The sequence below is a fragment of the Nomascus leucogenys genome, chromosome 15 (assembly GCF_006542625.1).
Source record: "Nomascus leucogenys isolate Asia chromosome 15, Asia_NLE_v1, whole genome shotgun sequence".
Lineage (NCBI taxonomy): Eukaryota > Metazoa > Chordata > Mammalia > Primates > Hylobatidae > Nomascus > Nomascus leucogenys.
The window spans coordinates 92,477,580-92,549,668 of NC_044395.1; the positions used below are offsets into that span (position 1 = coordinate 92,477,580).

The 72,089-nt window shown below is 43.4% G+C and overlaps 1 protein-coding gene and 1 non-coding gene across 2 annotated transcripts; both read left to right on the forward strand.

Annotated features, from left to right (window-relative positions):
• The first annotated feature begins 11,091 nt into the window (after positions 1 to 11,091).
• On the forward strand, positions 11,092 to 11,301 carry LOC115830591. Its single transcript, XR_004026126.1, has one exon. It is a non-coding gene; the product is annotated as a small nucleolar RNA U3 (small nucleolar RNA).
• Positions 11,302 to 20,161: 8,860 nt separating this feature from the next.
• RCN1 (reticulocalbin 1) lies at positions 20,162 to 34,879 on the forward strand. Its single transcript, XM_030829487.1, has 6 exons — positions 20,162 to 20,803; positions 26,468 to 26,661; positions 27,674 to 27,852; positions 29,907 to 29,967; positions 32,628 to 32,827; positions 33,710 to 34,879. Exons 1-6 carry the CDS (start codon positions 20,550 to 20,552, stop codon positions 33,815 to 33,817), a joined length of 996 nt encoding a protein of 331 aa, XP_030685347.1. The 5' UTR covers positions 20,162 to 20,549; the 3' UTR covers positions 33,818 to 34,879.
• The last annotated feature ends 37,210 nt before the right edge of the window (positions 34,880 to 72,089 follow it).

Sequence of the window (72,089 nt, forward strand, 5' to 3'; positions counted from 1 at the left end):
AGCCAAAAATATTTACCATCTGGCCCTTTATGGAAAAAATTTGCCAACCCCTGGGTAAACCACCTGAATGGATTGGGTTTCCTGCTGGGACCCTGTCTATTACATCTCCTTATAAAATGTAAGGCGAGAACACAGCTTTTGCTGTAGGATTTGTATGTGAAGGTTGGGACGATACTAAAATGACCGGCCTAGCTATCCTGATGGCTCAAGAGAAAACCACACAGGGAAAAGACAAGTTTTTCTTTTTTTTTTTTTTTTTGAGATGGAGTCTCGCTCTGTCGCCCAGGCTGGAGTGCAGTGGCTCAATCTCGGCTCACTGCAAGCTCCGCCTCCCGGGTTCACGCCATTCTCCTGCCTCAGCCTCTCCGAATAGCTGGGACTACAGGCGCCCATCACTACGCCCGGCTAATTTTTTGTATTTTTAGTAGAGACGGGGTTTCACCATGGTCTCGATCTCCTGACCTCGTGATCCACCCGCCTCGGCCTCCCAAAGTGCTGGGATTACAGGTGTGAGCCACCGCGCCCGGCCAAGTTTTTCTTTTTAAAAACTACAGTGAGCACTGCTCTCTCCTATCCTTGGAGTTAACGGGTCTCAGGGCAGAGAACGCACCCCACTGCCCCTGTTCCTGTCCCATGCTCGTATAGACAGCACACCTGAGTGTTCCGACTTCATCAGGGCATGCCAGTGAACAGGAAAATCAATATGTAAAGAAACAAACCAAAATGCTGGATGAAAAAGATGAACATTGCTAGGTTTAGGAAATAAAAATGTTCTAAACAGACAAACAGTAAGCAAAGTGCTTTGATTTGTACTGTTTTCCAGTCCATAAAACCCTAATATCTGCCGACGTTTCATTAAAAGCTTCCATGCCACTCGGCATGCCTGCTGTGCCTTGAATAGATGGCTGCAAAAATGTTATCCGAGCTGCAGACCCAATCTTTTGCAATGTTTTACATGGGTGCTAAATGGGGGAGAAGTCTGATCAATCACAAACAGAACTCCAGTTTAGGGGAGAAGTAAATGTTGGCGTTAAATGAACAATATCTATCATTCTGCATTGTGGTTCTTCCAGTCAATCAAAAAAAAAAAAAAAAAGATAGGCAAAGAGCATTTATTGGAGTGAAGAAAAAAAAAAAGAGTAATGAACACATGCAACCAGATCCTTCGGCTTTCAGAAACAGAGAGGGCTTGTGTTTTGAATAATACATAGTGAAATAAATGTTCAAATTATGTTGGAAAATGGTTCATTTGGACTCCTAGCCCCTTCCAATCTCTAACCCGAATAATACTCCAGTTTATGAAATCCCTTCCTAATATATCAAAGGCTCTTCACCTATTGTTGCATTCATTCCCTCAGTGGCCCCTACTGGAAGCTTGCTGAATGACCAGCCAGACCGGAATGTATTGTGCGGGACTCTTTTCTTTAATGACCTCCATTTCTGTGGCTGCAAAGAGGAGGAAAAAGCCCTGGTCGGGAGATCAGCATCCTGAAGTGGATTCTGAGCTTTGAAGCTGAGAGGCCTTGAACAAATGATTAAATCACTCTCTGAATCTCAGTTTCTTTATCTGTAAATTGAAACCAACACCTCTCGCCTGCCCCCACCCCAGATTCTGGTAAAGTCATTCATTCACATTTGATGAATATTTACTAAGCACATTTTATGTTTCTGGAGGGTGCTGGGTGAGGAGGAAGAGGCACTCCCTGTCTTCTGGAAGCTCACATGTAGAGGAGAATGATCAGTGACAATATGATGTGTAAGCTCAGAGACAGTTCCTGAAGGCACTGGGAGGGACCTGTGGACAAGGAAGAATTGTGGGAAGAAGGGGTCTCTAAATGGATTCTGAAGAATAAGTCGGTGGGGAGGAGAACAAAGGAGGATATTATCACCACAGGGAAGAGGACAGAGAATGTGACCCTTCAGAGGAGGTACTGAAAGCATTTTTGCACAGCTGAGTCACAAGATTCAAGGTAGGGCGAGATTCAGGGCAAGAGCCCTGAAAACAAAGGACAGCTAAGTACCCAGATATCAAGGGCCTCCAGGTTCTGTTAAAGAGTTTGGACTTCTCCCTGAGGAGAGTGGGGAGCCCACTGAAGTGTTCCTGTTGGGGATGATGGCCTGCTTCCATATGTTTTAGGCCACCCCCACCAGCCCACCTCAATAACTTCCAGGTGGAGGAGTTACAGAGGGCAGACTGGAGGCTTGGGATCCAGTGAGAGACGTCAGTGGCTCGAAGGAGAGAAGAGGCAGAGGTAAGAGGTGGCATTATAGGTGGACTCCATCCATTGGGGAGAAAAGGGAGAGGAAGGCATCACCAAGGAAACTAGGTTCTGGCTTAGATGAAAGGGCAGATGCCGATTCTATTCACTGAGAGGGCGCATGCCTGAAGGTGGTGCCTGGTGCAAGGCAAGGTACACAGTAGGTGCTTAGTAAGTGTTTGCTGACTCAAAGCAGAATCTTTATTCTCCTAGCTTCATTCTCCTCCTACCCCTGTTAACATTGCACCCCCCCAACCCCGCCTCAGCTCCACCCCCACCTCATCCTGCACATCACTGCCTGGTAAATCTTCTTAAAACACCAATTTGTCTGTCAGATTTTAATGGCTCATTTAAATGGCTCAGGATTTCCCCAGACACCACTCAAAGCCCCTCTGCTCAGCACTCCACACACCCAGCCAGCCTTGCTTCTGCTCTGCTTCAGTCAGGCCTTGGGACATCGGCCACGTGACCTGCTCCCCTCAGGGCCTCTGCTGGGGCAGTGCTCCCCTCCAGGAGCATCCGCCTTCCTTTCATTCTGCTACCGCAAATTTGAATCAGAATCACAGAGGAGACCAGGGAAAAAAGAAAAAAAAGTCAATTCCCTCTGGATTCCTGTTGCTTCTACTAATTCAAGGCAGGCTTAATTCTTTGACATCCAGGCAACTCATCGGGTCTGTGGCTGAAGAAGCTGCAAGAGAGGAGAAATAGGAGGTAAATTTATCTAGATTAAAGATAAATTGGCAAACAAGCTATGTCTTAATATATCCTTCTAGCATATCCCAGACTCTTAGAGTCCTTTTGATTTTGAAACATGTTTTTAAAGCATGAGTGGATTATGATCGTCAGAAAAAAAGCAGTTTCTTCCAGGCCTTAAGCTATAAAAACTGCTATTCCTGTTCTCTCTGCAAATGAGCCCACTTTAGTATGCCCTGCTGGGAAATGAAGGCAATTGCTTTATTCCTGGGAATTACCAAAGATTTACTTGAAAGTGCCACCTCACACACAGTGGGTAATAAGTCTAAATGAAAAGGAAAACAATTAGCCCAAATGTGCCAACTTCAACAGTGTTGATTGGTTGGTTGATTTTGAAAGCTTAATTTTATTTCTAGAATCAAAAATTACAAAAACAAACAACAAACTACAAAACCCCCAGTGGTTAAAGTCGTTGGATGAGAAGTCCCTAGGAAGAACACAGATGGGGTTCCTTCCAGGGCCACCTACCTTTGTGCTTGAGCCCACCTAGGACCCTGGGAAAACTGCCCATTTGGACAAATTGGGCCCCCAAATTGCAATCCATCAGGCCAAGAAAGCTACAGAGCCACCAAAAATAACAAATAGAGCCATGTTCTCTTGTCTGTCCTGCATACTTCCCATTGGAAATGACAGGCCTCCAGCCCCAAGCCGGCTTCACCGTCCATCCAACCACCAGGGCAGCGTTTCTCAAGATATGGTCTAATAACCATGTGCACCTGCATTAGTATCACCTAGACTCCTTATTAAACACACAGATGCATGACACCCATTCCACACTTACCAAGTCCAAACCTCTGGAGGTAGTTTTTTTGTTTTGTTTTTTGTTGTTGTTTTGTTTTGTTTTGAGATGAAGTTTCACTCTTGTTGCCCAGGCTGGAGTGCAATGGAGTAATCTTGGCTTACCACAACCTCCACCTCCCAGGTTCAAGTGATTCTCCTGCCTCAGCCTCCCAAGTAGCTGGGATTATAGGCATGCACCACCACCCCAGCTAATTTTGTATTTTTAGTATACAAATTACACTAAATAATTTCTCCACGTTGGTCAGACTGGGTTTCTCCACGTTGGTCAGACTGGTCTCGAACTCCCGACCTAGGTTATCTGCCCACCTCTGCCCCCCAAAGTGCTGGGATTACAGGTGTGAGCCAACATGCCCAGCCCAGCCGGAGGTAGTTCTATTCTTCAACATCATCAGGGTAGCCACACTAACAACACTTCTTTTTCCTCTTAGTCCATGGGCATTTTCCTTCAATTGTTCTCAACATATCCAGCTTAAGGTCCTTGGTCCATTGTTTCAGTAACAAATCTTGCTAATGTTGTAAACTTCCTTGCAATTCTACTGTGTTCCTCCAGTAAACACACTCCCTATCCCCGTCAATAACTTTGTCAAATCTCTTCAAACTACAATTTCCTAATTGCCGATCCCCCAACCTTCTTGCACTTAACTTCACTTCTAATTCTCTGAGATTTAGAGGCTACCAAATGAGATGTCTCTCCTCTTTCAGACACCAACACATGTACCTCTGTCTCCATGGGCCCCTTTCTTCACCTTGACTCAAGATCCCACCCCAACTCCTTCTCGGAACTTTATACTATCAAGATGCCTCCTGTCTTCCGGGTGTTCAGTCACCGCCTTTCAATCAATCCTTCCTCTTGGCTCTTTTTGGCTTTGTAGAGTATCATTAGTGACAATTAGTGTGAGTATTCTCTCCAATATCCCAGGAGGAGAATCATTACATCAATGAAGACATACTATATACCTGGCTACCGCAACTGAATGTTAACCTGATTGTTACCTTTAAATCCTTTTTTTTAAAAAAAGCATAATAATGTGTTTCAATATAGTTTTAAAAACTTTTTATTATAAAAAATTTTAAACTTTTTATTATAAAATTATAAAAATTTTCAAATATATTAAAAAATAGAGGAACTAGTATAATGAACTCCTACTTACCCATCAGCCAGCCTCAACAATTGTCACCATTTTTTCAATGTATATATTTTATTTACTTTATTTTATTTTAGAGACAGAGTTTTGCTCTGTTGCACAAGCAGGAGTGCGGTGGCACAATCTCGGCTCACTGCAACCTCTGTCTCCCGGGCTCTAAGATTCTCCTGCCTCAGCCTCCCAAGTAGCTGGGATTACAGGCATGCACCACCATGCCCAGCTAATTTTTGTATTTTTAGTAGAGACGGGATTTCCCACATTGGCCAGGCTCGTCTTGAACTCCTGACCTCAGGTGATGCACCCACCTCCACCTCCCAAAGTGCTGGGATTACAGGCATAAGCCACTGCACCTGGCCATATTTTAAAGATATTTCCATATATTGGGCCGTCACATTATGCATCTCTAATTGATAAGGGCCAATTTTATAAAACATAACCTCCAGACCATTATCACAGCTAAATAACTGTAATTCCTTAATATCACCTAATTCTGAGTCCATATTTTATTTTCCCAACTGTCTCCAGGATGTCTTTTTATAGTTGGGTTGTTCAAATCAAGATCCAGACAAGGTTCTCATATTGTATCTCATTGTTTTGCCTCAAGTTGTTTTTGTCCTCTGATAGTCTCCCTGCCTTTATATTTTAAAATGCCATTGATTTCTTGGGCCGTTTGTTACATAGAGTGTCCCACACTCTTGACTTGGCTGATCACATCCTTAAAGTGCTGATAACTTGTGTCTCTATCCCCCCTATTCCCCCATATTTCTGTCTTTTTTTTTTTAATCAAGAGTACTTCATAGGCAGTACTTTTAAACATACTTACATGATGGACGCCGCTTTCAGAAAATCTGTCCCTCATCCTCACATCCTCTTCCAGCTACCAACTTTCCTCCTCCCCATCCATAGCTGAACGAGTCTCCAGAAAGCCACTATGTTTACTTTCTTAATTTCTTCAGCTTTCACCCTCTCTTCAACCCAGTCAGATCTGGCTTCTGCTCCTGTCACACCCAGAAACAGTAATGACCTGCATTCCTTCAAATCAAACAGATATTTCTTTGATCAATTCCCATCTTATTCCAGTTATAGAATTCAATAGCTTAAGGCAGGAATTTATTTGTATCTCTCATAGTTCCATGGATTGACTGGAATCAGCTGAGCAGTTCTCACTTGGGGCCTCTTAAGGAGCTGGCATCATCTGAAGGCTTCACATCCTAGAAGGCTTCTTTCTTCACATGGCTGCTATCCAGGTTGGATCTCAGGAACAACTGGGGATTGGGATTGCTCCCTCTTTCTCCTTGCCCTTCCATAGGGTACCTTCACATGGTAGTTTGGGCTTCCTCACAGCATGGGGGTTTATGGGTAAACAGACTTCTTACATGGGGGCTGGCATCGCACTGAGAAAGTATTTCAGGAGACCAAGGTGGATGTTGCAAGGATTTCTGTGACCTTGATAGTCATGTAGTGTCCCCTCTGCTTCAGTCTAGTGATTGAACGGGCCCCGCCCCCCTTCAGTGTTGGGGGCACTACACGAAGGTATGAATTTCAGGAGGCGTAGCTCCCGGGGGCCATCTTTGGAGACTATCACACTTCTCCTTTGACTTTTCAACAATTATCAGCACCTCAGCGCATTACCTGATTTTTGAAATACTCTCACCCCTTGCTCCCATAACAAGCCACTTTTCTGTTCCCTTTCTACCTCTCTGACAAAAACCTCTCAGTGGTCTTCACAGGCCCCGTCTACCTCTGCCCAGTCCTCCAGGCCTGGTCCTAGGTTTCTTCTCTTCCAAGCCTCTTCTCTCCCAAAGCCCTTTCACATGGAAGTCCATGATTTCAGTTAATTCCTAAAATGGGCTTGACTAAAGTATTATTCACTCCAACCCAAACCTGTCCTCTGAGCATCATATCCCACCTTCTAGAAACCTCTTCTTGAATATTTCAAAGGTATATTAACATGTTCAACTAAACTCAGAATCGACCCCTGCCCCAAAATGAGCCCCTTCCAGATTTCTTCATTTCACCTAATGGTACCCTCACTGCCTCCAGTTACACAGAAACTTGAGAGTCATCTCTCTCTCTCTCTCTCTCTCTGGTTGAGTCTATTCATTCTATCACCAAAATATTACTTCTAAAATATTTCTGCCCACTCTTCCCCACCTCCACTGCCGTCACCCTCTATCCAGGCCATCCTCTGGGGCTATCCCTAGAAGAAGATGGGACCCATAGGAACTCAAGCCAGTGCAGAGTTTATGCAAAGTACTGACCCTTAAAAGGGAGCCACTCTGTACTGGCACTGGCATCTTTTATTGGCTCCGGGAGATACTGTTAAAAACAGAAACTCAAAATTGAATTTTAATGATGGTTCATTAAAAAGATATTCATTTTGCAGCCTCTCACCTCAAGTGTGGGGCCCAAGGCAGATACTCCATATTCTCTTCCTGAAGGAAAGGTATGCTAACAGGTCTCCCTTCATCCACTCTTGCCCCCTAGAACCTGCCCTCCACATGGCAGCATGAGTGAAAATGTAAATTATGTCCTCTGTTTAAAACTCTCATGACTTTTCATTGGTTTTGGGATAAAAGCAAAACAACAACAACAAAAAAAAACAAAACAAAACAAACAAACAAAAAACCCTTAGCATAGCTTACAACATAAATAAGAAACTGTATTAGTCTGTTTTCACACTGCTGATAAAGACATACCCAAGACTGGGTAACTTATAAGGAAAAAGAGGTTTAATGGACTTACAGTTCCACATGGCTGGGGAGGCCTCACAATCATGGTGGAAGGTGAAAGGCACATCTCACATGGCAGCAGGCAAGAGACAGAATGAGAGCCAAGCAAAACGGGTTTCCCCTTATAAAACTATCAGATCTCGTGAGACTTACTCACTACCACAAGAACAGTATGGGAGAAACGGCTCCCGTGATTCAATTATCTCCCACCGGGTCCCTCCCACAACATGTGGGAATTATGGGAGCTACAATTCAAGATGAGATTTGGGTGAGGACACAGCCAAACCATATCAGGAACGCAGTCTATCCTCTTACAGCATTTTGACACAAGTAACAGAAACTCAAACTCAATCTTGCTTGAACAATAAGGAATTCTAATATCTCATAGAACAGAAGTCCTGAGGTAGGGTGGCCTTTAGCAAAGATTGACTCAGCAACCCAATCTTTATCAAGGAGAAAGATTCTTTCCGTATCACTATTCTGCCATCCACGGTGCTGGCTTCTTCCTGAGAGGGGAAGATAGCTGCAGCAGGCCCAGGCTTTACATCCAGATTTCACAACACTCAGGGGAACACATGGGGCCATCTTTTCTTGTGGCTTGTTCTTGAGAGTGAGGAAACTGTTTTTGGAAGTCCCCTGTGAAACTTTCCTTAATTTCTCTTTTGCCAGAATTGGGGCCCACCCTTATAACTAAACCAATCACTGCGTGATATGGTTTGGCTGTGTCCCCACCCAAATCTTATCTTGAATTATAGCTCTCACAATTCCCACACGTCGTGGCGAGGACGTGGTGGGAGGTAATTGAATCATGGGGGCGGGTCTTTCTCATGCTGTTCTTATGATAGTGAATAAATCTCATGAGATCTGATGGTTTTATAAAGGTGAGCTCCCCTGCACAAGCTCTTCTCTTGCCTGCCACCATGTAAGACGTCCCTTGCTCTTCCACCATGATTGTGAGGCCTCCTCAGCCATGTGAAACTGTGAATCCATTAAACTGCTTTTTCTTTATAAATTACCCAGGCCCAGGTATGTCTTTATCAGCAGGTGAAAATGGACTAATAAACTGGAAGAGGGATTACCACCTGGAACTGAGAGTGAAGTTAGCATCCCCTGATGCAGAAAGCTGTGTTAGGGGATGTATGGATTCCTGAACAAAACAGGGATTCTGTTGAAACGAAGAAGGGTGTAGGCACTGCTAGGGAGGCATGTCCAGTGACCCCTACCTTGTACCTCTCCAGGTGATCTCACTCCTGCTTCTCTGGACTCTCTCCACTGCAGCTGCAGCAGTCTTCACATCCTTGTCTGCACCTGCTTCCTTCTATCACAGTCCTTGCACACACTCGCCCTGCCCAAGGAATGCCTTCTTCTAGGGAAATCCAATTCATCCATCTGTCTGGAGGAAATTTAATCTCTCTTTAACCCTCATAAATTCATACTTGGGACAGACTCCTGTTAGCAACAGATTAACAAGGGAAAAACAAGCAAGTTTATTAACATGTGCAGTGCACATCACAAGGGAGAAACTTCAATAAAAGGTGTCAACCTAATGTAACCACAAGGCTCAGGATCCATTTCAAATGAATTGATTTAAGTAAAAAGTGTGAGGGTGGCCACCCCAGGACACATGGACAGCAAAGAATAGTGACCACTGTTCTCGGTGTGCGGAAAAGTGAAGATCATTTATACAGACAAAACTGGAGGTGCTGAACAGAATTACAACATTTTCCATCCAAAGGCTAACACAGAGATATAAGATTGACTGGCTACTCTTGGTTAATGCTTTAAGGAGTTTGCTTAATATTCTGTTGAGAAGAGGTAACAGTCACAAGGGTCTCTGTCTCTGAAGTCATTTAGTCTAGGTTTAAATGAAGAACAGAAAATCTAGTAAAATATAACTCTCAACACAAAAGTCAGGAAGAAACAGTCATGCATCAGAGAAGAAAAACAGGCATGTTATATGACTCCTTTTCCAAGGCTTAACTTTTCCCTTTGGCATAATCAATTTTGAAGGTCCTGAAATTTTCTGTTCAGAAAGGTAACTCCAAGCAGTGGCTTAGAACTCTGGCTTATACAGCATCTTCAACAAAGAACAAGAAATTTTAGAGAAGTGACAAGACAAAGTAAAGAAGTTGTAGGTTTCCAAAGGTGGGAAACTGCAGGAAGGGAAATATATGGGAGTAAAGTAATTGAGTAAGGTTTGTTTGCAGATTACTCCTGTGCCATATCTGAGTGAATCCCAGTAAAGAAGAATTTATATCCTGTCTTTAGACGAAAAAGCGGGGGAAGATTGGGCTTTCCCTCTGTTTGCTGCTTCTTAATTGCCTTTTGCGCAAAAATATTTATGTCAAAGAAGCATCTTTTGGGATGACATATTCTAGTTTCTTTCACTTCTAATCTCAGCTAAATGCCTTCCCCTGGGGAAATCGAACTCATCCTTTTGTCTGGGAGGAAAAGCTGCTAGAATAAAAGCAGACAGAAGAACATGGAAAGACTAGACTTGCTGAGTCTCCTGGCCTTCATCTTTTTCCCGTGCTGGATGCTTCCTGCCCTTGAACACCAAACTCCAAGTTCGGCAGCATTTGGACCCTTGGACCCTCCACCAGTGGTTTGCCAGGGGCTCTCGGGCCTTCAGCCACTGACTGAAGGCTACACTGTCAGCTTCCCTACTTTTGAGGTTTGAGGACTCAGACTGGCTTCCTTGCTCCTCAGCTTGAAGATGGCCTATCGTGGGACTTCACCTTGTGATCATGTGAGTCAATACTCCTTAATAAACTCTCTTTCATGTAAACATCTTTCCTATTTGTTCTGTCCCTCCAGAGAACCCTGACTAATACATCATTCTCCACCCCTCCCTGTGTTCACATTGTTTGCCCCATAAGTCAACTCCGTCACTGGCGCATGGCTTGCTTTGGCCAACAGGATGTGAGCAAATGTGACACAGCAGATCTTTACAAAAGCGCTTGCACATTTCTGCTTAGGCCTTGCTCGCTGAGTGGCCATGAGCACATGCCTGGGCTACTTCCTGGAGTATAACTCCCCTGGGACAGCCAAATTGTCCTAGTTATTCCAGCTGTGGCCATCCTAGCAGAGCCAATAGCCAACCAGTCCCAAGCTTGTAAGTGAGCACAGTCAAAACGAGGAAGACTGCCCAGCCAACAGCAGCTGACTGCAGAGGCATGAGTGAGCCCCGCCCAGCAGAGATCAGCCAAGCTGAGCCCAGGTCAGCTAAGACCCTGCACACTTGTAAACATCACAGTTTATTCTTGCACGACAATGAAATTATTGAGGTTGCTCATTACAAAGGATTAGTATGTCAATGGAGATCTGGTAATAAATGCGGTTTAAATATCCAGCGATTGAGGAATGGTGCAATACCTTGCAGCAATTAAGAAAGCTGGTATAAAGACTATACTTTCAGGGATCATTTCTACAGTTCATTACTAAAGAAGTTTATCTAAACATGCAGAGCACATGACACCACAAGGAGGAGGCACAACATTCTCCCTTGAGCCTGAAGCTGGCTCTTGGTGTTGCATGACTACAACAGCCATTTGTCACTGATAACTGTTCTCTTCCAGGAGAATAAGAAGGAGAAGATGCAGTTTGGGTGGTTTAAAAAAAAATAATTCTGATGCAGATATATATTGACTTGAAATGTTCACAATAGACTGATAAATTGTAGGAGGAATGGGAAGCAGGTTGCAAAACAATGTATGTAATATGACACCATTTTCATAAAACATATATTTATACATTTGCATATGAATGAGTCAGGTCTGATACACAAGATGCTGAAAGTGGTTATTTCCAAATGGTAGGATTTGGGGTGATTTTCATTTGTTGTTTATCTGTGTTTTAGAGTTATTTTATAGGAACATGTGTCACTTGTACAATTTTCAAAGGGGAGAAAAAAATCTTTTCCATAGAGTACAGCATTAAAAGAATTTGAAATCCTTTAGCTTATCCATAACAACCCTGAGTGTGTTTCAAGCACTTTTTGTGGAAAAAGTCATTGTCAGCTCTTGCAGCATCCTGTGCAGAAGACTTGGTAACACTGGCTCGTCCAGGATTCACTAAGGGTTGCAGGTAGCAGAACCCGCCTGTCTGATCCCACTGGTAACCCTGAGCTCTGTGGATAGCAGTGGCTTCATCTTTCCAGCCCACACGGAGCCAGTGAAGCCTAAAAGCTCCTCCACCTCAGAGGAGGCAAGGGTTAGGGTCACTGTGGTTCCCTACTATCCTAACAGCAGAGTAGAGCCTTCCCAGTAACTTCTTGCCCACAGAGGTTAGTTATTACCCTTAGGAAAACAAAAGAGACCTTTTAAAATTTCCTACTAACAAGAAGCCAAATTTCATACATTCAGAGTAAGAAATTCAATGCCCCAGGGCAGGACAAGGATAGCTACCACCTTAATCCTTCTAAAGAATAAAAGGACTTCCTGCCTGCCTGCCTGCATTTCCTCCTTCCTTCCTCTATTTTTCTCTTTCTTTTTCTCTCTCTCTCTCTCATTCTTCCTCTTTTCTTCCTTTCTTATCCCATTTGCAGTTAGGCTTTCACCTAAAATAAATCCTGTTTAAAGCAAATAGATCCGTCCCTGCACTCTCCTTACCAGTTCTCAATTTGCAATAAATTCCAAATACTTTTTTTTTTTTTCTGCCATTACTGCTGCTGTTGCTAAAACCCTCCTCAGAGAGCTGGTGAAAATTACCCATCAGGCTGATGGGGTCTCATGGAATCATATAATCTGATCCCAGCTTGTCCCTAAAACACTCACTTCTTTTCATCATTCCTACTTTCTTATCCTTTTGCCGAATTCGAGTAGATCTTAATCTTTTCAACACTTTTATGCCCCAGCACTGCTGCCCTACCGTCCTCATATTCTGTGGAGACATTGACTCAGAACACGCCCAACAACTGCCCTTGCATCTGCCTCTAAATGGCTCCCTGCTGTTTGTTTCCAGTGTATCACCCTCCTCACCCCCCATCTCCCGCCAAGCTCTCGACCCCAACCCAGCTGGTTTTTCCTAGGACAGTGATTATTTCGGTTCAGAAGCCAGAGGATCATGAGGAGTCCATGAGGCCCTGAAGATGATCCACAAATCTTCAGAAAGCAAAGCAGAATCTTTATGTCAATTTTTTGGTGAGACTCCCTAGCTTTCCTTTAATTTCCAAAGGGCTCTATAGATCTAGACAGTGCTTTACCAGTTACCCTCTCTTTCTTGCATTTTTAGGCTCCCTCCCTTTCAACTGGTATCCCCTCCTCCATCTACACATAACCTGGGTGTACCAGGGCCATGGACAACTATGAAATATAATTACCAGGTGTATTGGTCTGCTCGGTTTGGCATAACAAAATACCACAGGCAGGGTGGCTTAAACAGCAGGAATGTATTTTCTCACAGTTCTGGAGGCTGGAAGTTGAGATCAAGATGCCAGCATGGTTGGCTTTTGATGAGGGTTCTCTTCCTGGCTTGCAGATAGCCACTTTCTCACAATTTCCTCACATGCTCTTATGACCTTTCCTTGGTGCATGCGTTCAAGGGGCCTCTCTCTTCCTCTTCTAAGGACACCAGTCCTACTAGACTACAGCCCCATCTGTATCCCTTATGACTTCAATTAACTTTTTTTTCTTTTTTTTTTGAGACAGGGTCTTGCTCTGTCACTCAGGCTGCAGTGCAGTGGCATGCTCATGGCTCACTGCAGCCTCAACCTCCCAGGCTCAAGCAATCCTCCCACCTCAGCCTCGTGACTAGCTGGGACCACAGGTGTGCATCACCATGCCTGGCTAATTTTTTGTATTTTTTTTTGTGGAAACAGGGTTTCTCTATGTTGCCCAGGCTGGTCTGCAACTCCTGGGCTCAAGTGATTCTCCAGCCTCAACCTCCCAAAGTGCTGGGATTACAGGCATGAGCTGTCACGCCTGCCCATTTAACCTTAATTACTTCCTAAAGACTCTGTCTCCAAATACACTCACATAGGGCAGAGAAGAGGGAGTGTTAACACTTCAACATATGAAACTTGAGGTGACACAATTCAGTCAGTAGCACCAGAAATAAAAATAACTTGCCTTAAGATGTCAAAGTTGCTATCTTTGTTACACTGACAATAGATTCCTAACTTATCTTTTTTCTCTGGCTGCTTTTAAGATCTTCTCTTTATCACTGGTTTTAAGCAATTTGATTATGAGACGGCTTAGTGAAGTTTTCTTCATGTTTCTTGAACTTGGAGTTTATTGAGCTTCTTGGATCTGCAGATTATAATTTTCATAAAGTTTAGAGATTTTTTCACATCGTTTTTTTCCAAATATGTATATTTTTTGCTTCCCATTCACAGACTTGAATTATATATACAATTCCAGGCAGCATATCCCACTTCCTGGGTTCAGTGGGATAGTCCTACCTCCCTGGAGACCCTACCAACCAACACATCTTTAGCCCCTCCCTCCTGCAGTGGGCACAGCAGCTCAAGGAAGACAGAAATTTAAGTTTGTCCCGGAGATAACTAATGCTCTTTAATTTTTAAAATTCATTCTTGTCTGAGTCTTTTACTTAGGCCAGTTTCTACTGCTATGCCTCCAAGTTCATTAATATTTTCTTCTGATTGTAAAGACTGGGGGACCTCTTTCTTAAGTGATCTTTGTCTTAAGATTTGGTGCAATATATCAGTAGACCTAACAGAATGAATATCTAACAAAAGAAAGTTGAAAACTAAATGACTGTTACCTTTCTCTTTGAAATACTGTAGGAATGAAAGTTAGATATACTCTGTGACTTCCACGAGACACTGACCATTACAGAGGCTGTGACTTTTATCAGTGCAAGATGCAAGGTGAGCAGGCTCACTGAGAAAACGCACTCCAGGGACTTCACAGTTCCTGCTCGGCACGATGATATGGACTAGAAGGACAAAGATGTTAGCATGAGGGATTTCTGATCAGGGTCAAGCTGTGTTCTGATCACTAATGACTTGTCAGCTCGTGGGATGGAGGAGCAATGAGTGTCTTTGGTTACAAACTGTGATCTACCTACCAGTTGTGAAAACCATATTCACAGGAGTTGACAGCAGCAGTTGATGGCAAGATGGTACTCAGAAATGGCATTGACGTAATTTAGGATGTGGAATCATAAGTGAGACAGCACACAATTAGAATAAAGAATTGGCAGAGGGGGTCGACTTGGGAAGAAAGGTGTGGATATAAACCGTTACTGAAGAAGACAAATAGATTGTTCATGACACTGAGACTTTCTACGATACTATAGCGGAAGAGATTACCACGCATGTGGCTGACCTTATTTCATTCCGAAGTGAGATAGTTTTGGATGCAGTGCTCGTTGTTGCTGAATAAGTGACCACAATGTGCATTGTGCTTTTTTCTTTGGAAATATTTGAAACTTGTCTCAATGCTCAAAATCGATCAGAGTTACAGCTTTTGATAGTAAAATGACATTAGTCATGAGCTCTTGTGAAGATAGTCATTCTTTTTTATCTTCTTTAGAGTTAGACTGAGGGGGTGGGTATAAAAGATGGGGTCTGTAACATCTTTCTTTCTTAGATATGTATTTCCTAGTCCCATGGAAATGGTTACATTAGATGTTCTTATCATTTAATAATATACTTGTGGACTAAAAGATAAAAGTGCTATATGAAATAAGCCAATTATGTTAAACTAGCGTATCTGCCTTTACTGAGTTTATCATTAGCCTGAATAGAAAGGCCTTTAAAATTAATTTTTTAGAAAGCATTTGAATGCATTCTTTGCTATTGTATTTATTCAATAAAGTATTTAATTAGTAAAAAGATATTGTCTTCTGCAATATCTAACCTTCTGCTAATCTTATATGGTGTATTTTTCATCCCAGATTTCAAAGTTTTGCTATCTAGGCTTTCAATTTGTGTCTTTTTTGTATTTTCTCTGGCTCTTCTGAACTTTTAAAACATTTAACACAATTACAATAATTGTTTTAATGTTCTTGTTTGTTAGTTCTAATATCTGTGTCAGTTCTGGGTCAATTTTTACAGACCGATTATTCTCCTCGCTGTGTTTTCCTGCCTTGCTGTGTCTTTGACTGGATAATACAAATTGTGAATTTCACCTTGTTGGGTGCCGAATTTTTTTTTTTTTTTTTTTTTTTATTCCTGTATATTTTCTTGAGCTTTTCAGGTCTTGCCTTTGTGCTTTGAGAGGCACTTTCTGGGGCAGTGCTCAGTCTAGGGTTAATTATTCCCCACCACTGAGGCAAGACCTTACTAAGTACCCAGTGCCCCATGAATGATGAGTTTTTCCAGTCTGACTGGTGGGAACAGGTACCATGCCTGGCACCCACTGTTCCTTCTAATCCTTTCAGATGGCTCATTCCTCAGCCTCACATGCATGCACTGTTCACCACTTTGCTGAATGGCCAAGGGGATCCTCTGTGGAGCTTTGGGATTCTCTCTCTGTGCAGCCGTCTTCTCTCCGGTACTCTCTCTTTAGAACCACGGCTGACTTGGTCTCTCTGGACACTCACTTCTGTCTTTTCAACTTCAGGAGTCTGCCAGGATCTATCTTAGTTCTCCCTCTCTGCACAGTGACGTGGCAACTCTGCCAAGGTAATTCTGGGGTAATCCTAGGACTCACCTAGTTTGTTTCCAATGTCGTTCATTGCCTGGTGTCCAATGTCTTGAAAACTGTTGTTTCATATATTTTGTTTGTTTGTTTGTTTCAAATGGGAGGATAAATCCAGTCCCTCCTTTACTCCATCTTGACAAGAAGCAGAAGTTGGTAGCTATTGTTATTTTATCATTCATCCAAGATATTTTAGGGGCACCTACTATGAGCCAGGCACTATACCAGGTTGAGTATACAGTGGTGAGCCAAAAGAATATGGTCCTATCCTCACAGCAAATCTGTCTTATGGCGATCAACTTCTGACAGAAGGCAGTAAATATGTTAGGCCCTGGATTTATGAACATGGACATGAATCAGCTGTGATCATTTCTCTCAAGGAATTCAGAATTAGGAGGGAAGAAAAATTAATACAAAGCTGACTATGAAAAGTATGTGAGCTACAAAGGCTCTGGGCATATTGATGAAGAAATAATTAATTCTGATTTAAGGTATAAGGGAAAACTTCATGGAGAAGGTGACATTTGAGTTGGGACATGAAAAGTTCACGTAATTTTGAATGGTGGAGAAGCAGGAGGGAGGTAGAGATGCTGAAAGTGCTTTTAAACATGTGGCAGACACAGCTATCTGGCTTGTTCTTCCTCGCCCACAGAACCCTAATCATGTGCTTCAGAGGATGCTGTATACAGTACTTTCCAGCCCCTACCAGTGAGTCTTGATTGGTTGAAATCAATCAAGGAATTTTTATTCCCCTTGCCTGTCACTGGATCCAGTATAGGCACATGACACAATTCTGGCCAATGAGATATGAGGGAAAGTCTGCTGGGAAAGTTTATTTTTCAAAGAAATGGAGGGAACATTCCCTTCCCCTACTGTTTCTGAGGGAGAAACAAAAACAAAAACAAAAAAAACCTGATTCCTTGATGATGTCTTGAAACCACTGAAATTAACCAATCTGAAACCGATATAACTCATGACTTCTTGTTGCATGAAATGCTAAAGTTTTCTTCTTGTTTCAGTAACTTCTGGTTGGATTTTTGTTGTAGTTGATGGTGTTACTTTTGGCCAGATGCAGGAGACCAGCATACCGTAAGCTGATCAGTTTACCCATTTGAAACTCGCTTTTCCTTTTCACTGATTCAACCCTCTGCTAAATGTTACTTATCTTGTTCTGGTTCCTTTGCTTCATCAAGAATGGAGGTTAACCTAAGACCTAAGGCATTACAATGCACTTAGTCACTCTTCCCAAACGTGCACATGTGGGGAGATGCAAAATAACTTTGAAAATGAAAGAAAGCAATTACACAGAGCAATACCTTGACTATTCTGTCCCATCATCCTTCCTGATCCTTTGGTTGGGAGGACTTGAACTCTCATGGTAGGGTGGAGGGATGAAAATAAATATAAAGGAAAAGAGTGTAGGCAAGCCCAGGGGAAATTATGTAAATTCTTCTGGATTTACAGCAGTGCTAGAATTCTCTGGTAATTCCCACAGGAGCCAAGACTACCTCTGAAACAATCTAACTTGGAAACCACCAGTGTCTGGCAGGAAACCAACTATAACAAGGGCAAAAGATATGCCTTTTCAGAGAGTCTGGACCAATCCCAGGGACCCAGGCCAGCCTGTGGCCAAAGTTGTGAATATGCAAAAACTGTCACCAGTCTCCACTCGCTTTCTCGTTCCCTTCCTAGTCCCCTTCTTTTTCTAGCCCCAATCTTTTTCTCCCCTGTTCCTCCTCCTACTCCTCCTTCTCCTCCCTCACTCACTCAACAATTCATATCCTGCTTGCCTGATGAGCACAGAAGGTACTAAGCCGCCTACCTTAGGACACTTGCATTTCTGCAGGGAGCTCTTACACCCCCAAGGTAATGCTCCTCTATTGCTAGAAATTCAGATCTCTAGGCTGGCTGTGGGAAGCATGTCTGGTCTCAGGCACAGTACTTCTTGTCCCATGCAAAGTCAGCTGGTGGGAAGGGGGAGGGGATCCAAGGAAAAGAAGGGGATTAAGAAGGGAAGCGGGGATTCAAGGACTGGCTTCCCAGCTCTCACTGCCAGCCAGTGGGGTCACAAAGACATTGCCTCAAACGTGGAGCTGTCCTCTGCTAGCTCATACAGGATCTTATCCTTCTCTCATATAACTACATCCTCCCATCTAGCTTATCTTACTCACCTTCAGTCTCAATTTAAATGTATCTTCCTCCGGGAGGCCTTCCCTGATTGATTCCCATGTCTGGATCGATTCAGTACCCCCAGACCACTAAATGCCTTTCTCTGTGAGCACTTGTCATGCTGACTTGTGATCCCTGGATCTCAGTTAGCCAGAATCCAGCACAGCCTGACACTTAGCAGGTGCTCAGTTTACGGAAAGAACGAATGAACATCTGTTCATATACACTAGAGCTCTGCAGACACCATGACCATCTTGTTCTCCATCGTACCCTCAGCACCCAGTCCAGTGCTTAAGCTGTAGTAGGAAGACAGTAATGACTTATCAATTGATTGAAAGAGGGCGTCACAAGAAAGGGACTTGCATCTATGTTGCGACGACATCTTTATTGCAAGGGCAAGAAGCACATCCCAGACCTTTTTGAAAACATCAGGGATGGAGGTGGGAGGCAAGGCAAGATGGAGGAAATTTCTAGGAGTACAGATATCTAGCTGTCATGGTGGGTTTCCCTTTTCAACTATGGTTTCAGTTTTCTAGGGATTCTTTTTTTTTATTATTATTATTTTTTTTTAGATGGAGTTTCCTTCTTGTTTCCCAGGCTGGAGTGCAATGGCATGATCTCGGCTCACTGCAACCTTCGCCTCCCAGGTTCAAGCGATTCTTCTACCCCAGCCCCCGAGTAGCTGAGATTACAGGCGCCCGCCACCTTGCCAGGCTAATTTTTGTATTTTTAGTAGAGACGGTGTTTCACCATGTTGGCCAGGCTGGTCTCGAACTCCTGACCTCAGGTGATCTACCTGGCTCCGCCTCCCAAAGTGCTGGGATTACAGGCATGAGCCACCGCGCCCGGCTTTCTAGGGATTCTTAACCTGAGGCTCATAGGTGGGGCTTCAAAAGATCCATGAATCCTCCGACTCTTTAATCAAGCACCCGTGTCAGTAGCTGTATGTGCATTTTTCTGGAACAGGATCATGGCTTTCAATGAGTTTCAAAAGGCTGAGACTGCTCGAGACCTCACTGTCCAATACGGTAGCCATTAGTCCCGTGTGGCTCCTTAAGTTTAGATTTAAATTAAAATTTCAGTGCCTCACTTACACTAAGTTACACATCAAGTGCTCAACAGCCACTACCTACAGGCCAGACCAGATAGAGCGCATTTCCATCATTGCAGAAAGTTTGATGGGACAGATATCTGTATTGGTAGCATTACCAATTGAATACAGGTAAGATTGGATCCAAAGAGTGCTTTTGTAAAATGAGTTACCAACATTTAGAAATAGAACATAAAAATCTAAAATCCTGATTGATTTCATTTGGGAAACAGGACTATCTACCAGCGTGGGGCCTGCGTTTCCCTGGCAGCTGGAACGCACAGTACCGCTCCCTTTAGAGGGACTCTTGGTCATATAGAAGTTCCCCGCTTGACCCTCCTTGACGACTGACAGTACGACCCTCGTTTCTAGGGCACTTCGCCCGTCTTGGTTTCCTTCCAGGCTCGCGTTTGTAACCAGACTCCAAATTTTGCTAAATGGGGTTGAATTGGGTTTGACAGCACATCTTAGAGCAGGGTCTAGGGCTGAGATTCGGGGTCTCAGTTGGAAACTGAGGAGGGGCAGCGCCTCCTTCCTTACAGTTTTCCGGAACTGTAGGAAGTCAGAGGGAATTTTATCCTGAACATCTGTTGCTTGACAAAGAACTTCCCAGTCCTCCTCCGAGCCCTCCAGTCCCCAGCCCAGTTCGCCCGGGCCCGCCCCTAGCAACGAGATCGCGGGGAGGGGCCGAGGTGAAACACGAGTCCCGCGCCCACCACCCCGGCTGGCGACGTGGCTCCGCGGCCCTGGCCTCCCCCGGCAGCTCAGCCACCAATGGGCGAGTGAGCGGGGCCGCCCGCAGCTTCCCAGCCCGAAGCCCCGGCGCGCCCCTCTGCTCCGGCTCGGGGCGGGCACTGGCGGAGGGACTGGCGAGTCCCCTCCTCCGCGCCGGCCCCAACCCCGTCGCTGCCGCCGCGCTCCGAGCCCCCATTTCCGAGCTGCCGCTGTTGTCGCTCGCTCAGCGTCTCCCTCCCGGCCGCCCTCTCCTCGGGACGATGGCGCGCGGTGGCCGCGGCCGCCGCCTGGGGTTCGCCCTGGGGCTGCTGCTGGCGCTGGTGCTGGCGCCGCGGGTTCTGCGGGCCAAGCCCACGGTGCGCAAAGAGCGCGTGGTGCGGCCCGACTCGGAGCTGGGCGAGCGGCCCCCTGAGGACAACCAGAGCTTCCAGTACGACCACGAGGCCTTCCTGGGCAAGGAGGACTCCAAGACCTTCGACCAGCTCACCCCGGACGAGAGCAAGGAGAGGCTGGGGTGAGGCCGCGGCCAGGGCCCCGCGGGGGGCGGCGCAGGTGTCCCGGGGCCGCCTGGGCGGGAGGCACGCGGGATACCACCGCCAAAGCGAAAGCGAAATCGCGCGCGCGGCCTGGAGGATGGTGGCCTGCCCAACTCGGCGCTGGAGCTCAGGCTAAGTTGCCGGAGGGCCCCGGGACCCCAGCTTGGAGATCGCCGCCGCCGCGCCCCGGCCGGGGTGGTTTCTCGCGGGGAGGCGAGAACGTGGCAGCTGCCGCGGGAGCCAGGACGGCGAGGGCCCGCCCCCTCCCCCGGGTTGCATCAGAAGGGAGGGGAGAGTGCACAAAAGAAGAGTTTGTCCACAGTGGCCTGTTAGTGACATGAATTCCTCCCCACTCTCTCGCAGTTTCTCTCTGATCCCCCATTCCCTGGGAGAAGTGCTTGAGACACTCGCTAAGAAGGTTTCAGGGATGAACATAAATGGATAAAAGATGAAGGGGCAGGCGAGCGACAGGCTTGCTTCCTGGTCTCGGCCGGAGTAGTCTTGCCTTTTGCCTAATCGCCCTGTAAATCTATCGTAAGGAGGCTGGGCGCGGTGACTCACGTCTGTAATCCCAGCACTTTGGGAGGCCGAGGCGGGGGGATCACCTGAGGTCAGGAGTTCGAGACCAGCCTGACCAAATGGCGAAACCCCGTCTCTAGTAAAAATACAAAAATTAGCCGGGCGTCGTGGCACACGCCTGTAATCCCAGCTACTTGGGAGGCTGAGGCAGGGGAATCGCTTGAACCCGGGAGGCAGAGGTAGCAGTGAGCCGAGATTGCGCCACTGCACTCCAGCTGGGTCTGGAGTGAGATTCCATCTCAAAAATAATAAAAATAAAAATAAAATAAAATAAAATCTAGTGTAGGGATACAAAAATCCGGTTGAAAAGGGACACGCAGTTTCCTATTGGAAACACGAGGGAGCAGGAATGGAAACGGGTCGCCTGAAACGTTTCTTTTGGCAGCAGATGTCTGCAGACGCACTCAGTTCTTTGGCAACTGATTTGTTTGGGGGCAAAAAGCTGGAGGGTTCTCTTGGTGGTGGAGGATTTTGACTTGGGCTGTTAAAGGCAGTTGAGTCAGGAAACAAACCCGGGAAACAAAACTTTGGCGCATTTTAGTACGCCCTCCCCGGGTCCCCCTGAGGAGACACTTGGGCGTTGTGCAGAGATATCTGGTGGTCCTTGCACAGAGGACCCAGCAGGCAGCCTGGCCCCAGATGGAGGCAGGACTGGGGAAGAAACCAGCAGTTCTGCCTACTGGGCACCAGGTCTCAGATCTCCCTGAACCTGATTCCTGGGGGTGGAGGATCTTCATGTTCTGCCACATGAAAGAGAACACAGCCATCCCTGTGCTCCTGGGGGCCTCCAAAGGCCAAAGTGTTTCATTGGAATATGAGGATAAATTATACCTATTGTGAAGGTGCACCATTTGCCTGCTCTGATAAAAAGACCTTTGAACTTCAAAGTCACCTCCAAACAATTACCTTTTATCTTGCAGAGTACTTTCTCTTCTCTGTTAGGACTTAACAATGGGGGCCATTGATGAATTCAGTCTATTGTATTGCTTCGAGGCACTTGGAGACTGATTTATCCTGGAGCCCTGAGTGGCAGCCACAGGGAGAGGAGGCAGGGAGAGGTTTTGGGATTTGGAAAATTTTATAAGGTGTGGTCCTACAGCTTCCAGTTAATGCCTTCATCATGACAGTTCAGCCTAGTAGTGAGAACAAGTGACGGTGGAGTTGGTCCGGATCTGATCCTTGTATCAACACCTCGACTTCATTCATTTATTCATGCAACAAACATTTGAATGGCTACTGTGTACCAGGCCCCAGTTTAGAAAACTGACAGGTACAAAGATGAAACCTTATGCTCTGGGCATCGAAGTGCTTGTAAGCAAATGTGGAGGAGAGAAGCATAGACAAACTAGCCATTATGCACAATTGCTGCAATGATGGCCTGTAAAACCTACCGTGAGCACATTCAGGAGAAGGAGCCGCCAGGGCTGCAGGTTAGAGAGAGGGGATTGGGGCTGTCACCTGATCAGAGTTTGTAGGATGACTTAAAGGCCTTCCTGAAGAGAAAACAGCCCATTTCTAAAGGGTTTGAAGAGTATTCTGGGGCATGAGGGGTGGTGAGTCTGCAAAGGGGCAGGGAAGGGAAGTGAGAGGTGGGAATGGAGGGGAAACCAAGGGCAGGGCGGGAAGGACCTTGGTGAGATGGACGTGAGATGTTATCCTGTACCTTGTCAAAATGTCATAATCCTCAAAACTCACTGGGAAAGTCAGGCTGGCAGGAGGGCAGTACACAAAGAACATCATCGAGGCACAGACTAGACCAGTGGCAGGGAGAGGAGGTGAATGCCAAAGGCGTTTGGTCTCTCCGGATTCCAGGAGGGGATGAATCTAGACACCAGCGGGAGGTAGAACTGGCAGCTCTTGCTCTTGACTCAACGAGGGGGAGAAGAGGGAGGTAGAAATCAAGGGGACATCTGGGTCTCTGGCCTTAGCCACCAGATGGGTGATGGATTCACCATTCACTTGTAGGTTAAATCTGGGGTAGAGGCAGGGTAGGAGGTGCTGGAAATTATGGGTCCTGTTTGGGATGGTGTTGAGTGTGAGAAGCTGCCCCTCTGTCCAAAGCTTCTGTTTCAGTGGTCCCCTCCAAGACTGGGCTGAGGAGGAATGAGTGTGGCTGGATCTAGGCAACTTTATCACAATCACCTGCCAGTCCTGAAATGTGACAGCTCTAAGGCCCCTAAAGACACCTGGACCAGAGGTTGCAAAGTGGGAACCCGCAGGCTAAATGCATTCACAAATATGCCACACAGTATAAATTACTTGCTCACATTTAAAGTTTGAATGATTTCACATACAGACCCCCATATCTGGCTTCTCTTGACACCTTTATTCCCATGTGTCAGTCATCGTCTGCAGCAGAGTCGGCCAGCCCTGTTTGGCGGCTAGCAGGGTACCTCTAAGTGGCCATAGGTCCCATCAAGAGGTTTTGCTCATTCTGTTACCTGTTGGTGTTGAGAACAAATGATGATGGAGTTGGTCTGGGTTTGCTCCTTGTATCAACACCTTAACTTCATTCATTTATTCATGCAATAAACATTTGAATGGCTACTGCATAGCAGCTACCATCAGCCACTGATCTAGATTATTGTCTTTAGTGAGGAAAGGCATGCATTCTCTCCTTTATTCCTCACAACATTCCTTGTGAAGTAGGTGTTCAATTTACAGATGGGGAAACTCAGAGAGTCAAGACACTTGCCCAAGATCACGCAGATAATGGGGACCAGAGGCAGGACGGGGATCCAGGTGTTCTGATGAAAGTTCTGGGCTTCATCTCCATCCTAGCTGCCTTTCCCAGGATCTCACTTGAGATTGTTAAAGAGAAGGTTAAGATCTTATTTATTCTTACAACAAATATTTATTGAGTCTCTCATATGTGTCAGGCTGAGCTATGTCCTAGGTGTTTATTTGGCATAGATTAGATGCTGTCCTTTCCACAAAAGAGGATTGTAGAGTCTGATGTCGTTACCCTGAGATTATGTTTCCCAGTTGGCATTGGGTAACCCATTGGCATGTCTCCACTGTGTGCCCAGGATTGGAGCAGTGCTTGGCACATAACTGGGCTCAACACTGCACAATGTTAAAAGAATTCTGCTGTGTCTAGCTATGATTTCCTGGGGGAAGAAGCCTGAAGACACTTGAAGTTTCGTGTTTTAGTTTTTTGGGTTTTTTTTATTTTTTTTTAAAGACAGGGTCTCGATTTGTTGCCCAGGCTCGTTTACAGTGGTGCAATCATAGCTCACACTACAGCCTTAACCTCCTGGGCTCAGGCAATCCTCCCACCTCAGCCTCCTGAGTAGCTGGAGCTACAGGCATGCATCACCATTCCTGGCTAATTTTTTTATTTTGAGATGGAGTCTTGCCCTGTTGCCCAGGCTGGAGTGCGGTGGCGTGATCTCGGCTCACTGCAAGCTCCGCCTCCCAGGTTCACGCCATTCTCCTGCCTCAGCCTCCCAAGTAGCTGGGACTACAGGCGCCCGCTACCATGCCTGGCTAATTTTTTGTATTTTTAGTAGAGACAGGGTTTCACCGTGTTAGCCAGGATGGTCTCGATTTCCTGACCTCATGATCCATCTGCCTCGGCCTCCCAAAGTTCTGGGACTACAGGCATGAGCCACCATGCCTGGCCATTCTGGCTAATTTTTAAATTTTTTGTAGAGTCAGGATCTTACTATGTTGCCCAGGCTGCTCTCAAACTCTTTGCCTCCTACCTCAGTCCTCCCACCTCAGCCTCCTGAAGCACTGGGATCACAGATCCAGCCTGTCTTTTAGGATTGAGACCTGTTAAACTTGCAAATGAAGGGGTACTTTCAAGCTGTTGGTGATGTTTACACCTTCCTGAGAAAGAGGAGCTTGGGTTCTCGGGTTCAGGTAGGAGGTGGAGACTTTGATTATTCACTCTTCCCCTTCTCGTGTACACCCTCCCCCACCTTAAAAAAAGTTATAGGAGATTTTCTCTATCAAACTATCAAACTACTGATGAATTTGTTTCCCATTTTTTATTAATCAAAGATTAATTGCCACTCAGAATGTCTATTGACAAGAAAGTTTTACCACTGAAGCTGATAGAACTCCAGCCCAAAACAAAGAAATCTAGAGTTAGCCTGTATGACCTCCTCCCAGGTAAATGGACTACAAGGGTGAAACTTTTTTAAACACTGGGAATAGCTTGGGGGTGTTTTTGAAGTTCCCTACCGGGATGTTGTCCTGGTTTGGGACCATCTGATCTAGAGATGACAAAAGTGAGTTCCCAGCCTGAAGTTTGCTCTGGGCTAGCGTTTAGAGTACCTCAGTGGAGTTCAGTGGGAAGTTTCTGAAACCTAGCCCAGCTGTGGAGCTGGTATAGGAGTCTTTACCCTAAGAGCAAAGGGTTTAAGGTTCCTAGAGCGGATCAGCTGGTCAAGTTTTGTGAATAGATTCCATGATGTCAAGGCTCCTTCAGCCCTGACATTTGTGCTGTGTCCACCATCTGGTGTCTTCCTGCTCTACGTTTCAAGTCTTTGTATCCGTGGTGGTGGGATTTAAAAAAAAAAAACTCACTTATCTTTTGATTCACATACAATTTTCCACTTTTCGCACTGGACCTAAGCCAGAAGACATGAGTTCTCACCCCAGTTTTACCAAATACTGGCTGTGTAATCTTAGAAGTTATTCCATTTCTCTGGGCCTCAGTTTCCATTGCTCCAAAATGAGGGTGCTGGACTACAGCAGGGAAGATTAATAGGTTTCATCTTACAGATCAGCTCTGATCCATTGGTAATGGCCATCACCAGAGCACAGTGCTGAGAATTCTGAGAGCACCTCTAGGTTTATCAGGACAGAGGGGCATGATCCATTAACAGTGTCTGCCATCAGCACTGCATGGGGGAAAGCACGTCAACCTTGGAAGGATAAACTGGAAGATTCCTTCCAGCCTCCTTGGATCATTGATTCTGTTGTAGTTGTATGTGCATTTTAGATTGTGCAGGTGTTTGATCTTTTGCTGGACCAGCATCACACAAGCCTTGATAATATAATAGCCTTGTGCATGTGTGTGGGTTTTTTTTTTTTTTTTTTTGGTACTGCAGGAAGATTGTTGATCGAATCGACAATGATGGGGATGGCTTTGTCACTACTGAGGAGCTGAAAACCTGGATCAAACGGGTGCAGAAAAGATACATCTTCGATAATGTCGCCAAAGTCTGGAAGGATTATGATAGGGACAAGGATGATAAAATTTCCTGGGAAGAATACAAACAAGCCACCTATGGTTACTACCTAGGTAAGAGGTGCTGCAGGAGCGATGACACAGCGGGGGCCCGGGTCACAAGCTTTTTGTAGACTCTCTCCTCTCTTACCATATCCACTCCCTTCAGGGAGATGTCACAGCCTCCTAAGCAGAACCTGCTTGTATAACACCCTCCTCTGCAAACTCAGAATGTACTGAGTTGTTTACACTGAGTGAAGTTATAGGTGGGAGGGAAGGGCTGTGAGGGCTAATAAAAAAAATCCCTTAGATTGAAACCCCGTCTCAACTTCATCTCAGGTGCACACACGGAGAAGAAAGCAGAAGGGAAGTGTGTCTGTGGTACATTTTCAAAATGCTGCCTAATTCTGGATAGCAAGGATTGAGTGGGCCGGAGCAGTCAGGGAAGGCTTCCTGGTGTGGGTGGTTTGGAAACTGGAGCCTTGGAGAATGGATTTATATTTGGAGAAGATGGGTCAACTGGAGGGGCAAAGATGCAGCAATGCATGCAGTAATGGGAAGGGTTTGGATCCAAGACAAACAAGATCAGGAGAAGGAAGGAGAAGTGAGATTACAGAGGCACGGGGTGCAGACCTGCTGGGTGCATGGTGAGGATGGCAAAGAAACAGGCCCAAGGAGAACCAAAGATGCACACACGCGGCCAGAATTGGGGAGATCTTGAAAGCCAGGCATGGCATTGAGACAAGATGTTTTGGGTACCAAAGAGCCTCTGTATGTTCTAGATCTAAGAATGAGATGATGAAAGCAGAGTTCTGCAAAGAGAAGTATGGCAGTAATATAGTCTAAAGCCTGCGCTCTTAACCACTTGCAGTAATTCCCCTAATATGCCATGAGGCCTAGATTATGGGGTGGCTTGAAGGGACTGATACTAGAGGCATTCTGACATAAAATGTTTTAAAGAACTCAGTAGGTCGGGACCTTTTTTCCCTACGTGTACCATTTGAGCATGAAGGATGAGTGATCTGGCAGGAAACGCCTTTCTTGACCGCACAGTTTAAAAACATTTCTGCGTACATACATCCTGCAGGAAACCCCGCAGAGTTTCATGATTCTTCAGATCATCACACCTTTAAAAAGATGCTGCCACGTGATGAGAGAAGATTCAAAGCTGCAGACCTCAGTGGTGACCTGACAGCTACTCGGGAGGAGTTCACTGCCTTTCTGCATCCTGAAGAGTTTGAACATATGAAGGAAATTGTGGTTTTGGTAAGATAAGTGAAGAGTCTGGGCTGGGAAGAGACTGGGGAGAAAACTGCCTCCAAATCTTGTCTCTTCCAAAGAGAGTACATTTTTCAGCCTGAAGGGAATTGGAGAAGGACTCTGAAATAAGAGTTTGTTGGAATACCTGTCTACCCAGAAAATTAGTCAAGTCAGCCTGGCTGCTGTAACAAATAGCCCCCAGTTGTAGTCACTTAACACTAGCAAAGCTTGTTCCAGCAAGATGGACCTCCTGGGCTGTTCTCTGAGCACAGTTGGGTACCCAGTTCTCCTCTGAGCACTCCTGCTTGTGCTCTGCCATCTTGTAGCTTCAAAGTCGTCCTGGCAACACCCAGCTGGCTGACAAAGGAAAAGAGAGGGAATGAGAAGATACAGTCTTTGTTTACTCTTCTGGCCAGGGAATGACACATCCCCTTCACTTATGTTCCACTGGTCCCTCCTAGATATGAAGAGGCTGGGAAATACAGTTTAGATATGTGCCTAGAAAGAGTAAATGGGGGCCAGGCACGGTGGCTCACGTCTATAATCCCAGCACTTTGGGAGGCCGAGGCAGGTGGATCATGAGGTCAGGAGTTTGAAACCAGCCTGGCCAATATGTTGAAATGCTGTCTCTACTAAAGATACAAAAAAAATGAGCCAGGCATGGTGGCGTGTGCCTGTAATCCCAGCTACTCGGGAGGCTGAGGCAGGAGAATCGCTTGAACCCAGGAGGCGGAGGTTGCAGTGAGCTGAGATCGTGCCATTGCACTCCAACCTGGGCGACAGGGTGAGACTCCTTCTCAAAAAAAAAAAAAAAGAAAGAGCAAATGGCTTAAGTGAGCAACTAGCTAGTCTCTGCCCCATTTTTCAATTTTAAGGGACTTGGAAAAAGACTCAGAAATGGAATGAATTGGATTGTTAAAAATGTATGGAAACGTAAAGTAAAAATTATGGCTGGAAGAGATGCTACCCTTAGGGGGTGGGTCTTTGGAAGGTGGGTGGGTCTTTGGAAGGTGGGTGGGTCTTTGGAAGGTGGGTGGATCAGGCCCTAGGCTTTGAGGAATGACTATGCTTGTAAGGCCTCAGAATGTAGTTGCTTTCCATAGTGTCTTGTTGGGTCCCAAATGTCTTCATTTTCCATGACAATTAAATAAATGCCATCACCTGTTTTCCTGGGCAGATGCACCAAGCCAGTTCCAACTGTTTCAATCCTGGGAAACAGATGGCTAGAGCTTTTGTTTACACGAGCTGTGGATGGTTTTAGTTATCCAGGTGGTGGAAGGGTCCGCTCATGCTTCATCCTCCTGACTGCCGTGACTGTAAGGATTGGGCAGTGGCTCCAAGAAGCATTTCTCTTTACTACTCAACATCCATGTAGTGATAGCTAATGTGGCAGAGGACAGTGCAGGTGGTGAATGATCCAGAGTAGACTACGAGCCTTTGGGAGGGGCTCTCTGCTCTCAGGTTGGCTCTTTGGTTTGACCCAGGATGCCTCCGAGTTGCTGTGCCAATGAACAGTAAACTCATTTAATTATTGACCCAATCAAAAAAAACTAAAGAAGAGGTCAAGTATACTAAATACAGAGCACAATACATTAAAAAGTCAGATATACTTTTATTTTTTAGTTGCCCACTGTTCCACATTTCTCTGACACCAACTCAGTATTCATAGTCCTGTTAGCACTAGAGTCTATTCTTGTGGTCATCTAACTCAGTGGTTCTCACACTGGCTTTCTCACATGTTCCCCAGTGGGTGTTTTGGCTGGATGGTGGAGTTGGTTGGCCTGGCAGGGCCTCCTGATATCGTCAGAGCACCTCTGGGGTTACAGGTACATCTTGCTTTGAAGAAAGTGTTCTGCTCTTGAAATTGGGATGGGGGATTAGGAACAGAAACTATTGCCTGTTTTTTACAGATAAAAAACTAGTTCCCAGGGAAGTAAGGAGATGAGCCAGAAGTCACCAAGCATTCAGCCGTAAAAGCTGGACAAAGGAGGACAATAGAACTCTCAGACTTGTTAGAGCACATGGCCATCTTGCATTCTGTTTTACCCTTTGCTTCCTAGGAAACCCTGGAGGACATCGACAAGAACGGGGATGGGTTTGTGGATCAGGATGAGTATATTGGTGAGTACTGACCTAGTCTTGCTCAGCTGTCCCGACTGGGCCACATGCCCCCACCCACACGTCTGGCTACTTTCCCCAGGTGTCTCTTTTAGCAACAGCTGCAAGTCTGTAAGTCACTCCTGTGAACTTCCAGCCTGCTTGTCCCATCAGCCCTAGTGGTGTAGTATCAGGGAAGTATTATTAGGCCTCATTCAGTGGAGAAGAGATGAAGGCTGGCCCCACACAAGGCTGGCCAACAGTTGGCCCCATGACTCTGAGAGGTGCCCTTCGTCACACTGCCTAGTTTTACCTTTGCAAAAGGGCACTGGACATCCCATAGATTTACAGTGAAGATAGAGGAAACAGTGTCAGGGCAAAGACTCTAAAACTTGACTGGGTCGATGGGGCCTAGAAACTCTGAGTAGATGCAGCTGTGATTAACAGAACTGTTTATGTGTCTGAGCACTTTGCAGAAAGGCATTCTTCTTAGAAAGATAAATGCTTTACAGAGTGCACAATTGCCCAATAATATGCTCATTTTGTGCCCCTCGTTTCCCATCCTTTGGTTGGGAGTCCTATAGAGTCAAATTAATGTATTTGGGTCTGAACCCACCATTGCTGGTTAGAGCCCTTCCTGGTAGCCCCAAATCTCCCCCAGCCCAACCCCCGCTAGAAAGGACTAGAGCAGGCAACAAGGACAATTCCATTTGATCCTCACCACCTGCTATGGCACGTGGCTCCAGCTGCAGGCTCCCTTCTCATGGCAGCTCTTTTCCCAAGTCTCAATAAAGTAAAAGCTGGAAAATCATTTGATTTAGGTGTTGACCTATGAAAAGAGAAATGAAATATGTATAATTTTTGTACAGATTTTTAATCGAAGCCACTAATTACCTTTAAATGTAAAACCCAGAGCCCGAGTTGCTATCTGTCTCTGGTTTTGTGGTTGTATTACTTTACCACCCCAGACACGAGAACAAGTGCCTTCAGCAATGAAGAGCAGAGTTTCCTCTAATCATTAGAAATTATGTTTGATCGTGAGCCGAACGCTGTTCCTTGTGTGTCATTGGTAACAGACAAGGTAGCTCTCGCCACAGTAATTAAAGTGATCTTGGTGGCACTACCCTCATAGAATAACATATGCTGACAGCTCCCTCATCAGAGCAAGCAGTAGAGCCTTCCTCTTGCTGGGTCCACGTGCGAGGGTCACGTTCGGAGGCACAGACCTCTTACCATGGCACTGGGGATGAAATGAGACTGACAGCAAAAACTGCATGATTAAAACAAACAGTGTAGTGCTTTTGATTGAAAGTGTGCGCTATGCCCAGCCCTCCAGAACTGTGCACTGAAATGGTGCAAAGTCAGGGGCAGAACTCTTTGAGTGGCTTTGCCTGAAAGAAGCATCCCATTCTTTACAATGAGTAGAGAGAGGGATGTGGAGGCGTTGCGCTTGAAAATCGAATACCTAGTGACTCACAGGCAGAGGAAACCCAATGTATTGACTCGTCATTTCACTTCTTGCGGAGGCTTCTCTTCAGGCAGCGCCAAGTGGAAAGTGGGTGGTGGGGGGTGTAGTAGGAAGGGCACTGGAATTAGGAGCCCTAGCTTCTCCACCGATTAGCTGTGTGACCCTGGAGTAATCATGTAATGGCTTCAAACCTCAGCTTCCTCATCTGTAAAATGGGAAAAAAAAAGTGAGCCCATTTTTACAGGATTCGATGAAGCTCGAATTAGCTAATACATATTACAGCTCTTTCTCAAAAACAATGTAGATATGTCAATTAGGGGTCTACCTTGTAGTCAAGGGTCTTGTCTTTTTTTTTTTCCTTCACTTACCACCTGCTCCCTTCACCACCTGACATTTCCAAGATCTGCTTCCACGACAGAGAAACTGCCTGCAGGGTGTCTCTCTTTTCCAAGAGCTACTGACACACACACAATGCAAAAACGTTTCCTTTTTCTTTTCCTTGCCATTTTGTACAATGGGGATAATGACCCATCTTGTAGAATTGTTATAAGGATGAAATATAATGACAAGTGAAAGCCCTTTGGAAATGATATAAACAATAGTACTAAACAGTGGCTAAGACTCTGGGTTGAAAGCAGAGTGGCCATGTTCCTATGCAGCCTCCAGCTCATGTGAGCTGTGGGTCATTGGGTAAGACTTTACCTCATTGTTTTCATCTGTAAGATGGGAATTATAACAGCACTCACTTCGTAAGGTTGTTGTGTGAAAATCAAATGAAAACTGTGTGTAGAACACTTTATACAGTATCTGGACCATAGTGTTCAATGTTAGTCATTATTATTATTAGTTTGCGCGTATGTAGTGCCAGTTTGGGTTGTAGAGGGCTTTTACATCAAAATGGCACATTTGATCCTAATAGCCCCATGATTTATAAATTATCATCTCCATTTTACAGACAAGGAAACTTCAGGCTCAGTCGCTGAACTAAGTCAAAAGCCGGGATTTATCTTTTGGCTTCTAAACTCAGTTCTTTCTACTCCACCACATGAATAAATTATTGCATCATTATCCCCAAGAAACTGCCTACCAGCTGTTTGAGTTAGGTCTCTGGATCGGTCGTCGCCTTTCCTAAAGCTCAGGAGGTCAAGTTTTTTTTGCGGAGGGGCGGTTTACCTTCCCACTTTCCTTTGTAACCAACAACGACCTTCCCTTCTAGCGGATATGTTTTCCCATGAGGAGAATGGCCCTGAGCCAGACTGGGTTTTATCAGAACGGGAGCAGTTTAACGAATTCCGGGATCTGAACAAGGACGGGAAGTTGGACAAAGATGAGATTCGCCACTGGATCCTCCCTCAAGATTATGATCATGCACAGGCTGAGGCCAGGCATCTGGTATATGAGTCAGACAAAAACAAGGTATTTCCCATTCTTCTGGAATCACTGATTGAAGGGAGACAGTTTACATAAGATTGGTTTTGTTTGCTTTCTCGGTGATAGCATTGACCCACGTGGCCATGTCTTTGTTGACTTTTCCTTCTTGTCCTGCAGTGGAGACCTGCAAACTTGAGCTAATACCATGATAACCCACAGTAAAATTATTAGGCCCCAACTTTCCTGGAAAGTCAGCTATGAGCCACAGACTTACATTAAGTCACATTTCCTAAGATTGCAGAACTTTGTGGGCAGGACACGATTGAAGAAGTATACCCCGTGTTGCCCTAGGATCAGCTTATTTATCCATTCGTTGTCACCACATACTTATCAAACATCTGTGAGGTGTCAGGAACAAGGAAGCCCATCCCATTAAAGCCCAGACATCCTCAGGCCAGCTCAGGTTTCTGGCTTTCATGCCTAGTACTTCGGTATCTGTTGACAAACATCCAAATAAACAAATCAATACATTTAGAAAAATGTCCTGCCTATTCCCCACTTTGCTGATTGCCCCCAAATTCTCAGGTTATGCCAACAGTCAGTTTAGGCAGTGAGGCCATAAGAGGGAAGTGGCATTCTTGAGGGCCTATTTTGGGAAGACCAACACTGCTTGTGGACACAAATGGATTCTAGCTTCTGAATTACGCAGGGACTTCCTGACACATGTTAGCACAGTTTTTATAGCAAGAGGCTGTTCCGTTTTGGAGTTTTGCAGTGCAGTCATGGTAGATGAAGGAGGTGCCCAGTAGCTTCTGGATTACTAAATATAGTATTTTAAATGTTGCACATCAGTGAAATGACAACATCATACTGAACTAGTACAGTTACCAGAGCTTCCATGACAGAGCTCTTTGATCTCTTCTATAGGATGAGAAGCTAACTAAAGAGGAAATATTGGAGAACTGGAACATGTTTGTTGGAAGCCAAGCTACCAATTATGGGGAAGATCTCACAAAAAATCATGATGAGCTTTGATAGACACTCACCAGAATATGGCAGACTGTCATAGGCATTCTGTTATTGTCTTGGATTGTTGCCACAATTGTCTAATTTACAGCAGTTGTGATCCCACAAAAAGCAAGTTTATACCTCGGATTGGGGTATAAAAATTGTTTTTTGCTCAGTATTTACCGGAAAATGGACATCACTAGTCTTTCAGTAAGATTTCCCTCAAAACACATGAAAACCTTGGTAAATTGCAGTTCTCTCTGGGGATATATTGGTACAACATGACTTAAAACTTTTTTTTTTTCTATTAAAACTTAAAGGGGAACAAAACTTGAAAAAGCCCTGTTCTTCAGAAGTTGAGTGGGTTGAGGGAGGCAGTAATGTGAAGTGACTGCTATGTATTTTAACTACCAGATTTTTTATATTTGCCACTGTTAAATAGTTGGAAAGGGGAAATTCTGATTAAGCAAAAGTGGTATCATCCTAGGTAAGCTTATTTCAGAACAAGTCTAATGTTTCAGATTCTTTTCGACTTTATACTCTGAGTTGTTACTTACTTTAAGTGGTGTATATGAAACCTCCATGCATTTTCCAGTACGGATCTGCTAATATGCACAGTAAATCTATGTCTTTGTTTGTTTTTCTATTAAAAAGCAATCAAGAAAGATAATGTGAAAAAGAAAGGAATTTAGAGGTAGGGAAAAGATGAATGTCAGACATTTGAAGAACTATAGTAAAATGATAAACACTAAATATACTTGAGAAAACTTTCTTAATATGCCAATGAGGTAGGCTTGATCTTTGAAATAGTGAATAGGAATACAACGCATTTCCTCAATGATCACTGATTAGAATGAGGTGGTGGGATCCTTGGGAAGCCAAACGGAGTGAAGTTCTGGATCATGTCCCATCCAGTCCAGTGAATCCACGACCCTCAGACCTGTCCCCCGGGAACAGCTTACACCATGGAATGAGGACAAGGTGATACTCTGAGCTGTGGACTGAATTGGCAGGCACAACCTGTACAGATTGAAATTTCACCTTGTAAGGAGGAAGTGAATGAAATAAAGGATCCCCCTAAGGATTTTCTACTGTGTCCTGTGGTGTTTGACTTCACAGATGCTATTTATGACATTATTATTCATACAGCATAAAACAGTGGGGTTGGATCCCATGAATAACATTATAAAGGTTCTGGGTTTTTTTTTTTTTCATCCAATTACTAGAATGTTCAGAATAGACTCATATTTACTAATTTAATAAATGTATATACTTAATGCCCTTACTTTTCTAGGTTATTTTAACTATAAAATCTTCCTGAAAAAGGTTGCACCCGGAAAATCTGGACTTCTTCCCTGGGCCTATGAGGCCCTGTAGTAGGAGGCCTATGGGATCTGGACCCTACGAGCAGCAGCATCATCTCCTTACCGCTGTCCCTTTCACACTGCCTATATTCTGGCCCCACAGACTTTCTAGTCCTCAGACACACCGAGGTCATTCCCAGTTTGGGCCCTTTGCACTTGCTGCCCCCTCACATTCAGAATACCGATCTCTCACACCCTCAGGTAACACATAGTACTTCCTCAGGGGGGCCTTCCAGACCCCACTATTTAAAGTAATCCCAACTCGGATCTCGGTTTCACATCCCCATTTTATTTTTTTCTCGGTATGCATTACTATTTATATTCATTTCCATGCCTTCTGTCCAAATTGCCATAAAGTGGGGGATTTACAGTGGCAGAAACTTACACGGTTCTGGAGGCCAGGGTCTGAAGTCAAGGTGTCAGCAGGGCTGCTCTGCCTCTGAAGGCACTAGGGAAAATGCCTCCTTGCTTCTTCCACCTTCTGGTGACTCCTTGGAGTTCCTTAGCTTGTGGCTACGTCACTCCACTGCGTCATCTCTGCCTCTGTCTTCACAAGGCCTTCCTCTCCTTTCTCTGTGTCTCTTGGTGTGTCTTTTATAAGGACACTTGTTATTTGATTTAGAGCCCACTTGGATTATCTAAGATGATCTCATCTTGAGGTACTTAATTATATCATCCCTTTTTTTTTTTTTTTTTTTTGAGACGGGGTCTGACTCTTTCGCCCAGCCCAGAGTGCAGTGGCGCAATCTCGGCTCACTGCAAGCTCCGTCTCCTGGGTTCACGCCATTCTTCTGCCTCAGCACCGCCCCCCCAGTAGCTGGGACTACAGGCGCCCGCCACTGCGCCCGGCTAATTTTTCGTATTTTTAGTAGAGACGGGGTTTCACCGTGTTAACCAGGATGGTCTCGATCTCCTGACCTCATGATCCGCCCGCCTCGGCCTCCCAAAGTGCTTGGATTACAGGCGTGAGCCACCGCGCCCGACCAATATCATCCTTTTTTCCAAGTAAGATCACATTCACAGGTTCTGGGGGTTAGCAGGTGGGTATATCTTTTGGTGGGGGGCCACCATTCAAGCTAACCTACTACACCACTTGACATTATATTGTTTGGACATTGCTTGTCTCTCCCAAGCTAGAATATAAACCATGAGACCAGCAGTCTCGTTTCCTGATTTATTGCTGTTTCCCGGGACTGCGAACAGTAGAGTCTAGCAGCAATAAATGCTCGGGAATTATTTGCTGAATGAATGAGAGGCTGATGGCTTTAATCAAAGGGAATATCCCTCAGGAAAAAATTCTGTAAAAAATATTAAAATAGCTAACAATTGCTAAATGGGAATTTTGAGCGATTTGCCCAAGATTCCACGATGATTAATGGCAAGGCAAGACATCAGCTCCAGGTGTTCCTGGCTCCAAAGTTCTCTTCCATGTAGCTTTTAAGTTGTGCTGCTCCAAATCTCAGAATTGCACATGTTTTCTCTTTATTTCTTTGCTCATCCACAGCATATGATTATGTGGTAAGGAAATGAGAATAACTCCGCTTTACTAGAAATAAGCTGATGGCTTTTTTTTTTTTAAAGCAATGAGAAGCTGGTTTTTAAAAACTGAGAAAATAATATTGTGTAACCTAATTATAGCACAACAATTTAAAAGGTGATGACATTATTTTTCACCTCCAAAAAGGAATATAGTTGATTTATTATTACATGTAGTAAGACATTAAATATATTTGGAGCATTAACTTTTTCCTTTCAAGTCAGTGCACACTGGAAGACTAACCCTGAAAGATCCTAGAGCTTCTGGGGCTGAATTTAACACTATTTAAAGAAAGAAAACCTTAGCTAGGGGACATAACTGTTAACATGGTGATTTGTAAAACCTTAGATTTCTAATAAGGTCTGACTGTTTCAAGGAAAACATATTTTGTTTCTAGGTAACATTTCAAGTCTGATTATGAACAAATGCTACAAAATTGATCTGTAATGGGAAATACTGTAATGTCACAAAGCATTATTTAATGCTTAATGTGACTGAAAGCATTAATTGCTAGGAGCCATAGTCTGTCCAAGCAAAACACGAACACACATTTTACACTCCTTGTCTCTTACTGTAGGTTTTCGAATGAATTCAAGTGTCACAAAAATGTAGTTAGAAAATCTGCCATACCTGAAGGTTTTCTTCACCTGCTTGGAATATGGTAGTTGTTCCCTTATTAGCAAATGCATGAGTCGTATCTTCTCAGAAGTCCCCAGCAAACAGTTGCTGTGTGGCTGCTTGTTAGCAGCTCAGCTAAAATGTCTCGTGGGGTGAGGTAGTGAGTGGCTGACGGGATTTTTTTTTTTCCTTCTAGATTTATTTTGTCACTTTCATAATAAAATCTCAGGTTTCTCCAAGAACATGCAATTGAGATTTGGCTGTCTCTGAAGTCCTGAAATGAGTTTATAGCGCTAGAACTCCCACTAAAAACCAATGAGTGCGATAACGTTCATCACTTTGGCTCACGCTGAAGTATTAAAAGTGTGAGTACTGGCTGGAAAGCTTGTGTCATCAGTAAACTCATGAGATTTACATGAACTTGGGGCTATGTCCAAAGAAACCATCCCCATCCTCAATTCTGGTCAGTCCCAGGGTCCACGGCTGGGGACACATACCCTAGGTGTAATGCATCCTACCACCCCATGTGCTTTTAGTACCTCTATAATTTTTCTCATGTAAAATAGAAAATGGAGTCTGATTCTCCCACAGAAGTCCATCAAAGAAAATGGCTGTAAGGATTGGCTACCTTCTACCTCGAAGGTGTTTGTATAGTGAGCACTTAAGCATTTCATTGCTCCTAGGATAAACACTAATAGCTCTGTACCAGGAACTATACCAAGCACATACATACATTTCTTTCTCATGTAACCCTCACAGCAGCCCTTGAGATTGGTATTTGTAGGAAAGAGGAGAAGCCAGGTTATGTTGCAGTAACGGACAACGCTAACATCTCAGTGCTTTAAAGCAACAGAGGTATAATCTTTGCTTTTGCAAAGCCAGCTGCGGCCTGGCCACTTGTCTGTGGTGTGGGGTCTCAGCAAGGCATCTCCACAAGCATCCATATCCACTGGAGACCCCACACAGGCAATCCAATGCTGCCACCTGAAAGTGGCCCCGGTCACTCATGCTTACTGACATTGGTCAGTCAAAGCAAGTCATGTGGCCACATCTAACTTCAAGGGAGCAGGAGAGTGTGATCCTACTGCTGAAAGCACTGGTGAGCAGTATCTGTGGTTACCACAGTGGATTTCCCATCTTACAAATCAGGGAACTAGAAAGGGAAGTAATGCCCAAAGCCACCCAACTCACATATGAGATGACTGTATAATTGATTGTCCAGACAAGGACACCTTTGCCAATGAAAGGGAGGAGTTTTAATCAATATCTCCCTGAATCCTGGACAACCTGCTCTGCCCACTTTGGGACTAGTGAAGACCCATTCCACTCCTCGTCTCACTACGTTCTTCCCCATGGGTTGAGAAGTCCATGGGCCAAAAAATTTTGCCCATTCAGAGCCAGTGCCTCCTGCTTCTAGACTATACTCCAAGTCCCCAAATGACTCCTGAGCTCTCTGCCCAAATGACCCCAAGTCTCTTCCAAAGCCTGGGTCAGCCTCTTCCCCAGGTATTTCTTCCAAAGGGCAGGCAACAGGGCAGGTAAGCCCACCTCTAGTCCCAAAGGATGGCCAACGGGCAGCTGTTGGGGAGTGGACTTGATGTAAACCTGCAGGCTGGGGTGTTCACACACACTGCTATGGTTTGAATCTATGAATCACCCAAAATTCATATGCTGAAACTTAAGACCCAAGGCAATGATGTTGTAAACAAAAAAGTATGCGTCAGGTCTCAATCAATTTAGAAGTTTATTTTGCCAAGGTTAAGGACGTGCCTGGAAGGAAAAAACAAAACAAAACACAGAATCAAAGAAACAGCCTGTGGTCTGTGCCTTTCTCCAAGGATGATTTTGAGGGCTTCAATATTTAAAGGGAGAAATAGGCTGCAGGGGAAAGAGAGAGATCGGATATGGAAATCCACAGGTTGCAAGGAAAAAAGAGCAGGTAGGGGAATAGTGAATTATGTATTCGTCTCCTGCTCAGTAAATCGGTACTTTACATACAGTAAGGGGAATATAAAATAGCTACCTGTGGAAATATTTAACTTTTATCAGCAGGTATCTGCTCAGGAGCAAAAGGAAAGGGAGCTTCTTGCATGACTCAGCTTTCAGCTTAACTTTTCCTTGTGGCAGAGCGAATTGGGATCCCAAGTTTTTATTTTCCTCTCACAGTATTAAGAGGTGGGGCTTTTAGGAGGTGATTAGTTCGTGAGGGCAGGGCCCTAATGAATAGGATTAGTGCCTCTATAAAAGGGCTCAAGAGAACTAGCTAGGCCTCCTTTTTGCCCTTCTGCCATGTGAGAACCCAGCAACAAGGCACCATCTTGGAAGCAGAGAGCAGCCTTCACTAGATACCAAACCTACCAGGGCTCTGATCTTGTACTTTCTAGCCTACAGAGCTGTGAGAAATAAATTTCTACTCTTTATAAATGACCCAGTCTAAGGTATTTTGTTACAGCAACCAAAACAGACTAACACCTACATGGAGCCCATTGGTAGGAAGAACAATAATAGAGTGACCTCCATTTTTTATTCCCGTGATGGGGCCCACAAGTATTAGGGGATGGCCTGCCATGATGCTAGGGCAACCAGGACTGTCTTGGGTAAACAGAGACATGTGGTTCCCCTACTTAGAAATGGCAGATAATGCCGAGCGCGGTGGCTCAAGCCTGTAATCCCAGCACTTTGGGAGGCTGAGGTGGGCGGATCATGAGGTCAGGAGTTCAAGACCAGCCTGGCCAACATGGTGAAACCCCATCTTCATTAAAGATACAAAAAATTAGCCCGGCGTGATGGCGCACATCTGTAATCCCAGCTACTCAGGAGGCTGAGGCAGGAGAATCACTTGAACCCGGGAGGTGGAGGTTGCAGTGAGCCCAGATCCCGGCACTGCACTCCAGCCCAGGTGGGTGACAGTGCGAGACTCTGTCCCCCCCCCCCAAAAAAAAGAAAGAAATGGCAGATAAAGGATACAAATACAGGTCTCTCTGTTAATCACTCCACTGTACTACCTCTGATTCAGGAGCCTCTTAGTGGAACCAACAGGGCTATCACCACAGTTTTTAAAAATGGTGGGAGAACATGGTGTCATTTGAAAATTCAGGACTACTGTGATGAGATGCAGAGTTGGTAGCATGGAAAGACGGGTCCAAAGTCCTGGTTGAATTCGAATTCTAACTCTGCCACTCAGGAGTGCTGTGATCTCGGCAGGTTACCCTCCTCCTGAAGAGCCTGTTCTGTTTTAAAGTGGGGATCATCATCATAATACCTAGCTCCCAGAGTAGCTGTGCAAATGAGGTGAGATAATGCATGTGTGAGGAGCTCGAGGACTGGGAAGTGACACACACATAAAAGGATTGCTCCCTGTTGACCCTCCTGAGCAGGTCAAGTGCCAGAGGTCAGGTAATCAATGCCTGCAAACACCAGGCTGCTGTTTAATCATCTTTTCATGCTTTAGAATTATTCATGTGAAGCATTTTTAAAACCCCAAAATCAATCTATTACTAGGTTGAACTAAATGGCCTCAATGACAAAGGAATAGCAGTTGGCAATTGTTTTTATTATGGCGAGGGTATTCCAAAGATATTTATAAGTGGCAGGGATTTGGAACTCAATTCCATAGCAGATGGAGAGTTTCCATACATGCAAAAAGCATTCAAGAATCCAGAAGGAAAAGGTCACTGGGGATTATGTTTTCCAAACCAGGAAACCGAGGCCCAGAGAGATTAAACCCATGGTTTTCCCTGTGGCACTGAGGTGGAGACAGACCTTGGACTAGAACCTGACTCAGCTGTCTTCTTTAAAACCTCAACTTTCTCATCTGGAAAATGGTGATAATAACACCTGCTGTATAGAACAATCATGATGATTGATCGAAGCAATGACCATAAAGCATTTTGTGTCTTCAGCATTCAGCAAATGGCAGCCATTTGTATTATGACCCCCAAGTATGGTCGTTATGTATTTCAGCATCAAAGATTTATTTTATTCATAGTTACTTCTAGACTACAATCCATGGCATGAGTGACTGATTGAGGTTATGGATTTAACAGAAAAGTGTCAAAGGTTTATTGGTTGGTTGTTTTAAACATATAAAGAAAGCTGGCTTTACTGCACCGAAATTTACATCTTCTGTAAAAGGGAGGTCTGAACAGTACCTACCTCATAAGGGGGCTGCAAGGGCTCAGAGAGGAAAGCCCTTAGCCCCAAGCCCTGATGCAAGAAAGTACTTGATTAATGGAGCTAGATGACTCTGTTATAAAAAGTATTAATGAATTCAGTCATTTTAAGGTCAAAAATTTGTGCAAAAGAATCACAAGAAATTGTCTGGAGAATAATCTAAACTTTATTTTATGACATACACAATTCCATGTACAGTATGTGTGATTCATATGGAAGCTGTCCTCATCAGCTGCAGGAGGCCCCTCTGGAATTCTTCTGGAAGGCTTGTTGGCTTGCCGGTGGCTGGATTCACAAAGACTTGAACTGAAGAACCAGTGGTACAGGCTAGAGCATCAAACTGTGCCAATATGGGATGGCCAAAGAAAAAGCCATCACTGAGGTCATGGTGATCCATGGAGGGCAGCTCCTCAGTGGCCTTAGGTGGAAATAGAGCAAGGAGGTAATGCACACTGGAGTGACTCACTTTCTCCACAACAAGGCAGCCACTGGGATCTAAGGAAACCCGATAGGTGTGTGGTAGATACACTGATTAGCCACCATGAACCCCAGCATGGAGGATGACTGCAAGCTGGTTTTCAGGCCACAGTACCTAGAAGATTAAATCACAGTGCTTATTCTGGGGCACCATGATGCTGTCTCCCGGCCCAAAGGCAGCCTGTTTCAGTGGCAGAGGGCTCTAGCCTCAAAGGACCTTGGTTCAAATCCCAGCTCTGCCACTTAACCAAATTACCTTTGGCAAATTACTTAACTTCCCTGTACCTTTGTTTCTTTTTATTTTATTTATTTTTTTATTTTACAGTGCTCTGCATGTTCAGAGAAATCTCTAGTAATGAACTATAGAATGATCCCTTAAAATATAGTCTATCTAAGTCTCTACAACAATCTAACATCATAACCTACCTCATAGTCTGACTGTGAAAATTAAATGACGAACGTATACCATTTAATATATTAACAGTTCCTAGACAGGGTAAGTTCTTATTAAACATTGGCTATTATTAATACATGCAGTTCCTTTTAATGGCAAAAACCGCAATGACTTTTGCACCAACCTAATACTTATGTCCATCTTGTTCTCTTGTTTCTCATGATGAAAAGTCAGGTGCTGTTATGCTAAATGAGAAGGGAAACTCATTTATTAGAGATAATAAGGTATTGTGTCTCTTATTTCTGCTGCTAAATATTAATCTCAAAGAACAGGGGCTGTGTCTTGTTCACTTTTTCAGTTTGTCTAATAGTAACAAGGTGACACTTGAGATAAAATTTGGATGCTGAACAGAATCGGAAATAAAAAGTATCGAGCTGAGTTACAGCCCCCTCTCCTCTGTACCAAAGAAGACCACAGATGATTTAAACATTTTAAACACGTTGTCTTACTGTCTTCTTGACAAAAATTAACTTTGACTATGAGAGTTCATTGCGAAGGAAGAATTACGGGTTGTATAAAGTTTGACTACAAAGTTATTCATTGATGCATTGTTCGTGGAGGGGAAACAGAAACAAGCTACAAGTCTCCGCTCAGGGAGGGCAGCCACCAAGAGTGTCATCTGGCCAGCCCCTCTCAGGGTATACCACAGTCACCCACGGTGCCATGAGATACGTCCACTGACTGACGTGGAAAGATGTTCAATGGAAAAGATCAGGTTACAGAACAGCATGTTCTACCCCACATGATCTCACTCATTATACAAAAACATGTTGGGTTATGTACATGTTGCCTAGAAAAAAACGTTGAAAAGCTAGGCTGCAAAATGTTTTCAGTAGTTATCTAGCAGTGGAATTGTGGATAATTTTTTTCTTCTTTTGCTTACTTGAATCTTCCCAAATGAACATAATTTGCCTTTGAAATAAGAGAACATGTTATTTTTTCAGGCCGGGCGCGGTGGCTCACGCTTGTAATCCCAGCACTTTGGGAGGCCGAGGCGGGTGGATCACGAGGTCAGGAGATCGAGACCACAGTGAAACCCCGTCTCTACTAAAAATACAAAAAAATTAGCCGGGCGTGGTGGTGGGCGCCTGTAGTCCCAGCTACTCGGAGAGGCTGAGGCAGGAGAATAGCGTGAACCCGGGAGGCGGAGCTTGCAGTGAGCTGAGATTGCGCCACTGCACTCCAGCCTAGGCGACAGAGCGAGACTCTGTCTCAAAAAAAAAAAAAAAAAAAAAAAAAAGAGAACATGTTATTTTTTCAATGGCTGAATGTAATTTTTTTTTTTTTAAAGAAGCACTAGAGGGATGAGCAGTGGGATAAATGAGGCTCCTTCCTCCTTCTGCCAAGGTCCTGCCCCCACTTCCCTGCCTTAGAAGGCTTCCTCATGAGTACTGTGAGAGCTATAACAAAATACCATAGCCCGGGGGGTGCTTATCAACAACAGAAGTTTATTTCCCGCACTTCTGGAGACTGGGAAGGTCAAGATCAAGGCGCCAGCAGGTGGGTGTCTGGGGTGTGCCTGCCTCCTGGTTCATAGATGGCTGTCTTTTCACTGAGTGCTCACATGGCAGAAGAAGGTGAGAGAGTTTTCTGGGGTCTCTCATAAAGGTGCTATTATGTTGGTGCATAAGTAATTGCGGTTTTTGCCATTACTTTTAATTCACATGGAAGCTGGGCTCATCAGCTCATCATACATTACTTTTAATGGCAAAGACTGCAATTGCTTTTGCACCAACCTAATAATTCTACTCATAAAACTCTGTCCTCGGAACCTAATCACCTCCCAAAGGACTCACCTCTGAAGATGAGGTTTCAACTATGAATGGGGAGTGGGGACAAACATTTAGTCTAGGGCAGAGGGAAAGGGGAATGGTGGAAAGAAAAGCCTTGCTTAATTTTCAGCATGACTCCAAGATCCAGCGAAAACCAAAATCACTTGCTTTTATTTCCCTTACCTTTCTTTTCTATTCTCTGCCACTGTTTTCCTCTTGGACAGTAAAGAAATCATGCCTCTTCCCACTACGAGAGCAATATTTCATGAGCACCCTGTTTTCTGTGTGAGCTCAATTATATTTTTAAATAATTGAATTGCATTTAAACAGTGCAGTCTATGAACACCTGGTATGTGTCAGGACAGTGCTAGGTGCTTTACATTTTATACTCAGTTTGCAAAACAACCCTGCAAAGCAGGTCTCAGTTTCTCCATTCTACAGGGAAGAAAATAAAGCAAAGAGGTGGAATAAGTTTCCCAAAGACATGCATGCAGTAACTGGTGGACTTGGACCCAAACTTTGGGCTCTCTTGATGCAAAATTCTCATTTTCTCCCCCATTCTGGATCTCTAGATGTCGAAAACAAAATCTACATTTCAGTCTAGTGGATGAACTGCATTTTTTTAAGTGGTTCTGGGACTTTGAAACAGTGTCATCGCATTTAGGCAATATGCCCCATGTTTGGAAGTTCATGCCCTGATTTGGTTGGCAGTAACAATAGGCTCCTGAGTGAGAATATTCCCCTTTGATTCTTTTCTTTTAGCTTTTAATTTTTATTAAAGTTTATATATATGTGTCTACTTCTAAAAATTCAAATAGTTGTTCAAGTCTTATCACACACACACACAAACACTCTTCTGGCTGGTTATATGTTTGGTTATAGTCTAGGTCAGTAAGTTCTTAGAATGAGTGAATTCATTCAAAATCTCTATTGCACACCTGCTGTTAGTTAAATGCTGAGGATACATCTTTGGGCAAGGGAAAATGCCTTTCCTCAGGAGTTCTCAACAAAGGGTCTGGGTAGCATCAGCTCCCGTTTTCTCCTCTGGCAAGAAGCAGATGCTAGCTGTGTTACTTTCTGCTTGCAGAGGAAAGAAAAATCAGGCTGCCCTCTTCCACTCTTTCCTTCTTCTTTTTCTCCTCTCCTTTCCTTCGTTTCCTCCACAAACATTTATTGTGCACCTACTACATTCCAAGCATGTGGTGGGCATGGAAGAGACAGCAGTGAACAAGCTAGGTGGTAAAGGTCTCTGCCCACATGTAGCCTTCGTCTAGAGAGGAAGCAATCACTGGATGCGATTATGATGCATTGTGATGAACGCAATGCTGGGAAAAGCACAGGGATTCTGCAGGATCTAGCAGGGACCTGACTTGGTCTAGGAAGTCCAGGCAGACCTTCTGAGAAGGGACAGCTAAGCTGAGACAGGACGAGCATGTAGGAGCTATCCCAGTGAACAGTAGGGGGAAGAGTCTTCCTGGAAGAGAAATGCATGTGAGGGCCCAGAGGCCAGAGAGAGACTGTGGCACATCCCAGAGATAACGTAAGTCCCAGATGGCTGGAGCACACACTGCCAGGGGAGGCTGGGGAGGAGGCAGGAGCCAGGCTGGCAAGGATCTGTTAAAGAATTTGGATTTTATCCCGGGGCAATGGGAAGTCAATAAATGGGTTGTATGCGTGGGAGAGCAAGATCCAGTTTAGTAAAATGGTCTGTTTAGTAAACTAAATGATTATGTTTAGTAAAAAGATCTGTGGCTTCAAATTGAACAGTGGGTTACAATAGAAACAGCAATATCTGCAGGGAGAGCAGTGAGGCCTCTACCACAGTCCTGGCAAAGACAATGGTGGCTTGGACTAGGTGGTGACAGAGGAGATGGAAAAAACTGGATGGATTCAGGAGAGATTTTACAGACGGTCTGGGGATACACTAGAGTGAAGGAGAGGAAGGAGCCCAGGATGACTTCCGGTATCAGGCATCTTGCTGATGATTTCATTGGTGGAGGGGAGGCTTGGGGTGAAGATGAGGAGGGAAAGTGTCAAGCTGAAGTGAACTTTTGGCTGGGCACAGTGGCTTGCACCTGTAATTCTAGCACTTTGGGCAGATGGCTTGAGCCCAGGAGTTCGAGACCAGCCTGGGCAACATGACGAGATCTGTCTCTACAAAAACAAAACAAAACAAAACAAAACAAAACAAAACAAAACAAAAAAACTGGAAATTAGCTGGGTAGTCCCAGTGACTTGGGAGGCTGAGGTGGGAGGATCAATTGAGCCTGGGAGGTCAAGAAGGCAGTGAGCTGTGATTGTGCCACTGCACGCCAGCCTAGGTGATACAGAGAAACCCTGTCTCAAAAAAAAAAAAAAATGAAGTGACATTTTGAAGAGGCTGAGCTGGGTGCCTGTGAGATTCTAAGAAGAGGTGAGCATCAGGAATAATAATGTCACTAACTCACGTTTATTTAGCCCTGTACTATATGTACTACAGGCCAGGCCTTCCTTTAAGCGCACAAACTGGATGATCTCACCAGGAGGTAATTGGATAGATGGGCATGAAGATCAGAAGAGAGGTTTGGGCTGGAGACGGGAGTTGAGAGACTGAATTAGGTCTAAACTCAGGGTCGGGACAGGCAGTGTAAAGAGTTGAAGCTGGCTGGGTGTGACCCAGTTGTTGCGGTGGGCCTGTGGTGCACTGGCCAGCAAGTATCAGTCTGACACCAGACAAATTCAGACTTTAAAAAATACTGGGCAGAATGAATAAAACTCAGTGTGGCCTGCCTTGGTTTGCCCTGTGGGCCTCCAGTTTGTGACTTCTGAGACAGATGACCATCAAACCATGAGGGAGAGAGACACTGCCCAGGAGAGAGGATAGGAGGGGATGATGAACTTCAGGCCAGAGTTTCAGCCTTCCACACAGAAAATTGGCTCTGAATATAAGTTCCCAGTGGGTTTCCTGAGATGTAACAAGTGACTGATAAAGTGTCTGATTCTGATGCTGCCTAATTGTCATAGGAAGCAAATTCCTACCTTCATGCTTTCTTATCCCTGATTTAGTGTATGCTAGAATAAGGGAATGTTAGAGGTGAAAGACAGATGCCTTGGGGATCATCTGGGACAGGGGCTTTCTACACTGACATGGATCAGAATCTCCTAGGGAAACAGGTAAACCTACAGTTCCCAGCATCATCCTCCCAGGCCTTCCGAATCAACCCACATGGAGGGGTCCAGGCATCCTTACTTTTACAAGCTTCCCAGGTGATTCTGATGTACACACCTGCGCATAAGACATTCTTGTCTAGCGCTACCCCCTCAGATAGGGAAACAGCTTAGAGAGATGAAATCAGTTGCTCACAGTCACACAGCGAGAAAGGGGCAGGATTGGGGCCCACCACAGTGATTCACATCTATAATCCCAGCACTTTGGGAGGCCGAGGTGGGAGAAGAGCTTGAGCCCAGGAGTTTGAGACTGACCTGAGCAACAGGGCGAGACCCTACCTCTACAGAAAAAATTAAAAATTAGCCTAGCATGTGCCTGTAGTCCCAGCTACTCAGGAGACTGAGGCAAGAGGATCACTTGAGCCCAGGAGTTGAAGGTTGCCGTAAGCTATGATCACCCCACTGTGCTCTAGCCAGGGTGACTGAGCAAGACTCTGTGGAAGGAAGGAAGGGAGGAAGGAAGGAAGGGAGGGAGGGAGGGAGGGAGGGAGGAAGGAAGGAAGGAAGGAAGGAAGGAAGGAAGGAAGGAAGGAAGGAAGGAAAGAATGGAGGGAGGGAGGCAGGGAGGGAGGGAAAGAAGGGAGAGAGAAAAAGAAAGAGAAAAAGAAAAAGAGAGAAAGACAGGTGAGGTCTACACTCTGGACCTCCTGCCAGCCTCTTCAGCTGGGTTCATTAACCTCCCCACCCCCAGACTCAGCCCCAGCCCAAACTTGGGGACCAATGATTCTCCGAGGCAACCATGGCTCAGAATCAGACCAGCAGTGCCCATGATTCCAGCCTGACTTTGTATCTAGCTCCAACAGTGGGACTTGGTCTTATCTTCTCCCCTTTCTCCAACTTCCTGCCTCCTTCCTTGCATTCATAACTAGGTCTTGCCTGGACCCCGGTGCTGAAGCCCTGCTTTGGTGCCTTCTGAAGCCCTGGGTCCCTCTGGAGCAGGAAGTGTGCACATGAGGGACCCAGTGCTCCTGGGTCTGTGTGAGGACACAGTCCTGCCTCCTCCTGAGGTTGGGAGAGAAAGCGCCTGTCAGGTTGTAGGAGGCCAGTGGGCAGATGGCACAGGTATACCTTTCAGAGGGGTGAGGCTATTTTTGTCACTCACTATAAATAGCATAGAATGGTCCATGGCTTGTGGTCAGTTACCTGGAATATCAGGGCAGGATTCTGGCAGGAAGTCCACTCCCACACTCCCCTCAAATCAGAATAAACACGGGCTTGGCAGCATGAACCTGAGAGTATAAAGAGTCCTCAAGGAGCATCGCACGGGCAGCTGAAGGGCAATTCAGGCCTCGGGACCCCACACAAAGAAGCCTCTGACTATGTGGTGGTAGCAGATTATGTGGTTACGAGGACAAATACCCACATTAAGAAATAGAGGCTGGGTGTGGTGGCTCATGCCTGTAATCCCAGTGCTTGGAGAGGCTGAGGTGGGAGGATCACTTAAGCCCAGGAGTTCAAGGCTGCAGTGAGTCATGATTGTGTCACTGCACTCAAGCCTGGATGACACAGTGAGACACTGTCTCTAAAAAAAGTTCTTTAAAGAAAAAAAATAAAAAGAAATAGAAAATACCTTAAATGGGAACATGTATAAATTTAAAAGATTAAGATGAAACTAGCACTTAAGAATGTACTCTGTGTGTCTTTATGAAAATAATTTATCTTCAGTCAAGCCTATTTTAATATTGTCATCACAGAATTATTCAGGTATATAGGGCCCAGGAAGACTAATATAAATAAATGACATATCAACGATTTCTATTACTGTCATCATGCAGTACAGAATATTGCTAAAAGCTTAAGGTCATTAGATCTGAATTTGATTCATGGACCTGCTGCTGTGTGATCTCAATAAGTCACTCAGTGTTCCAGAGCCTCAGTTTTTCTCATCTTTTTTTCTTTTTTTTTGAGACGGAGTTTTGCTCTTTTGCCCAGGCTGTAGTAAAGTGGTGCGATCTCGGCTCACTCTAACCTCCACCCCCTGGGTTCAAGCGATTCTCCTGCTTGAGCCTCCCAAGTAGCTGGGATTACAGGTGCCTGCCACCATGCCTGGCTAATCTTTGTATTTTTAGTAGAGACGAGGTTTCGCCATGTTGGCCAGGCTGGTCTCGAACTCCTGACCTAAGGTGATCCACCTGCCTCAGCCTCCCAAAGTGCTAGGATTACAGGCTTGAGCCACCGTGCTCAGCCAGTTTTTCTTATCTTTAAAATGGCAATAATAACACAGACTTGATTGGATTTTTGTGGCAATTAAATAAGACAATGCATATTTTTTATGTCCTGGCTAATTTCTGGACCCTAAAGATTTTTGTGGTTATTGTTGTTGTTTGCTTGTTTTTCAAAATTTGCAAATGGTTTTGGTCTCTATGGGTGGAGACTTACATTTACTTTTGGGCCAGACTTTTCCCTTATTTAAGAAGACTGCTTATATCAGGACCCTGGTAAACAGCGAGGGTGTGGATAGTGGTGATTGTCAATGAAGGCCACTGTGTTATTCCTTCAGGTGGTGCCCAGTGTCACAGACATCAAAACCAGGGAGCCGGGCAAGAGGGAAAGAGCCAGAGGGATGAGGAGTGGCAACTGTTACACTTTAGAAACCTCCAGGAAAAGCTGAGGGATGCTTCAAAGTGGAGAGGGGACCTGTTCAGCCACTGAGCCAGAGGAAGATTAAGCCAATGAAATTTGCATAGTAAATATTATAGAACGTAACTAATTTTTACTGCATTGTCATAACAGGAATTTACTCAAGAGGTACAACAGAAGTCTTGTTTGGTCTCTTGGTGGCAATGATTCAAGCATAATCAATTTGTGGAGCTAAGATCTCCTCAACTCCTCAACAGAAACTGGTAAATCAATCTAGACTTCGACTTAAGTTTTACCACTTTAACTGATGTAGTTTGGATGTTTGTCCCCTCCAAATATCACGCTGAAATGTGACCCCCAAAGTTGGAGACTGGGCTTAGTGGGAGGTGTCTGGGTCATGAGGCAGATCCCTCATGAATTTCCCACAGTAATGAGTGAGTTATCAGTCTATTAGTTCACACGAAAGCTGGTTGTTTAAAAAGACTGGCACCTCTTGCTCTCTCTTCTTGCTCCCTCTCTTGCCATGTGATGCCTGCTTCCCCTTCACCTTCCACCATGAATGAAAGTTTCCTAAGATCCTCACCAGAAGCAGATGCTGGCACCATGCTTCTTGTACAGCCTGCAAAACCATGAGCCAAATAAACCTCTTTTATTTAAAAAATTACCCAGTCTCAGGTATTCCTTTAGAGCAATGCAAAATGGACTAATACATTAACATTATCCTTGGGTTTGGTGCTGGTGACACCACCATGATAAAAGGTTCTCTTCTCTTGACCCTACACTAATCAACGAGAGACAATATTGAGTACTCCATCACAAATTAAATGTGAGTGTTCTGCAGGAAGTTTATATACATTTGGCTCTCCGTATCTGCCATTTCTGCATCTTCAGATTCAACCAACTTCAAATAGAAAATATCCAGGAAAAAAAAAGAAGAAGAAAATTAAAATAATAAAAATTTTAAAAAACAGTATAATTATTTATGTAGCATTTACATTATATTAGGTACGATAAGTAACCTAGGGATGATTTAAAATATACACGAAGATCTGCATAGGTTATATGCAAATACTATGGCATTTTATATCAGGCACTTGAGCGCCCTTGGATTTTGGTATCCACAGGGCATCCTGGAACCAACCCACTGCTGAAACTGAGGGACAACTGTATATGGTTGTATGAGATGCAATAATCAAAGAGCCTAACCTAGACAGAGGCAGGTGGGAGCAAAGAGCTTCTGAGAAACCGAAACCAGTGAGGCCCTGTGGCTGGACCACAGGACTGGAAGGGAGCAAAGTAGCAGATGAGGCAGGAGCAGGTGGCTGGGCCAAATCACACAGGAACTTGATTTTATCCTAAGAGAATGGGAAGCTATTCTGTTTTGGGGAGGGAGTGGCATGACCATCTTTTTATTTCAAGATTAGCACTCTAGGAAATGGATTAGTGAAGTCATATGTAGGGGCAGAGACACCAGTTAGGAGACTATTGAGATATTGAGAACTGGGCTGAGTGGCAACAGTGGAAATGAAAGTTATGGCTTCCAGAGATATTCAGGGAAGGGCTTAAAGGACAGATATCTGGACCCTTCCTGGCTCACTGGCTTCCAGCTCTCACCAAGGTCAGTATTTGGTAGCAATGGCACCTGCAGCAAAACCAGGTGCCTCCACCAACTCCTTCCAGGCTTTGAGGTTATTGATGAAACTTAGGGTTCTTCACCATAAAGAAACACCACACTCCCTAGGTAGATTTCTGCCTCAGTTACCTATTATTCTGTTTAAGTATAAATTTAGGTCTAGGTTTTTCAAGTACTTCCAAACCTAGAGGAGACGACCCCATAGATAAATAAATTTATTTGAAACATATAAACTGTTTTGCTTCCAAAAATATTGGAGGTAAGACAAAAATGGGAAGGGATGTTTTCTGACAATCTCATATTTTGAAGAACCATGACCTGGAGAATGCTGAGTTTTTCCTTTATTTAGCTTTATGTTGCTTCTTAGTATATTTGGCTTTATTTTAAAGGACAAATGCTATAGGCAATAAGAAAAATTTCTCAGAACTCAACTCTAGCAAGATGTGAGGTTGAGCAAATATCAAAATAAGCCTTTACCCCATGCTATGTTTATCTTGCCACTTGGCAATATACTAATATTAAAAATGATATTTCCAAACCAAGTTGCCTAGCTCTAAATCTAAGAAGCTAATATAACGAGCTGGCAAGAGTTCAAATTAGGAAAAAGCCTAGACCCACTTGGCTGCAGATCGCTGCTACTTCACATTTCAATGTGCATGCATTGGGCTCCCAAAGTGAGGAAAATAAAAATAATGAAAATCACCTACTGTCAGAGAGAACAATTTCTTTGCCACAGTGTTCTCATAGGAAGTTCATTCTGGTAAATCAGCGTCAAAATGACAAGAAAATCCAACATGTCTCAAGAGGCACAATATATAACAAGCAAAAAATTCTAAATCAGTTTTCAGAAATTGAAAGTTAAAGGAGCTAATGAAAAATTCAAGACAAAAAAAATGATGGATGTGAAACAAATTCATTAAAACATTTTGAGTAAAAATAAGAAGACCGTGACATTATGCTCAATTAACAGGAAAATACAATCTTACAGGGTAAATGTGGTAGATAATGATCTGCTTTTTCAGACATCAAGAAGTGGAATCAACCATTAAAGATGGCTCTGAAAGAGAGACTAGATTAGATAAAAATTGAATCTACACACTAATGATATCACAACTGTTTTGCTTTTTGCCTTTGCTAGAGTTGCCCACTCAGCAACAGATTTCCAAGAAAGCATCTCTGAAAAATGATTACTGGATAGTTCAAGCCTCAAAATTAAGCAGGTTAGGGATACAGTAATCATTCCTGGGCACCTGTTGTGAATCAGTGAGAATAGAAGCTCAGAAGAGTGTGGTGATGCTTCCCACACCCACAGCACTCAACGAAGTCCCCAATGTCCAGCATCTTGCAATTAGTTATGGACGAGTCCAAGAGAATGTGCGCAGCAGTAATGTAAAACTCTATTTCAAATCACCAGTGTCAGAAAATACTTAAAATCCCTGGAGAACAATTTAGGGTATCAAATATGCTAGAAATAACTCTCTGAAGAGGCAAAATTGGAGGAGACGACGATGGAACATGAAGAGTTTTTCTTTCTTGGAATCACCATGGTGTGATTTGAGAAGCTGAAAGAACTTGAATCTCTGCCCCAGAAAGAGGTTACTAAATAAGGCAGGTACTCCAGCTAAGAGGATCCCAACATCAGTCCAAGCATTTGGGTGGCTTTAAAGCTTGTTTATCATTTGTTTCTTCATGTTTTTTAAATAATTAACTTTTATTACACAATTAATGCATGCACACTGTAGAAAAGTAGAAAGTACAGGTAAAAAGAAGAAAATTTAAGTCACCCTTTATTCCGTAAGTCAGAAATAACCACAATTAACATTTTGGTGTACATCTTTCCAGACTTTTTTAGGACAGGAGATTTTCGTTTTGTTCTAATGAAACCGAGATCATACTGAAACTTGCTTTCTTTGATCAATTACATATCATGAATTCATTTCCATGCCAGTAAATATATTTCTTATCATGACTGCCGAATATGCCCTTGTATGGGCAGAGCATCATTTATTTAATGAATCCAAAGGTGATTTTTTAAATGATTTTATTTTTATTTATATGTTTTTTGTTTTTTGTTGAGACAAGGTCTCACTCTGTCACCCAGGCTGGAACGCAGTGGTGCGATCATGTCTCACTGAAGCCTCAACCTTCTGGGCTCAGGTGATCCTCTCACCTCAGCCTCCTGAGTAGCTGGGACCACAGGCAGAAATCATCATGCCCGGCTAATTCTTTTATTTTTTGTAGAGGCAGGTTTTTTCCATGTTGTCCAGGCTGGTCTCAAACTCCTGGCTCAAGCAATCCATCCATCTTGGCCTCCCAAAGTTCTGGGATTACAGGTGTGAGCCACCATGTCCAGCCTGATTCTATTTTAAAATACTTTCAAACTGACAGAAAGGCTTGCAGGAACAGTACAGTGGACTCCTGGGTATCTTTCATACAGAGTCATCCATTTTTAACATTTTGTCACACGTGCTTTATGATTAACTTTGATTATTTCTGAACTATTTGAGAGTAGGTTGTGCATGTCATGCCACTTTCTCCTAAATATTTCAGTGTGTATTTCAAAGAGTAAGGACAGTTCCATAGTCACACTATTGAATGATTTCTAAGAGCCATTTCTGCACCAAACTGCTGTAATTCTTCATAATAATAGTCACCCCTTTCCTGATATCATGTTTAGATCTTCAAACAACTCTTGGTTCTACTCTGAGCAGGACTCTGTGTTGGATGTCAAGAATTAAAAATGAATAAAACAATAGTCTTCCCCTTGAGCAACATTCTATTGTGAGAGACACAAGCAGGTACTTATAATGCAATGTGGTAAAGGCAGCATGGTGCTGTGGGCATGGAGGAAGGCCCATCGAACATTGGAAACACAGAGAAGTAGCAAATCTCATAGTTGGAGTCAAGATTGACAGAGGTGAACAATGGCACGGGTGTGTGCTTGTGCATGCATGCATGTGTGTGTGAGCGTGTGTGTGAGCGTGTGTGTGTGCATGCATGCATGCTCAGGGAGTGTGGAGGGAGTGTGTTTTTGCAGGTAAAATTCCAGGCTGACAGCAGTGAGAGATGAGGCTTGAGGTGAGGCAGAGCTAGAGCATGAATGGCCTGGACACAAGATCTAGAGCTTGGACTTGACCCTGCAGGTGATACAGGGTAAGCTGAAGAGAATATGACCAATAAGGTATGATGGGTCACCTTGGGGTCAGCAGAGAGGTTAGGTCTGAAGACAATAAGACCCTAGAAGCAGCAAATAAGTTAGTAGGATTTTGCAACAGCATAGGTGAGAGAAGAGTCTGCTGCGAACCAGGACAGTGAGGGTAGAAGCAGTGAGGAGATAAAAGATCCAAGACATCTCTAAGAGGTGCCTGAGTGTGGGGCTGATGGGAAGGGAGGAGTTGACTCCCAAGTTTCCAACTCTTCAGAGAAAAAAAATCATAAATGACATTACTTATCTCGAATTGATCTTTGTAACTACCCTGTCAGATAAATAGAGCCAATAGCTATTATCTGTATTTTACAGATTTTTAAATAGAGATTCAGAAAGTCAAAGTGACTTGTCAAAGGTCACACAATTAGTCAATGGCACAACAGAGATATCAAGTTCATCCTAGTGTGAGTACTAATGGATGATACAGAACTATTCAAAATGCCACTACTGGAGAACCACATTTAAAAAATGAAATTGGATCCATACCTCACATCGCATGTAAAATTAACTCAAAATGGATCATACATCAATATTTAAGAGCCCAAACTTTAAAAACATATGGAAGAAAATATAGGAGAAAATCTTAGTTGCTTTGGGTTTAGCAAACATTCTTAACTAGGACACACAATAGTACAAGCTATAAAGGGAAAAATCAACACATTAGACTCCATCAAAATTAACACCCTTTTCTCTTTGCTATAGTCTGAATGAATATCTATGTCCCCCCAAATTTATATGTTGAATCCCAATTACCAAGGTGATAGCATTAGAAGGTGGGCCTTTGGGAAGTCATTAGGTCATGAGAGTGGAGCTCTCATGAGTGGGGATTAGTGCCCTTATGAAAAAGGCCCTCCTCACATAATCGTTTGGATGAAACAGAAAAAGAAAAAAAGGGCCCAGAGAGCTGCCTTGTCCCTTTTGCCCTCTGAGGATGCAGCAAGATGATGCCATCTATGAAGCACAGAAAGAGCCCTTACCAGAAACCAAATCTCCCGGCACCTTGATTTTGGACTGCCCGGCCTCCAGAAATGTCTGTTGTTTATAAATTACCCAATCTAAGGCATTTTGTTATGGCATCCCAAACAGACAAAGACATTCTTCAAAACCCACTATTTCAAAAATGAAAAGACAAGCAACACACTGAGAGAAAATAGTAGCCAAACATATCTGACAAAACACTAGGATCTAGAATATATAAAGTACACTCACAACTCGATAATAAGACATACAGTACAATTTTAAAATCTGCAAAAGACTTGAATAGGTATTTCATCAAAGAATACATATGATGACAATAAGAACATAAGAGTGTTCAATGTCATTAGTCATTAAGGATATGCAAATTAAAACCACAATGAGATATCCATTGTACATCCACTAGAACATCTAAAATTAAGAAGGTAGACAAGATGGCTGACTAGATATAGCCAGGAAGAGCTGCTCCTGCTGAGAAAGATCAGAATATCGAGCAGATAAACATACTCTGAACAGATCTTCTGAGAGGAAGCACTGAGAGCAGATGAAGAGATGATGGAGACAATGGGGCTGAAGCGGGAGGAAGCTGAGAACCCTGTGCAGGGGCTTGTTCCTGGCACTAAATGGCTCCCAAGGAAACAGTAAGTGAAATAACTGCAGGGCAGCCCACTCTCACCACAGACCTGCAGGGTCCTAGCTGCAGTAGATCCCACATCATCATGGACATTTAAGTTGCCATGGGAGTTGCCTGCAGAGTTGGCAGAAACAGATCCTGAGTCTCTTTGGAGCCCAGGGAGTTTGGCATGGGGACAGAGGCAAAGGAACACAGCCAGAGATGCCCATCCCCCAAGGCTGTCCTTATTCCTTTAAGTGCCTTTGACCTTTGTTGTTTGTTGGACCTGAAGACAGAAAGGCCATCTTTCCCACAGGACTGGGGCAAGTCTGATCTGTGCACTCCCCATCCACCAGCCCCACCCAGGGTCCCTGCCTGGGAGCCCATCCCATGGGAGCGGGCACACAGCACAGCCTCCACTGCTCTGCCAGAGCACTTTCACTGGCTCCCCACACTGCCCTGCTAGAACACTTTCACCAGCAGCCCCTGCCACCCCAATGGGGCACTTTTGCCACTACCCCCAGTGGAGCACTTTTGCTAGCAGCTTGGGAGCACCTTGTCTCCCCCAAACCCCCCAAACTCAGCCAGTGCTCAACTTCCAGAAGTGAGAAGGCAAAGCTGTGGGCTTGGTCCCAGTCCTGCTGGGTTAGAGCACGTAGCCCAGGAGTGCCAAGCTGAGCCTTGGTCCTCTGAAAGCATCCAGAAATGAAGCCAATCAACTATACCCAACTTATTCCACAGTCAAACCTTCCAGGTAAATAACATATAAATGAAATGCCCTCTCCAAAGGACAGCAACTTCAAAGGATAAAGGAACACCAGCTCTCACAGATGAGAAAGAACCAGCGTAAGAACTCTGGCAACTTTAAAATCCAGAGTGTCTTCTTACCTCCAAATGACCATGCTAGCTTCCAGCAATGATTTTTAGACAGATTGAAATGGCTGAAATGACAAACACAGAATTTAGAATTTGGATGGCAAGGAAGCTCAATGAAACACAGGAGAAGGTTGAACCTTGTTCCAAGAAAACAGCAAAATGATTCAACCATTGAAAGATGGCATAGCCACCTTAAGAAAGAACCAAACTGAATTTCTAGAATTGAAAAATTCACCACAGGAATTTCATAATACAAATGGAAGTGTTAACAACAGAATAGATCAAGCTGAGGGAAGAATCTCAGGACTTGAAGACTCCTCCTTTGAGTCAATGTAAGCAGACAAAAATAAAGAAAAAAAGGATTTTTAAAAAGGAACAAAAACCTCTAAGAAATATGGGACTATGTAGAGACCAAACCTACTGACATTTCTCAAAGAGAAGGAGAAAGAGTAAGCAACTTAGAAAGCATATTTGAGGATATAGTCCACAAAATTTCCCCAATCTTGCTAAAGAGGTTAACATGTACATTTAAGGAATTCACAGAAACCCTGCAAGACACTATGCAAGACAACCATTCCCCAGACACATGGTCATGAGATTCTCCAAAATAATACAAAAGAAAAAAATTAAAGCAGCTAGACAGAAAGGGCAGGTCACTTGCAAAGGGAACTCCATCAGGCTAACAGTGGACCTTTCAGCAGAAATCTTACAAGCCAGATGAGATTGGAGGCATATTTTCAGCATTCTTAAAGAAAATAAATTCCAACAAAAAATTTCTTATCCTGCCAAACTAAGCTTCATAAGCAAAGGAAAAAATAAAATCCTTTTCAGACAAGCAAATGCTAAGGGAATTTGTTACCACTAGACCTGCCAGAAGTCCTTAAAGGAATGCTAAGCATGGAAATGAAGGAAAGATACCTGTCACCATAAGAAAACACACTTAAGTACATAGCCACTAGCACTATAAAGCAACTACACAATCAAATCTAAATAACAACCAGCTAACAACATGATGACAGGATCAAATCCTCATATATCAATATTAATTGAATGCAAATGGGCTAAACACCTCACTTAAAAGGCATAGAGTGGCAAGGTGGATAAAGAAGCAAGACCCAACTGTTTGCTCTCTTCAAGATATCTATCTCACATGTAATGGCTCAAAGTAAAGGGATGGAGAAAGATTTATCACGCAAATGACAAACACAAAAGAGCAGGAGTTGCTATTCTTGTGTCATATAAAACAGACTTTAAATCAATAATTATCAAAAAGGACAAAGAGGGGCATTATACAATGATAAAGGGCTCAATTTAACAAAAAGACTTAACTATCCTAAATATATATGCACACAATATTGGAGCACCTAGACTCATAAAACAAGTTCTTAGAGACCCAAGAAGAGACTTAGATAACCACACAATAATAGTGGGAGACTTCAACACCCCACTGACAGTGTTAGACAAATCATCAAAGCTGAAAGCTAATAAAGATATTCTGGACTTAAACTTGACACTTGACCAATTGGACCTAATAGACATCTACAGAATACTCCACCCAACAACAGAATATACATTCTTCTCATCTGTAAACAGCACTTACTCTAAGACTGACCACATGCTCAGCTATAAAGCAAGTCTCAACAAATTATGAAAAAATGAAATCACACCAACCACACTCTCAGACCACAGTACAATAAAAATATAAATCAATACCAAGAAGATCTCTCAAAACTATACAATTACATAGAAATTAAACAACTTGCTCTTGAATGAGTTTTGGGTAAAGAATGAAATTAATGAAATCAAAAAATTCTTTAAAACTAATGAAAACAGAGACACAACACACCAGAATTTTTGGGACACAACTAAAGCAATGTTAAGAGGAAAGTTTATAGTGCTAAACACCTACATCAAGAATTCATAAAGATCTCAAATTAACAACCTAACATTGCATCTGGAAGAACTTGAAAAACAAAAGCCAACCAATCCCAAAGTTATCAGAAAAAAGAAATAATAAAAATCAGAGCAAAACTGAAACAAATTGAGATGTGATATTCCATACGAAAAAGGTCAATGACACCAAAAGATAGTTCTTGGAAAGAATAAACAAGATTGATAGAACATTAGCTAGACTAACAAAGGAAAAAAGAGAGAAGATCCAAATAAGCACAATCAGAAATGACAAAGGTGACGTTACAACTGACCCCACAGAAATACAAAAAGTCCTCTGAGACTATTATGAACAGCTTTATGCACATGAACTAGAAAACCTAGAAGAAACTGATGCATTCCTGGAAACACACAACCTCCCAAAATTGAAGCAAGAAGAAATTGAAACCTGAACAGACCAATAACGAGTTCCAAAATTGAATCAGTAATAAACAAACCTACTAACCAACAAAAGCCCTGGACCAGACGGATTCACAGCAAAATTCTACCAGGCATGTAAGAAGAGCTAGTACCAGTGCTACTGAAATTATTCCAAAAAATCAAGCAGGAAGGACTCCTCCTGAACTCATTCTATGAAGCCAGCATCATTCTAATACAAAAACCTGGCAGAAATAAAATAAAAAAGAAAACTTTGGTCCAATATCCCTGATGAACATAGATGTGAAAATCCTCAACAAAATAGTAGCAAACTGAATCTAGCAGCATATCACTAAGTTAATTCACTATAATCAAGTAGGCTTTATTCCTGGGATGCAAGGTTGTTTCAATATATGCAAATCAATAAATGTGATTCACCACATAAGCAAAATAAAAAAGAAAAACTATATGATCATCTCAAGAGACACAGAAAAAGCTTTGGATAAAATTTAACATCCCTCATGTTAAAAATCCTCAATGAATTAGGCATCAAAGGAACATACCTCAAAATAAGAGCCATCTATGACAAATCTCCAGCCAACATCATACTGAACAGGCAAAAGCCAAAAACATTCCCCTTGAGAACCAGAACAAGGCGAGGATGCCTATTCTCACCACTCCTAATCAACATAGTACTGGAAGTCCCAGCCAGAGCAATCAAACAAGAGAAAGAAATAAAAAGCATCCAAATAGGAAGGGAAGGAAATGAAATTATCTCTCTTCATAGATGATATGACACTATACCTAGAAAGCCTTAAAGACTCTGCCAAAAGGCTCCTAGAACTTCGGTAAAGTTTCACCATACAAAATCAATGTACAAAAATTAATAGCATTTCTATATGCCAATAATGTTCAAACTAAGGCCAAATCAAGAATGCAATCCCATTTATAACAGCCACAAAAAGAATAAGACATCTTGGACTATAGCTAACCAAGGAGGCAAAAGATCTCTACAATGAGAATTACAAAACACTGCTGAAAGAAATCAGAGATGACTCTAACAAATGGAAAAACACTGCATCCTCATGGATAGGAAGAATCAATATTGTTAAGATGGTCATAGCAATTTACAGATTCAATGGTATTCCTGTCAAACTACTAATGTCATTTTTCACAGAATTAGAAAAAAACTATTCTAAAATTAATATAGAACCAATAAAAACAGCCTGAATAGTAAGATAATCCTAAGCAACAACAACAAAAAGACAAAGTCAGTGGCATCACATTAGCAAAAACAGCATGGTATTGGCATAAAAACAGGCACATAGGCCAATGGACCAGGATAGAGAGCCCAGAAATAAAGCCACATACCTACAACAAAGTTAACAAAAACAAGCAATGGGGAAAGGACTCCCTATTCAATAAATGGTGCTGGGATAATAAGGCAGCCATACGCAGAAGATTGAAACTAGACCCTACCTTTCACCATATACAAAAAACAAACTCAAGATGGGTTAAAGACTTAAATGTAAGATCTAAAACTATTAAAATCCTAGAAGAAAACCTAGGAAACACCATGCTGAACATTGGCCATTGCAAATAACTGATGACTAAGTCCCCAAAAGCAATTGCAACAAAACAAAAAACTGACAAGTGGGACTTCATTAAACTAAAAAGCTTTTGCACAACAGAAACTATTAACAGAGTAATCAGACAACCTATTACCCTGTATAAAAATGACCAAACCACATGAATAGACACTTCTCAAAAGAAGACATACATACAGTGAACAAACATATGAAAAAATGCTTAACGTCACTAATCATCAGGGAAATGCCAATCGAAACCACAATGAGATACCATCTCACACTGGTCAGAATGGCTATTATTAAAAAGTCAGGTTCTGCAAGGTTCAGTCATCTTTTTTACACTGGAGAACCACAGGTCAAGAGTCATCTCTTCAAGCAGAGTTTGAGGGAGCTGCATCAGGCCAATGGAGTCTTTATTTATTAATACTTGCATGAAGACAACAGATGTTGGAGAGGTTGCAGAGAAAAGGAAAGGTTTATATATTGTTGGTGGGAATATAAATTAGTTCAGCCACTATGGAAAGCAGTTTGGAGATTTCTCAAAGAACTTAAAGCAGAACTACCATTTGATCCAGCAAGCCCACTACTGGGTATATATTCAAAAGCAAATAAATCATCCTGCCACAAACACACATGTACTCATATGTTCATCCCAGCACTATTCACAATACCAAAGACATGGAATTATCCTAGACGCCCATCAACAATAGACTGAATAAAGAAAGTGTGATATATATACACACTGTGGCATAGTATGCAGCCATAAAAAGAATGAAATCATGTCCTTTAAAGCCACATGGATGCAGCTAGAGGCCGTTATCCTAAGCAAGTTAATGCAGGAACAGAGAACCAAATACCACAAGTTCTTACTTATACATGGGAACTAAACATTGAATACCCAAGGACATGGAGATGAAAGCAATGGACACTGGGGACTACTGAGGGACATCTTGGGGTGGGGGGCAGTGAGGATTGTAAAACTATCGTGTACTGTGCGTGCTACCTGGGTGATGGGATCATTTGCATACCAAACCCCAGTGACATGAAATTTACTCAAGTAACAAACCTGCACATGTACCCACTGAACCTAAAAAAAAGGTGAAAAAAAAAAGTAGAACTGGAAATGGAGCTCAAAAAATTTTTTAAGAAGGTGGAGTATAGCAAGTATTGACAAGGATGTTGATATGGTTTGGCTGTGTCCCCACCGAAATCTCATCTTGAATTGTTGCTCCCATAATTCCCACGTGTCGTGGGAGGGACCTAGTGGGAGATAACTGAATCATGGGAGCGGGTCTTTCCCATGCTGTTCTCGTGATAGTGAATAAGTCTCACGAGATCTGATGGTTTTATAAAGGTGAGTTCTGCTGCACACGTTCTCTTGCCTGCTGCCACATAAGATGTTCTTTGCTCTTCCTTCATCTTCCACCATGATTGTGAAGCCTCCCCAGCCATGCGTAACTGTGACCCCATTGAACTTCTTTCCTTTATAATTATCCAGTCTCGGGTATGTCTTTCTTTATTAGCAGCATGAGAACGGTCTAATACAGATGTGGAGGATTAGAACTCTCATATACTGCTGATGAGAATGTAAAATTACACAACTGCTTGGGAAACTACTTTGGTAGTTTCCTAAAAAAGTAAAAAATACATTTACCATATGACCCAGACATTCTACTCTTTGTTATTCATCTAAGAGAAATGAAAGCTTATGTCTACACAATGGCCTGTACAGGAGTATTCACAGTAGCTTTTTTCATTATTTATTTGTTTTTATTTCAATAGTTTTGGGGGTACAAGTGGTTTTTGGTTGCATGGATAAGTTCTCTAGTGGTGATTTCTGAGATTTTAGTGCACCCATCACCTGAGCAGTGTACACCGCACCCAATATGTAGTTTTGTATCCATCACCTCCCTCCCAAACTTCTCCTCCGAGTCCTCAAAGTCTATTATGTCATTCTTATGCTTTTGTGTCCTCATAGCTTAGCTCCCACTTATAAGTGAGAACATATGATATTTGGTTTTCTATTCCTGAGTTACTTCACTTAGAATAATGTCCTCCAGTTCCATCCAAGTTGCTGCAAAAGACATTATTTCATTCCCTTTTATGACTGAGTAGTATTCCACAGTGTATACACACCACATTTTCTTTATGCACTCAGTTGATGGGCATTTAGGTTGGTTCCATATCTTTGCAATTGTGAATTCTGTTGCTATAAACATGCATGTGCATGTGTCTTTTTCATATAATGACTTCTTTTCTTCTGGGTAGATACTCAGTAGTGAAATTGCTGGATCGAATGGTAGTTTTATTTTTAATTCCCCAAGGAATCTCTATACTGTTTTCCATATTGGTTGTACTAACTTATATTCCCACCAGCAATGTAAAACTGTTACCTTTTGGCCACATCCACACCAACATCTACTGTTTTTTGACTTTTTAATTATGGCCGTTCTTGTAGGAGTGAGGTGGTACTTCATTGTGATTTTAATTTACAGTAGGTTTTTTTTTGTAATATCTGGAAACAACCAAATGTTGGTCTACAGGCTCATAAACAAACTGTGGCATATCCATACAATAGAATACTACTCATCAATAAAAAGGAATGAACACACAACAGCATGTAAAATTTTAGAATAATTATGCTGAGTAAAAAAGCCAGATCAAAAAAAAAAAGAAAAGAAAAGAATGCATAATGTATGGTTCCAATTATATAAATTTCTAGAAAAGTCAAACTAATATCTAGTGAAAGAAAGCAGATGCATGGTTACCTGGGGGTAGAGCAGAAGGGAGGGATTACAAAGGAAACTTGGGGGCGATGGTAGTGATGTTCATGATCTTGATTGTAGTGATGGTTTCCCAAGTTTGTAAATATGCTAAAACTCATCAAATTGCACACTTTAAATATGTGCATCTTATTTTATGTCAGCTATACCTCAGTATAGTTATTTTAAAGAAAGAACAGATGGAGAGGAATATAGCAATATCTTAGCAAGTAGCAAATATACCAATATCTTAACAAAATTAGTCTCTGTGAGATTATTAATGATGATTCTTTTCTTCTTTATCCTTTTCCAAGTTTCCAAATGAACATGTAATAATATCAAAATCATACAAAGTACGTTTTTGGAGAAAAAAAGAATTAGGTGAACAGAGAAATTTGAAGAAAAGAGTCTGTACTTGTGAATCCTAATACCAGTGGGTAAAAAAAAATCAAAGACATGAAACTTTTCAAATGACAAAGATCCTCTATTCTTTCAAAAGCCATAATAAGCCAGGAGGCACTATGAGAAGGTTTGATAAGTTGCACAGGAATATATATAAATCTAAAGAAATCTATGGAGAAGTCATCATATTAGCAAAAATGCATCATTTGGTTGAGCTTTCCAGCTCAAATATCCTTCAGATATATCAGTGAGAGACAATTGCAACAAAAAAAGAGAAAGAAAGAGACAGTGCTAGGCAGCAAAGGAAGGTGGATTTTTTTCGTTATGTCAGGACCCATCAGTTCTGTAGTTCACCCAGGAATCTAAGGATTAAAGAACAATCCAATATAACTAGAAAGTGACTGGCATCATATGTCCTTAAAAAGAATAAATACTGCAAAGAACAAGCCAGGCCACAGAAAATGCTGTTCTCCATCTGACTAAATATGGTCAAGTCTCATGAATCTGGGTTTCCACTCTTGGAAATGTTTGTTAAATCTGTGTGCACTGGGCTGAAGGCTCACTCTGAATTTTTTATTAGTGGTGGAAGTAGTAAGTTTTAAAAAGCTTTCAGAGACATACTTAACCCATTTAGATAATAAAATATTTTTAAAGCTTTCAGTGTATTATTTGGATATCAAATATTGAAAATTATCAAGTAATTTTTATATTCATTTATTTAAGAAAAACTCACTAAGTGCCAGCAATTGTGCCAGGTCCTGGGACACAAAGAAGCAAACACAACCCATGACCTCATGGAGCTCTTAGACTAATGACTGATAAACCTACAAACAGTTGCAATACAAGATGTCCTTGGCTTGGGAGAGTGAAAAGGAAGTCAGAGAAGCCTACAAAGAGAAGGTAACACTTGAGAAGGGTCTTGAAGGCTATGTAGGAGTTTTCTGGTTAGGAAAAGAGACACATTCTAGGCAGAGAGGACAGCATGTGGCAGAGAGGCAGGAGAAAGGGAGATTATTTGGTGAATGGCAAGAGCTTCTGCAAAGATTAAGAATAGGATTCACCTGGGCGGGACAGGCCCTAAAGCAGATGGAAGCTCTTTATCCATGCTGGAGAAGTTCAGCCTTTATCCTACATAAAATGAGGAGATGTGTTGGTTACAACTCTGCTTTTAACCAAAGGAACTGGCCTAAAAGTGAGAAAGATGACCTTCAGTGTTCAGAGAACTCAAGGGCTTTATATAGTCAGACCTAAAAAGAGGCTGAAATTGGTAACTGGAAAGCTAAAGAAACCCTCCTCCTCTCTCTCTCTCTCTTTTTTTTTCAGACAAGGTCTCCCTCTGTTACCCAAACTAGAGTGCAGTGGTGTCATGTCGGCTCACTGCAATCTCTGCCTCCTGGGTTCAAGCGATTCTCCTGCCTCAGCCTCCCAAGTAGCTGGGACTACAGGTGCGCAACATCACGACCAGCTAATATTTTGTATTTTTAATTGAGATGGGGTTTTGCCATGTTGGTCAGGCTGGTCTTGAACCCCTGACCTCAAGCAATCCACCCGCCTCAGCCTCCCGAAGTGCTGGGATTACAGGTGTGATCTCCTCAATCTTTTTTCTTGTTCTTTTTTCCCCCCTCTCTCCACATCTATTTTCTATTAACCTGTTCTTTTGGTCATAAGTGACAGAAATATAACTCAAAATAGTTTAAGCCAGAAAGGGAATTTGTTTACTCTCAGAAGTGGGAAGTCTAGGCACATGCTATAACAGGTTAACTTTGAGGACATTTCGCTATGTGAAATAAGCTAGTCACGAAATGACAAATATTGTATGACTCTATTTCTGTGAGGTACCTATAGTACATTCATAGAGACAAAAAGTAAAAGGGTGCTTGCCAGGGGCTGGGGCCAAGAAGGAATTGGGAAGTGTGGGAAGATGAAAACGTTCCACAGGTGGATGGTGGTGACAACTGCACACTAATGTGAAGACACCTAATGCCGCAGAACTTTACACTTAAAAATGGTTAAAATAGTAAATGCTTTGTATAGGTTACCACACCTTTTTTTAAGTGAGGTGTCCAGAAGTATAATAAATACAACTCCAGGCACTGTTAGATGCAACAGTTCAAGTGCCTTCATGGGAATCTTGTCACTGCTTTGTTCTTCTTTCCTCTTTATTTGCTTTATTTTCAAGAAGAATCTCTTCACTTGGTGGCAAAGATGGCCACCCTCATCTTAAGTCATCTATAGAGCTCATGATTGCCGCCAAAAGAGAGTCTCTTGCCTGACAGTTCCAGCTAAAGCTCTGGGAATGGCTGATTGGCCTGGTGTTGGGTCATAAACCCACTCTTGAACCAATCACTGTAGCCAGAAATCAGAGTACACTGATTGGTCAAGCCTGAGTCATGTGTTCAACCTCAAGCCAATCACTGTAGTCAGGGGAGCAGAGTTCTCTGGCCATGCATCCCTGATGGGAGTCCACCTGAACCGTGGACTGAGAATGAAAAGGGTGATTTCTCACAGAGATACTGGAAGGTCAAAACATGTCCATCACAGCTTCTTCCTTCTTTCTCTATGGACCAGTTTTCTGTGTTTTCAGTCAGTATGGTAGAAGAAATATTGCTATGCCCAGCTCAAGTTTTACTTTCTCTCTATTCAAGAACATTAGAAGTCCCTGGGAGACTCTGACTAGTGAAGCTCATACAATTAACTGTGATGGTGGAGATGAGGATAGTCTTAAAGGTAACACGGTTGCAACAGACCCATCTATGTGAATATAAAGGTAAGTTACAGGGGCCATTAGGAGCAAGGCAGGTATCTCAAAAGGTGTCTTTTACAACAGATGATAGACATGCTTTCAGGAGGGTGGTATGAGCACACTGTATGAAAATAGTTCTGGCTGCTAAATATTGGATAGGTTGGAGCAGGGAAATATGACAGCAGGAAGACTAATCATAGGGATGTTGCAAAAAGATGACTCAAATGTCTAGCTTAGGAGGATGAGAATGGTGATGTCATCCATTAAGAATGAGATTATGAAAGGAATGTGTGGTCTGGAGAGGGGTAGGAAGGAAAGGGTGATAAGTTTAGCTTCTGACGTGTTTCCTTCAAGATGCCTTTTGGAAATTCAAGTGGAGAATTCCATCAAGCAGTGGAAAATAGAAGCTTAAAACCTGAGAAAAAGAGTATGGCTGGGGACAGAGATTTGGCACAAATTGGTATGTGGATTGATATTGAAGCCCTGAAGTGTATGAGATTGCACATAGAGAGCACTGAGTATGGGCAGAAAAGAGAATAGAGGGCAAAACCTGCATTTATGGGGTTGTGACAGAAGCCTCAGTGCCCTGCCCAATCTGCTCGCACTCACTGTTTCCAAGTATGCCAATGGCATCCTACTGTAACTCCATCCAAGGCTTTCTCTTAAGTTGAGCTTGATGCAGGCCAGAAATGCCAGGGTAAACAGCCCTCAGCCAATGTTGATGGGACTCTTGTGGGACAACTCAAATGTGTTCCATACCATCTCACAGAGGTCCCGGTGGGATCGAGCCCCAGTTGCTCACAGCAGTTACCTCCTCATTACTATACCCTGTACTTGCATCTTTCACTTCCCTGTCTCACTTCTGAATGGCTCTACTGGTGTGCCCTATGATCACCTCCCAGATAGATCACTCACATTCAAATCTTAGTTTCAACATCTGCTTCTGGGAGAACTCAAGAGCGCACAAAGAAGGATGCTCCAGGGAGAATGAGACCGAGAGGTCTGGAGATGGGAGTAAAACCAGGAGAAATTATTTCCCTGGAGCAGGGAAAGAGAGAATTAGATAGGAGCTGGGACTCCATTGAAAGTACTTGAGAAAGGCCGGGCGTGGTGGCTCACGCCTGTAATCCCAGCACTTTGGGAGGCCGAGGTGGGCGGATCACAAGATCAGGAGACCGAGACCATCCTGGCTAACATGGTGAAACCCCATCTCTACTAAAAAATACAAAAAATTAGCCGGGCGTGGTAGTGGGCGCCTGTAGTCCCAGCTACTCAGGAGGCTGAGGCAGGAGAATGGCATGAACCCAGGAGGCGGAGCTTGCAGTGAGCCGAGATCGCGCCACTGCACTCCAGCCTGGGCAACAGAGCGAGACTCTGTCTCAAAAAAAAAAAAAAAAAAAAGAAAAGAAAATACTTGAGAAGTCAGTCATATACCCTTAAAAGTAATAAAATTCTAAATCTATACATACCCAGTTCCCACAGTTTTTTTTTTTTAATATAGCAAGGACTTTCCTCAGATATTTCATGTTCAGAAAGACCATTTGTAAGAAAATAAGCCAAAACTATAATCTCCTGAAAAGGAAACCCCAAGGGCCCAGAACAATGGCCTCTGATGCCTGGAAAGGCAGGGGGCCTGAGAGCAAAGCAGAGCCTTAAGCAGCCCTGTCTGGGATCCCTGTGTGTACCCCACAGGCGAAAGTGTCGTGCAGGTGGTAACAAACACTTTGACTTTGTGGAGGATTGATTCACTGCTGGCCCTGATTAATGGCCTCCTATATTCATGCCCCTTGCCTGTAATTTCATTGTCCCCACCCACTATGACTCTGGCCAGGCCTTTGACTTGCTTTGGCCAATCGAATAGAGTGTAAGTGATGTGCAAATTCCAAGTCTAGGCTTCAAGAGGGCTTGCAGTGTTTGCACTTGCTCTCTTAGATCCTTCTTCTGCCATGAGCACAAGCCCAGGCTAACCTGTTGCAGCATGAGACCACATGAAACAGTGCCAAGTCATCCCAGATGTCCCAGCCAAGACCTAGACATGTGAAGGAGTACAACCAAGATCAATAAAGATACCTAACTGACCACAGGTGCAGAGCAAGCCCAGCTCTGACTAAAAGAACTATCTAATAAAGATAAAAGACTCATGAGCAAACATTAATCATTATTGTTTTTGTGAATCTTAGTGAATTTTGAGATGAATTGTTACACAGCGGGAGCTAACTGAAATATAGGCTTCATGCCGAACAATGCTCAGTGAGTTACCCGGGCTGGATGCCGTTTGTGCATCTGGAAGGCAAAGCAAGTTACTTAGGGACAGTATTAGTCCATTCTCACACTGCTGTAAAGGTACTACCTGAGACTGGATAATTTATAAAGGAAAGAGATTTAATTGACTCACAGCTCACTATGGCTAGGGAGGCCTCAGGAAACTTACAATCATGGCGGAAGGCAAAGGGGAAGCAAGGCACCTTCTTCACAAGGCAGTAGGAAGGAGAATTGCCAACTGAAGTGGGAAGAGCCTCTTACAAAACCATCAGATCTTGTGAGAACTCACTCACTATCACAAGAATAGCATGGAGGAAACCGCCCCCATGATTCAATCACCTCTACTTGTTATCTCTCTTGACACATGGGGATGATGGGGATTACAGTTCTGTGTGGGGATATAAAGCCTAATTACATCAGGGACCAAGATAATAAAGTTGAGGTAGCTGCCTTGGAATAGTAGAGAGAGGGAAAACAAGCAGCAGACAGGACAGATGCTTATTAAATACCTATGCTGTCCTAGATGCCTGGCATGTTATTATCTCACTTTCAACTCAAAAACACCCTGTGAGGAGGTATTATTATCTCTGTAACCAGAATGGCTCTGGCAACCAAGCAATGCTCCACTTGAACCAGTGTCTGGGTGGCCACCATTGCCATTCTACCCCAGATAAGAGTGCTCCTTTGCCAGCTGCACCATGGGTACAGAAGCACTCTGTATTTATCTGAGACCCATTGACTTGGGGGGGGTCCCCCAGCAAAGCTGATGCATCCAGAGATATTTCAGCTCTTTTAGGTTTACTTATAGCCCCCTTCCTAGTCAGGCATGCAACTTCCACCAGAACAACTGGATTGGGTGGATTAAAGCAACAGCTGCCTGGGGACCCTGGCTTATCTCCATCGATTCTCAGACACTGGAATGGAATCAGACACTTGCTCTTCAGGAAGAATTCTCTTTAGAGGGGTCTACTCTGCTCCTTTGCTATTTGCCTGCTGTTGGCCTCTGCCCTTCCCCTTGCCCACCCCATCTCTAACTAAATCACCCTTCGTATATTCAAACCTCAACGTAGAAACAGTTCCCATTTTTCCCCATGGGCAGGGAGCTGGTGTGTACCAGCTCATGACAGCCAATTGTTATATTCTCAGAACTTTTTATGAGTTGGTTAAAGATGATCATTATTAAAAATTAAATAATATAGATTTACAATTAAAGAAATTATGTTAAAACAAAGTAATACTCAAAACTTATCATCCCTAATTAGTTTATGACATTTTACTATTATCTATGCTCTTTAGCTTATTTGCATCTATTGTATCTGTGCAGTGAGCAAACACTGCAAATTTATTGTTTTGATTTATTGATTGAATTTATTATTTTATTGGTTGTAGGTAGAGGGAAGGAGGGTAAGCAAACTTCTCCTGTTAAAGGGCCAGATGGTAAATCTTCTAGGCTTTGTGGGTCATCTGGTCTCTGTCGCAGCCACCCAGCTCTGCTCTCGTAGCATGAAAGCAGCCACAGACAATACCTAAAGGAATGGACATGGCTGTGTTCCAATAAACTTTATTTACAAAAATAGGCAGTGGGCCAGATTTGGCCCAAGGGCCATAATTTGTTGATCCCTGAGCTAGACTAAAGACTTAAGAGCAATATTAAAAATGCAGATTAAGTTTAAAAGTGCATCATGTCTGCAGTGTAAACAGCATCAAAAATTAAGAAAGTTTTTTTTAGTATTATTATTATTTTTGAGACAGGGTCTCACTCCATCACCCAGGTTGGAATGCAGTAGTGCAATCATGGCTCACTGCAGCCTTGACCTCCCTGCCTCAGGTGATCCTCCCATTTCAGCCTCCCGAATAGCTAGGACTACAGGTGTGCTCCACCACACCCAACTAATTTTTTTTATTTTTTATAGAGATGGGGTTTCACCATGTTGCCCAGGCTGGTTTCAAACTCCTGGGCTCAAGCAATCTGCCTGTCTCAGCCTCCCAAAGTGCTGGGATCACAGGCGTGAGCCACTGTGCCCAGCCAAAGGAAATATTTTTAAGTATTCAAAAACTATTATTTTTAGCTCACAACATACTTCTTACTCATTAACATGCACACAAAAGTATCAACGAACATTCACGCCAGAAGTACAATTGTTTGTTAGTTACAGCTAAAAGTTGGCTAAGGATAGAAGAATTCAGCCAAAAATTAATAAAGACATTTTGTGAGAACCAACTGGCCGTAAAGAGTTTATAATAAAGAAGATTGTATATTTCATTATAATTTGTAAATTGTGTGCCAAGCATCTTTGTTATCAGTAAAATGCATAATGAACTTACGTATGTACATATATGCTGGTTGTTAAAAACTTTTACCCGCATACCTCCAAACAGAAGGCACCTGTTTTTGATGCAACATAACAGATGCAAATGGATCCAAGGGGAGGAAGCTATTGCCAAATATCTCATCCCACACTGCCTGGGAAGCCTAGGACATCTCCATTTTACAGATGAGAAAAGTGAGGCTTATCCAGAGTTGTATAACTAGTTGTTAATAGTACTGAAATCCAAACGTAAGTCTATTTGACTCCAAAGTCCATCCCTTAAGGTTGCTTCTTAGAAACCATGTATTTGGTTCAGAAGAATACAGGGAAGCTGTTAATGAGGCTCACCTTGGAAATCAGCAAGAGGAGGCTTGGAGAAATTCCAGAGGAGTTAATACCCAGGTGATGGCCCCGCAGGCCTAAGGGAAGGGGAAGCTG

What these genes read in the sequence shown, in the direction of transcription:
- RCN1 (XM_030829487.1), top strand. Translation starts at nt 20,550, where the DNA reads ATGGCGCGCGGTGGCCGCGGCCGCCGCCTGGGGTTCGCCCTGGGGCTG. An exon ending in TGAAGGAAATTGTGGTTTTG is followed by an intron (nt 27,853 to 29,906) that starts GTAAGATAAGTG and finishes TTTGCTTCCTAG; the next exon opens with GAAACCCTGGAGGACATCGA. An exon ending in GGATCAGGATGAGTATATTG is followed by an intron (nt 29,968 to 32,627) that starts GTGAGTACTGAC and finishes CTTCCCTTCTAG; the next exon opens with CGGATATGTTTTCCCATGAG.